The sequence below is a fragment of the Podarcis muralis genome, chromosome 3 (assembly GCF_964188315.1).
Source record: "Podarcis muralis chromosome 3, rPodMur119.hap1.1, whole genome shotgun sequence".
In the NCBI taxonomy this organism is placed as follows: Eukaryota; Metazoa; Chordata; class Lepidosauria; order Squamata; family Lacertidae; genus Podarcis; species Podarcis muralis.
The window spans coordinates 101,638,685-101,710,773 of record NC_135657.1 but is presented as its reverse complement, the minus strand read 5'-3'; the positions used below and the strand labels follow the sequence as shown (position 1 = coordinate 101,710,773).

Sequence of the window (72,089 nt, the reverse complement as noted above, 5' to 3'; positions counted from 1 at the left end):
CCCTTTGCATGTTTTGTTTCAGATGTAGGCCAAACACTGAGTTCAATGGGACTTCTTCCCAGGTAAGTGGGCATAGAGTTGCACCCTCAGAGTACTTAAAAGTGTTTGTTTCTGCATCGTATTTGTGAACTAGGGAGAGCTAACTGGAACTCATTGCTAAATAGCACTACCAAGGCCTCCCAGTTACCTTATCTACTGGACGACTTCAAGCTATTAGACTGTTTCCCTGACTTTTTATGCAAACTGAAATAGGCCTCCAATAATGAAAATGATTCTTTCCTTTCCTGTTGGAGAAGTTTCCTTTCCTTTTTTCCCCTCCTTTTTTTGCATGACTAGCTACAAAATGGTCTTTGTTCTGTTACTGACTTGATGAGCTCACTGCCACGCAGCAAACATATTTATTACACCGTGCAAAGGTTGCAGCCAACAAATATGCTGGTGCAAAGTCTGGGATCCCGAATCTTTATAATAAACTAAGGCAAGGCATTTCTTGCTGCTTTGCTACAATCTTCAGACTTCAGATAAAGCAGCTTCTTTATAACTTTCTTGATAAGGACTGAGAAAAACAGGCAGAGCAGGCGGACGCTGGTTTCAATCTCAGTTTGGTTCAGTACTGACACCAGGTCTAACTCACATCCACGATGCTGATAAATAATGGCAGAGTCAGCACAGCTAAGGCCTCTATAGACCTTGGGCTCTTCCACAGGGCATGCTTCTTCCAGATGGATTTGTATCAGAAATCTCCCTTGAAGCCTGTTATCTGTACACAATCTGGTTTCCTTAAAAAAAAGAAATCTATAAAAGGCTCAAAAGGCTCCCCTTGGGACCATTTTTTCACTGCTCTATTTGACAGCACATCTTACTGAACTCAATGGAAACTCTCTTGTGATTTTAGTAGTTCGGAATTCCAGCTTCAGATTCAATCCTGCACCCAAACTGCTTACGCCCTTCCCAGGGGAATTCAAGCACTGTGTTTATTGCTGGTGCACATGTTGAATTGAGACACATGTTGCTAATTCCCTAAGTATCAAAATGATGTATTTGAATCTATTTTTGGATTTTTAAGCAGGGACTTTTAACATCTCTGTTAACAATTTCTCCATACCGTATATTTACCTAACATTTATGGGAAGAGAGGTACCTCAGTGGTAGAGTTGAATACAATGGGTACCAGACTGATCAGGTTCATTCTCTGGCAACTGTGAAAGAGTGCTTCTCTCATAAATCCTAGAAGACTAATGATAGGTCTCTTGGTAAATCAGTAGGTCTTTAATAATAGTTGTCCTGTTGAAGACCTCAGTTTGCGTGTTCTGAGCAGCAGCAAAGAGTGGATGCCTTCTGCTTTTGGTTTTTTTTCTCCAATTTTGGGTAACGTGATGGGTAGGAATGGCAAGATGGGCGCATTTGGCATATGCTAGAAATATGCATAAAAACATTGTTTTCAGCATGCTAGCAATATGCATAAAAACATTGTTTTCAGCAGCAAATGGTCCTAAAATGTATGGCTCTGAACCACTTCAACAAGTATTTAATGCAGCACAATAATTAATAAATGATTCCCCACGGGGTCTTGCTGTTGTTTAACAAAACAGTACATCCAGTTCCCATGTGATCTGGAAGTTCACGACAGAATTTCCCTGACTTGTGTTTCAATTTGCAAGTTAACTCACGTTGTCTCGATTTACTGATTTGCAGTAAAATCAGTACTTATGTTTTACAGCTATGTGTGATAATACTGCATACATTAAAATGATCATATATCTTGCATCATTCCTTAACAGAAGCGTGTAAGTAGACTTGTTCAGAATAAACATTTTTAGATAGCTGTCCAGCAGGTGATCAGCAAAAAGATCAGCCTGACAAGGTCGTGTTCAAAACAAAACAACACAAGATGTACTATTTGACCCCGTTGGTAATCTCTTAAAGGACACAAATATGTCAGATGAGCTGCCAACAGTTAATGAAGTTTAAAAGACTTTGCCTCTGTGAGGACTGGGAACGATTAATATTTTAATGTAGGGAACCTGTAGCCCTTCAGATTAATTGTTGGATGCCAACTTACAGCAGCCCCAGTAGAGTCAATGGTCAAAGGGGGAAAAAGTGTGGTTAATACTTTCACTTAAACAAATAGGATTTAATTTTTGACTATGGATCTGTATGTATCTATGTTTGGCTGCTTCATTAGGATTATAAATCTACCTCTGTGCTAAGGTTTAATTGCATTGCAGGTCTTCAACTGAGCATCTCATTTGGTGATACAACCTGTGCCCTACAAAAACTGAGATCCTACCAAAGGAGGTTTTCTGAAAGGACACCAGTCTCATCAACCAAGGAAGCTTCCTTACAGTGACAGGGTAAAAGAACGATGGAAGTGGTTTGACCTTTGAATGCACATTTGTTGGGTCCTGAACAATTTGCTTCACGCTTATTTCTCTGTAGGAAATCCCATCTGGGTTTTATGTGTTCTAGTTTATCAGAGCCTAGTGCATTTCAGTCTAGGTTTTTACACAAAGCTCAGGAGCTCCAGAGATTAGACCCAGGGGCGGTTAAAAAGAAAGATTCTGGTAAACTTTTTCCATGCCTAATGCACATTTGACTTTGATCTGAATAACATGTTTTGGTCCCCATGTAAATATTCTATCTTACAGTGGTGACAAGAAAATTATGAAGTCATGCTGAACAGTGCATGGATTTCTCTCTCCCCTTCTCTTTCCTAACTTTATTTTTCAGTTTCTGAAAATACATATAACAAGCAATCCTCATATGGACTTCTTGACACAGGTTGAGGCCTGCCACATAGGCCAAAGTCTCTTCATGCTGGCTGTTCAAGAATAAGGGTGTGTTCTTTTACTTTGTTTTCCTGCTTAGAATAATAGAGGTAGAGTGGTACCTCGGGTTACATACACTTCAGGTTACATACGCTTCAGGTTACAGACTCCGCTAACCCAGAAATAGTGCTTCGGTTAAGAACTTTGCTTCAGGATAAGAACAGAAATCATGCTCTGGCGGCGCAGCAGCAGCAGCAGAAGGCCCCATTAGCTAAAGTGGTGCTTCAGGTTAAGAACAGTTTCAGGTTAAGAACAGACCTCCGGAACGAATTAAGTACTTAACCCGAGGTACCACTGAACTATGGCTGTTATTTGTACAGCTGATACTCATGAGACCCCATACAACCACACACCAGGCAGGAAGCTAGACAAGAACAGAATGGCAACAGAAAATTCCTGACTCCACCCAGGTAGAAGTCTAGTGCCACTGATGATGGGTCTGCCACACTTATCTTGCATCGTATGTTGCAGCCCTGAACAGTGGTTACAATGCACTGTTCTTCTAATGGTTGTTCAGGGCTGCAACATCCGATGCAAGGTAAGTGTGGCAGACCCACCACCACTGTGTCATGCTTGCAACCACTGCTGCCATTACCTGCTGCACATTTTCAGGAACATGGTTATTGAGCTCTGAGGTTTATTTTGGATGGTGATAGCATACTGCCAACACATTAATATTAATATAAAAGATAAAGGGACCCCTGACCATTAGGTCCAGTCGTGACCAACTCTGGGGTTGCGGCGCTCATCTCGCTTTATTGGCCAAGGGAGCCGGCGTACAGCTTCCGGGTCATGTGGCCAGCACGACAAAGCCGCTTCTGGCAAACCAGAGCTGCGCACGGAAACACCGTTTACCTACCCGCCGGAGCGGTATCTATTTATCTACTTGCACTTTGACGTGCTTTTGAACTGCTAGGTTGGCAGGAGCAGGGACCGAGTAACGGGAGCTCATCCTGTCGTGGGAATTTAAACCGCCGACCTTCTGATCGGTAAGTCCTAGGCTCTGTGGTTTAACCCACAGCGCCACCTGCGTCCCTTAATATTAATATATATTTAACCAAAAGAACAAACAGTGTCCTAGAGTAAAATGGGCTATTGCCGAGTACATGAATATACTAGACAGAATACAGCCTGGGACAGCTCAGTTGGAAGAACGTGGGACTCTTAATCTTCAGGTCATGGGTTTGAGCTCCATGTTGGGCAAAAAGATTCAGGCATTCCAGGGGGTTGGACTAGATGGCTCTTGTGATACCTTCCAACTCTACAATTCTTAGGGTTGCCATGTGGCCTCTTTTCCCAGGACACGTCCTGTTTTTCAGGGGTAAAATTTCTGTCCTGGACGATTTTTTTGTATTTGCCAAAATGTCCTCGTTTTTTTATTTGGTATTGGCGTTCCAGGAGTGTTAAAATTGGACAAGCGCTAATTCAGACATGAGTGCTTGGTTATTCCTTTATTTATTTTCAACAGCTGTCTCCTTCTTTCCCATAAAAGAAAAATAAATCAAGGCATCAAACAATATGATAGGAAATTAAAACAATATCAAACAATAAAATGCATGCAATTGGGCTAAAACAACAATGAAACTCAATGTCAATATGCTGGAGAGGGAACCTGTCCATCAAAAGGAATATTGTGATGAGGCTGAACTTCCCTTCTTGTCATCAACATCAGAAAACACCCATCCTGTGATTCACCTACTGTGCTTAAGATAGAGGGTGACAGGGCCTTAGAGGATTATCTCAGTAATTAAACTGAGAGCCAGCATGACACAGTGGTTAGAGTTTCTGGGCTGAGCCTATAGGGCCATAAAAAGGTATCCTGCAGGATCAAACCATAGGGCTATCTAGGGCAGCATCTTCTCTCCCACACCTCCTCCCTCCCCCTGCCCCAGGCACTGGCAAATGTGTCCTCTTTTTTGCTCTTCAAAATATGGCAGCCCTAACAATTCTATGATTCAACAATGCATTGTTGCAGAGGGTAGGGTATGTGTGTGAGGCTTGCACATGCTAGAAGTGTTACATAGAGGTGTTACCATTTTAGGTGATTCAGTCTGTGATCCTACAACCACTTACCTGTGAGTGAACTTCACCGAAGTGAATGAGCCTTCCTTTTGAGCAGACATGTACAGGATCACACTGTCAGTCCAACAATGTCATCCCGAGGCAGGCCAGTGCAATGCAGCTCATAAAATTGCTGCCCAAATAGCTCTGCCATGCACTGCCTTCTATTTTCACTGCAAAACTGTAAGCCTTAATTCAAGAGTTATGTTGCATATCAGCATGTCTAGAATCCACTGGGTATAAATGAAAAATGATTGCTAGCTTTAAGAAGAATTGCACAACCTATTCCATGATTAAATAAAACATTCATCCCTACACCTGCAGCACAGACTCAAAATTCCATAGCCACTCTAGTGGATGCATGGAGTTCTGTGCAAAAAGGCTGTCCCTTTTACTTTCATATCTGAGGAAGTCCATGCACTTGTTTTTGGATATTTAAGAGAGTTATTAGTCAAAACTTTGGTCACAAATCAGTAAAACGATCATGAAACAATCAATGCCTCTAGGAAACTGCCTGCCTCTAAAATAATGCAAAACTCCAACAGTCCAACAGAAAAGCAGGCACTGAACGCATGACTGACTAACAAAAAGGCCCTTTAAAAGCTTAGGCAGGAATAACCAGCTGCACAAATATAAGATGGGGTACACCTAGCTTGCCAGTAGTGCATGTGAAAAGGATCTAGGGGTTTTAGACCATAAAGCTTAACATGAGTCAACAGTGTAAAGCAACAGCAAAAAAGAAAAGAAAAAAGAAGGGGGAAAAAGAAGCTAATGCTATCCCAGGCTGTATCAACAGATGTATAGTATCCTGATCAAGGGAAGTAAAAGTACTGCTCTATGCTGTCTTGGTCAGACCATACCTGGAGTACTGTGTCTAGTTCTGGGCACCACATTTTAAGAATATTAACAAGCTAGAATGTGTGTAGTGACCAAGATGATCAAAGGTCTGGAAACCATGCCTTATGAGGAATGTTTGAGGGAGCTGGCTATGCTTAGCATTGAAAAGAGGAGACTTGAGAGGAAATATGATATCCATCTTCAAATATCTAAAGGGCTATCACATGGACTCTTGAGAGTCCCATGGACTGTAAGATCAAACCTCTCCATTCTTAAGGAAATCAGCCGGGTGCTCACTGGAAGGACAGATTGTGAAGCTGAGGCTCCGATACTTTGGCCACCTCATGAGAAGAGAAGACTCCCTGGCAAAGACCCTAATGCTGGGAAAGATGGAGGGCATAAGGAGAAGGGGACGACAGAGGACGAGATGGTTGGATAGTGTTCTCGAAGCTACCAGCATGAGTTTGACCAAACTGCGGGAGGCAATGGAAGCAGGGGCGCCGACTTATAAAAAATATTGGGGGGGCCCATACCGGGGTCCTGCCCCGGGAAGTTTTCTAAGTTCCAATGTCAGCGGCGCCCGGCAGAGCAGCCCTCTCGGCCACGGCAGCCCGGCTCTCCCAGCCCCCGGGGGCCGCCCTCCTCCCTCGCGCACCCGCAGCGTTCCCGCCCGGGGAGGCGGTGCCCCCAGGAGAGGCGGCGGCGGCGGCAGCAGCCGCGCGCGGCCCGGGCTCCCCTCGCCGGCCGCGGGAGCCAAGGCGCGCGACGAGGGCAGCCGAGGAAAGGAGCGTGCGGCCCCGTCCCGCCCTCGCCACTCACCCTTCTGTAGCGGCCCCGCGGCGGCGACTCCCGCAGCGCCTTTTCCGCAAGGCCCGGGTGACGTCACCGGCGGAGGACGTTTCCGCTGCGCGCGCCCAATAATTTTCTTAAATTATTGGGGGGCCGGAGCCCCCCCAATAAAATTTTTGAGGGGGCTCGGGCCCCCTCAGGCCCCATGGAGTCGGCGCCTATGAATGGAAGACAGGAGTGCCTGGTGTGCTCTGGTACATGGGGTCACGAAGAGTCGGACACGACTAAATGACTAAACAACAACAAAATCACATGGAAGATGGAGCAAGCTTTTTTTCTCCTGCTCTGGAGGATAGGACCCAAACCAATGGATTTAAATTACAAGAAAGGAGATTCCAACTAAACATCAGGAAGAACTCTCTGACGGTGAGCTGTTTTGACAGTGGAATGGACTCCCTCGGGAGGTGATGGACTCTCCTTCCTTGGAGGTTTTTAAGCAGAGGTTGGATGGCCATCTGTATGGATGCTTTAGTTGAGATTCATGAGGGGGTTGGACTAAATGACTCTTAGGTCCCTTCTTCTATGATTATGTATCATCTGTAGACTTAAAAAACCAACAATGATGTGAATGAATTCTGATTGCATTCGCTCGACTGATTTCCATTCCTGACCACAGACAAGACATGCAAAGGGCAGCAATTTCCACTTCCTTTCCCGTGTTCTCGAAATTCTCTCGCAGCCCTAGCTGCAGGTCCAACTTACACCTTCTAAAATAAAGACCACCTGTCAGAGAAACACCTTCAAGAAGAGAGTTCAAGAGATTCCCAAGAGAAGTGTAGATGGACTAGTGGTCTGAGTCAGCATAAGGCAGTTTCCTGTTGGTCATAGCTCAGAGACAGAGCATCCGCTTTGCATGCAGGCCTGAGGTCCAGGTGGGACTGGGAATGTCCCCTCTCTGAATCTCTAGTGTGTCATTGCCAATCAAGACAGAGGATAATAAGCTAAATAGACAATTTGAGATTTGAACGACTTTGTTGATTATGCCTGTTCTATACAAATGAGCTCTAAAATTCTAAAAATGCTACCTGCACATCTGAAGATTTCCAGTGGAAGTCTATTGGTTTCAAAGAAACCAGGAAAACCAGGCAAGTGTCACATGATCACTGCACAGGTAATTTGTTATTGACGGATGGGAAATGTCAGAAAAGAGGCAGTTCTAGGTCATCAACTCTGTTTATAAACAGAGGGGGAAATGTAAAATGTTTAACAAGACAGATATAATGATTAACACACTGCCCTTCATTGCTGGACTTAATCTGAAATTGTATGGGGTTTTTTAAAAAGTAAATGTTCTTACAATGGTACAGTGGTACCTTGGGTTACAGACACTTCAGGTTACAGACTCGGCTAACCCAGAAATAGTACCTCGGGTTAAGAACTTTGCTTCAGGATGAGAACAGAAATTGCGCAGCGGCGGCGCGGCAGCAGCAGGAGGCCCCATTAGCTAAAGTGTGCTTCAGATTAAGAACAGTTTCAGGTTAAGAACGGACCTCCAGAACGAATTAAGTTCTTAACCCGAGGTACCACTGTAATAGTTTCTTTAGTTATTTTGACAGATAATAATAGCTATTCTGTTTCAAGGCATTCCAAAATAATAATAAAAAAGGATTTGATAAGTGGCAATTATCAGGCAATGTGTTGTTTTCAGTTCTGATATATTTTGTATTTGTGATTTCAAATCATTTCCTTTATTCTTTCTTTTGTCACATTCTAGCATAACCAAGAGCTAGAACCTAGGGTGGAGCTTCGCAGGTGAAGCACATGTGACTACAGCAATGCAGGAATTAGTTACTTTGGTTCTCAGTGGCTCCTCCCTTGAGTTCTGAGGGACAAAGTAAATAAACGAGTTGCAGCCTAGGACTATGGTTTTGAATTCTGCTCTGCAGTTGGGAAAACTGGTCTGGAAACCACAGCCAAAGATGGAAAAGGTAGCCTTCTTAGCAAGCAAGCATCTTTAAAAGCCGTAGCAAGTTTGAGGAGCCATACATGTTTTCCCTAACAGCAGGCAGCAGATGTATATCCAAATGATTACAATTAGAAGACTAACAAAGGTTTAGCAAGAACTGCAATACACACACCCAGATGATTTGGGATTCTTTCAGAATATCTAAATCTTCAGGTGGGGGCTAAATATAAGGAATAAATAAAAAGTGGCTCCATGCTCTTCACATTTACTATCCTATTGATTCTTGTAGGTTGAATTATGATTCCTTCATCCAGATAAGCACTGAGGCTTAGAGAAATAACGTTATCTAAGGCCACCATTGAATTCATGGCTGAGCTAAAATTTGAATCTAGGACTTCCAGGCTTGTAGCCTGTGCTTTATACTTCTGCATGCACAACCACTCTACCATATTCAATCAAACTGTCATTTTAAAATCCACAATGACAAAAGTTCAGTTGTGTGTATCAGTTCACTGATAGCGCTGCCATGTAGCTCAAGGGAGCACACTGAAATATAATGACTGTTATTAAATTGCAAATCTTCTAGTGCCACTGACTCCCAGGGATAAGTCACTTAACTTCTCTGGATTTAATGGAATGGGAATGCAAGTAATTCCTTACTTCATAGGGCTGATATAAGGTGGTAATTGACATTTACAATGTGGCACACAGTTGTAAAAGCTTTTCCTTGCTTTCATTTCACAGCAGTAGTTCTCAATATTCTGTAATGTGAAAGCATCATGCAGATTTCTGAATGTGTTGCCGACATTCAGGCTAAACGCTTCCCAGCTGAGATGCGAGAAGGCACGGTACTTCAGAAGCACTTCATATCGGGATGCAACCAACTAAGTGTTACTCAGAGGAGACCCACTGAGATGAATGAACCTCAGTTAGTGATGCCAATGAGCTTCATCTACTCTGAGTAGGACTAGAATTGGCTGCAACCCATTTTATCAGAATCCATCAGCGTTGGCTGGGACCTAAGCATTTATCTAGTCCAAACTCCTGCTCAGTGTAGGAATGGCAGTGTAGGAGGATGCATCCCTGACGGATGGCTGTCCACCTTCTGCTTTAACAGCTCAGGTGAAGGAGCAGCCACCACCTCTCAATAATCTCTTACTTTTTGGAAGCTTCTCTTAGTGTTCAGCTGAAATTTGCTTATTTTCACCCATTGGCTCTGATAATGGTTGGCTGATTCTGTGTGATGATGAGTATGGAATGTTCAATCAAAATGCAATACATGAAAAAACCGCTCTCTAATTCTCTTAGCAGATGTTTTTTCTAAATATTTGCCTGCCATCTAGTGGCTCAAAAAAAGTAGTTTGATTAACACTTTTGTCCCTGAAGAAACACACATTTATTTCAATGTGATTGTTCCTTCGGTAAGCCGTCCTAAAGGGGAAATGTTTTTTTAAAATTCTTTGAAAATGTTGTGGCAACAATCTTGGTTTCATAAAATGTTCTCCCAATAAAGGTTTGTGCGGTGAATTGCCATTAGATGTGCTGATTGTTTGCAACTAAAACAGTATTCCATCTTTGTATCTATTTAATGGGTATGTTATGCAGCTCTATTTAATGGGTATGTTATGTCAGCTATACGTCACATCCACTCTAGGCAATTAAAGTGCATGGCTTCAGAGCATGCTGGGAGCTGTCGTGTGTTAAGGGTGCTGGGAATTGTAGCTCTGTGAGGGGCAAACTACAGTTCCCAGGATTCTTGTGGGGAAAGCCATTACTTTGCATGTATGGTGTTTGTAAGCCATGGCACATGTGCAACATGTGACAGGCAGCATGAGATTCTGGCATTCTTGGATTGAAGAGACCTTCTGTGCACCTTTCCTCCAAGCAGCCACATTTTGGCACTCTACCCAAATAGACTGGGTCAGTTTTAGAATAATAGGTAAAGGTAAAGGGAGCCCTGACCATTAGGTCCAGTCGCGGACGACTCTGGGGTTGCGGCGCTCATCTCGCTTTATTGGCCAAGGGAGCCGGCGTACAGCTTCTGGGTCATGTGGCCAGCATGACAAAGCCGCTTCTGGCAAACCAGAGCTGCACACGGAAATACCATTTACCTGCACGCCGGAGCGGTACCTATTTATCTACTTGCACTTTGACGTCCTTTCAAACTGCTAGGTTGGCAGGGGCAGGTACCAAGCAACGGGAGCTCACCCCATCGCGGGAATCCAAACTGCCGACCTTCTGATCAGCAAGCCCTAGGCTCTGTGGTTTAACCCACAGCGCCATCCATGTCCCATTTTAGCATAAAAAGACATTTTTAATCACAGTCATTCTGGATGAGGCTAAACTGATGCAGGACTGGAAAAAATTTTTTAAAAAATTTAGTACATGAAAGAATAACAGTGCAAGTAAAAAACAAACAGAGCCCATTTATTTTACAAACAAGAGGCTCACTTTGTGAACAGTGCTTCTCACACAAAAAGGCAGCGGGGGAAAAAAAAGAAGCAAACAGCAAGGCTTTCCAGGGAACAAGCACAATTCTAAAGCCTGGCTGGCTAGGTGTGGCCATCAGCTCAGAGTACAGTGGTACCTCGCAAGACGAACGCCTCGCAAGACAGAAAACCCGCTAGACGAAAGGGTTTTCCGTTTTGGAGGCGCTTCGCAAAACGAATTTCCGTATGGGCTTGCTTCGCAAGACGACAGCCCATAGGGAAATCTCCGGGACAGCGGGGAAGCGCAGCGCGTCTTCCCCGCTGTCCTTGGACCTCCTCCGAAGCCTGGTGGCGGGGCGGGGACACCTCCTCCCGCCGCCGCCGGGCTTCGGAACGATGCCACGATGCCGGGCGGGGGGGGGGGGGGAACGCCTCCGCCGCCGCCCGCCATCGGGACGATGCCCCGATGCCGGGCGGCGGGGCGGGAACGCCTCCTCCGCCGCCCGCCATCGGGACGATGCCCCGATCCCGGGCGGGGGGGGAACGCCTCCGCCACCGCGCGCCATCGGGACGATGCCCCGATCCCGGGCGGCGGGGCAGGGACGCCTCCCCCCGCCGCCCGCCATCGGGACGATGCCCTGATCCCGGGCGGCGGGGCGGGAACGCCTCCCCCCGCCGCCCGCCATCGGGACGATGCCCCGATCCCGGGCGGCGGGGGGGGAACGCCTCCGCGCGCCATTGGGACGATGCCCTGATCCCGGGCGGCGGGGGGGGGGACGCCTCCGCCGCCGTGCGCCATCGGGACGATGCCCCGATCCCGGGCGGCGGGGCGGGAATGCCTCCCCCCGCCGCCCGCCATCGGGACGATGCCCCGATCCCGGGCGGCGGGGGGCGGGAACGCCTCCCCCCCCCGCCCGCCATCGGGACGATGCCCCGATCCCGGGCGGCGGGGGGCGGGAACGCCTCCCCCCCCCGCCCGGCATCGGGACGATGCCCCGATCCCGGGCGGCGGGGGGGGGGGACGCCTCCGCCGCAGCCCGGCATCGGGACAATGCCCCGATGCCGGGAGGCGGGGCGGGAAGCCTGGGCGCGCTGATCTCAGCACGCGCAGGCTTCGGCATGCTGGCACCTGTCCGCAAGCAGCGGCAGCGCTGCCGCTGCTTGCGGAGAGGTCCGCGAAGCCTGGGCCGGACAGCTTTTGAAGGCAGGCGGGGGGGAGCAAAGACTTTCGCCCCCCGCCAGCCTTCAGAAGAGGTCCAGGACCTCTTCTGAAGGCTGGCGGGGGCGAAAGTCTTTGTCCCCCCTGCCTGCCTTCCCAGGGGCTTTTAAATCGCCCCGGACAGCGGAGACGTCCTCCGCTGTCCCGGGGTTTTTTAAAATGCTGGGGGTGGGAAGAAAAGCCCTTGTCCCCCCCCCAGCCTTCAGAAGAGGTCGGGGGACAGACTGTCCCCGGACCTGGTCTGAAGTCGGTTTCCCTAGGAACGCATTAATTGATTTTCAATGCATTCCTATGGGAAACCGTGCATCGCAAGACGAAAAACTCGCAAGACGAAGAGACTTGCGGAACGAATTAATTTCGTCTTGCGAGGCACCACTGTATGCTCAAAACCAATATGATTTTGATACAGGCTAACACTGTGCTACCATATGGGGCTGTACTTGAAGCAGTACATGCCTCCTCCCCAGTGCTTTTTTCTAGGCGTACATGGGGGTACGCATACCCCTAAACATTTTGTCGATCTTAGTTTGGCCTCATTGAGGGGTAGTATTTCAATATGAATAGGGAAATGAGAGTACATACTCCTAAACATTTTTTTAAAGGAAAAAAGCACTGCTCCTCCCTATCTGCTATAGTGGTTGTGCTGGAAAGGCTTCAAAACGTGGTATGGAGTGTAGTAGGGCTGAATTTCAGGCAGTACAATCAGTTTCACGGTTTTCCAGTTTAGAGATACATGGGAAGGAACTCTTTACCATAGCTATACTTTTCAGTTGGATGGTATGGTAGGCCGCCTGTATTTTCATTGGGGAAATGTTGGAAGGTATAGTAAGGTAAAGGTAAAGGTACCCCTGCCCGTACGGGCCAGTCTTGCCAGACTCTGGGGTTGTGCGCCCATCTCACTCAAGAGGCCGGGGGCCAGCGCTGTCCGGAGACACTTCTGGGTCACGTGGTCAGTGTGACAAAGCTGCATCTGGCGAGCCAGAGCCGCACACGGAAACGCCGTTTACCTTCCCGCTAGTAAGCGGTCCCTATTTATCTACTTGCACCTGGGGGTGCTTTCGAACTGCTAGGTTGGCAGGCGCTGAGACCGAGCAGTGGGAGCGCACCCCGCCGTGGGGATTCGAACCGCCAACCATGCGATCGGCAAGCCCTAGGCGCTGAGGCTTTTACCCACAGCGCCACCCGTGTCCCTTGGAAGGTATAGTAGGACGTCCCTATTTTCATTGGGGAAATGTTGGAGGGTATGATAGGAGGTCCCTATTTTCAATGGGGAAATGTTGGAGGGTATGATAGGAGGTCCCTATTTTCAATGGGGAAATGTTGGAGGCTACAGTAGGACGTCCCAATTTTCACTGGAAAAATGTTGGAGGGTATGATAGGACGTCCATTTTTTCATCGGAGAAACGTTGGAAGATAGGACGCTACCCGACCTCCGAGCCGTCTGAAGGCAACCCTACATAGGGAAGTGCTTTAAAAAAAATGTTTCATGTTTTATTATGTTTCAATATATGTCGGGAGCCGCCCAGACTGACCCCCCCAGTCAGACGAGTGGGAATATAAATCGTAAAGAAAAAAGCACCCCATGACGGAAGGGGACGTCCCTATTTCCACCGGAGAAAACGTGGCGACGGCTTGCTTGGAAACGCTCCCACTTCAGCACCAGGTGAAAACGCTGAAGCCGCCCACGCCACCCCAAAGGTGCCAACCCTGGGGGCGCCCACCTTAACCCCCCCCCCCAAGCCAACCGTTCCGGAAAGAGCAGAGCCAACGGTTCCCTCGGGCCTAACCTCCCCTTCCTTTGCCGTTGACGCGCCTCTTAACCTTCCTTCGGAGTCAAGGCGGCGGCGGCGGCGCTTGGTCCCTCAGGCCCGCTTCCTCCCGCGCCGTTTAACGACTCGCCGCCTCGCGCCCGGCTGCCTCCTCGCGAGGCGCACGCGGCCCTTGGGCGGCCCGGCGCGCTTTTCCCCTCAGGCCTCCTCGCGGGGGCCCTTCTTCCTTCTCAGTGTAAGGCGCTTCTGGTTTCTTCTCCCCGAGGGCCGCGTTTCCCCCCTCGAAAAACGCCGCCGAGCCGTTTCCTCCTCCTCCCTCAGGACCGCTTTCCCCTGGGCTGTTGCTGCCCTCGCCTTCCCAGCCCGGCGGCTGTAGTTGGAAAGGCCGCCGCTTCTTCGTGCCTCTCCTCAGAGGGGGGAGCCCACCCCCCTCCTCGGATTCGGTCCCAGGTAAACGGGATTGTGGGGTTGCACCCCGAAACCTGGGGAGGAGGGAGGGGAGAAACTGCGAAAGTAAAAACGGGCGAAAGGAAAGGCTTTCGCCCCATTTCCCACCCTGCTTTCGAAGAGCTTTGGGGAGTCGAGGCTTGAAAACAGCCTTTCTCGCTCCCCCCCCCCTTAAAAAAATACACGGTATTGCCTTGTTTCCCCATCTTTTACTATGCCCCGCTTGACTTTCCAAGAAAGTTGGTATTTTAGCTACCCGGAAGTGAAAGGCGCTGCCATGTTCTGCAGCTCCCAATAAAAACTATCGTGTGTGTGCGTGTATTTATATGCATACTGAGGGGTATTTGGGGACCCCAATAAAATATTTGAGAGGGCCAGGCCTCCCCACAATTGATGGGCATTTAAATATAATGGAATATATGGGAAATAATTGTGTATAGCTGAAAACGTAGGCAGCATTGAGATAAATTCAGCTGTGTAAATAGGTTTTGGTGGATGCAATAATCATGGAATACTGAATGGTATACTTTTTGTAAAATATGCAGGGATTTATGACACGTAAAATGAAACCATAAGAAGAGAAAAAGGGAAGTCATTGATATCTTAAAGATATAAAATTAGTATTTTAAATGGCAAAACAGAAAATTTAATAAAAATTTAAATGCACACACACACACACAAATAAACAAAGTTGATGGGCACTGCAATTCAGATGGTCATGTTGCACACCACATCATGTGACTGATTGTGCAGAGTGGGGATTACCTCCCCCCCCCCCCAAATATTTTATTCCAAGTTGACACCCCCTGTATCTATCTATCTATGAAATACCAGAGTGGTAGCCCCGTTTGTCTGTTGCAGCAAAATAACCTCCACGTGGCACCTTAAAGAGCAAACAAATAAGCTTTTGCTAGTCTACCCAGTACATGTGTACATATTTGCGGTTTAGTATTCATAAGCAGCGTAGATGGGTTTAAAATGTGGCCATTTGTATCCTGATTTAGGCTCGGCTGATCTCAGCCTGGTTTCCCAGTGGTGCACCTTTCCTGGAAGCAGTCATGCAAATGTGACCCCAGAATCACAACATTGTAGAGTTAGAAGGGACCACCAGGGTCATCTAGTCCAACAATGCAGGAATCTTTTGCCTAACGTGGGACTTGAACCCGCGACCCTGAGGTTAAGAGTCTCAGGCTCTGCCGCATGTTAGTATGATTGTTGTTTACATTTCCTCATTTTTACAAGCAAGCTTTGTATCTCTACAAGGAAGCTGTGTATCTCTATGTTTTACTTGTTATCCTTTTATCTATAGATGGAATGTTTTTAAAAGAGCCTTTCTTAGGACCAGCATATTTACCGTTTGTGAGGCTAATAGTCCAGTCCTGTGCAGGTCTACTCAGAAGTAAGCTCCATTGAATTCAAGTGGGACTTTGGCAAGTGAGTGGAGGACTTTAGCAGAAACAGGGAACATAGGAATATGCACACTGGACAGTTCTCCTCTTCCTTCCTGTGTTGTTCATTTCTGCTTCACTCCACCTTTGCCCAGCTGAACCCTCACAAAAACAAAATATTAAAATTGCTATGCCCATTATTGTCCAGGTTGGTCAGATTTTAAAAAAGAAAAGAGGATAGTGTTCCTGCATCTTTAGTAATTGTTCAGTAGGGGGACTCTCATGCTCCCTACAAACTACAATTCTATGATTCTGTTAAATATACGGAAGCACTGTCCTCTTTTTCAAAATCTTGGCCACTTTACAAGAGGTTGAAACAAGGTTTGATAGTTCCTGGGTAGACTATAGCACAGGCATAGGCAAACTCGACCCTCCATTGCTGGTCCTGTTAGCTGGGGATGATGGGAGTTGTAGTCGCAAAACATCTGGAGGGCCGAGTTTGCCTATGCCTGCTATAGCAGTTTTATTTTTATAAAGTGAAAATGAAAAACCTGCTTTCAGTGCAAGTATTCATATCTGAGACATATTAAAATGTTCTTCAATTACACAGAAAAACCTTTTACTTGATGTATCTGGTAAAAGCACTGATTCAGTTTAGAGATGCACTGTAGGGATATCTAGATTATTTAATATTTGCCTAGATGTTGTTTAGCCATCATTTAAAAGAAACTTTGTGTTTGAATTTAAAACAATAGAAATAATACAGTTCCTATTTTTAATTGTTTTTCTCTACCCAGATAATTGAGTGCAGAGGAAGAGAGGGAAAAGACGGTTTGGTCAAGTGTTAATGGGATGCAAAAAATAAAAATCGATTAAAGCACAAAAACACATACACTTAAGATTTTAAACTACATGACTTTTCCATGTTTTCTTCAATGCTTTACAGATTTTTTGACTCCTCCTCCCCCAGCTGTTTCTGGGCAGATGAAAAGCTGTGAATATTTTGAGATATGGCAGGTGAGATAAGATTTTTGAAAAATGTTTTGGAGAGAAGATGAAGCAAGAACAGCAGTTTACTGGTCTTTCTGCACTTTGCATACATCATGTCCCTTTAGTTTGTTTACATATTAGTCTACTTTTGGGTGATGTTAAAAATCCCTGCGGTTATACAGCACTGTCTCATGGTTTGCATGCAGCTGAGATCTTCCTTTTTAATGCTAACTGTAAAATATAGAGATGACTTTGCAAAACATTGTGCACATCTCTCATTTCTTATTACTTCTTGTTAATTTCATAAATTGCACCTTTCATCTCAGTCCATTCTTTCCCCTAAATTGCTTAACTTTTTAGTCTCCTTCCAGTTTTCTCTAGTTTCCTTACCTTTATTATTGCCACTGTACTAGAACTGAAGAATGCATTTCCCCACTATGTAATAAAATAAATCATTTGATTATTTAGATGACTCAGAATATTGGACTGTTCGTTATGTGTAGAAATAGGCACTGTCTGACTGATCTTTTGAGGCTCAGTAATTTAGGCTTAGGGTATCACTTAAACTTACAGTATAGATGTGGTTATATTTTTATATTAGAAAGATTTAGGTAAAGATAAAGGGACCCCTAACCATTAGGTCCAGTCACGGACGACTCTGGGGTTGTGGCGCTCATCTCGGTTTACTGGCCGAGGGAGTTGACGTACAGCTTCTGGGTCATGTGGCCAGCATGACTAAGCTGCTTCTGGCGAACCAGAGCAACACATGGAGCAGTTTACCTTCATGCCAGAGCGGTACCTATTTATCTACTTGAACTCTGATGTGCTTTGGAACTGCTAGGTTGACAGGAGCAGGGACCGAGCAACAGGAGCTCACCCTGTCGTGGGGATTCGAACCTCTGACTTTCTGATCGGCAAGCCCTAGGCTCTGTGTACATAAAAATAAATGGTTACATAATTTCCAGTAATATATAAAGAGAAGCATGGTATTCAAATATGATATTTCATTTGATGTATTAGAAGATAAATATAATATACTTGAGACTTTGAGTTGGTGTGCCCTGTTGGCAGGGAAATCTAAAAACAGGAATGGTATCAAACCTGGTGATAGAACTGTCAGTTAAAGTCATATATTACCTGATTATGTCAAACTTTATTTTGGTTTTCCAGGTAGGAGAGTTTCATCTTTGTCAACAAAATTTCTAGATGTAGACCTGAAGATTACTGACGTAAACTACCATCCAAAAGAAGTTCTTGTGAAATTTCAAGGCAGATACAACACAGATTGTGAGTTTGACTACCATATATTGCAAAATGAAATACAGCAGGTATCCAAAGTGAAAGACAGTGTTGGGATTGGCGAGTTTTGTTTAGTAGAAGACTCTGCTTGTGGAGAATGGTACAGAGGAAGAGTAGTACAAAAGAAGAACTACATCTATGAAGTATTTCTTATGGATAGTGGGAAAATCCTGACAGTTGATGAGACACATATTGCTTCTGCTGTTGATGAGTTGTTTCAACTTCCTCCCAAGATGGTTTGTGGAATTTTTGGAAATATACTTCCAATTGAAGAAAAATGGACTCCAAAAGCTCTGAATTACTTTTCGTCATTAATAGATTTGCAGATTAAAGGCCAAATACAAGCCATTCTACCACACCAAACATTTCTGCTTGACGTGCCAAAAATCACTAGTGATGTGGTTGAATTAAAATTAGGCAAACTTGTTGATGGAGATACATTCTGTCTTATTGTAGAAATGTTAACTGAATTGCCACAAGAGCTGCTTTGTAAACAGATGCCAGATTTACTGCAACAAAAATATACGAGGCCGGATTCTGTATTATGTAATGATCGAATTCAATCAGAAGTTCAACCAATTATGAATAACCTTCAGCCGCTTTTATCTGTTGGTGGGATAGAGAAAGTAAAAATATCAGTGGCAGTCAGTCCGAGTAAATTTTATTGTCAACTGCTGCAATACCAGGTGGAGATGGATGAGTTGACAGCAAACATGTCTTCCTGTTACGAAACTAGTACAGAAAATGTTCCATCCTGTGAGAATCTAGGAGTCCTCTGTGCAGCAAGACGGAGAAATGGACAGTGGCATAGAGGAGTGATACAACAGCTGCTTTCTGATAACAAAGTGAATATTTGGTTTATGGATTTTGGCAGCTATGAAGCTGTGCCTTCCAGTTGTGTTTTAAAGCTTCAACCAGAATTCATGTCAGTACCTAGGTTTTCAGTTCCTTGTGCACTTTCCTGTCTTAGTTCTCAGGATGAAACTGTAAGAAACGATCAACTAAAAGAATTCAAGGAGGCCTTGTTAAGACAAAATGTTGTTCATGCCCGCATTGATTTATTCAATGCTGATGAACATTTGTATTATGTTACACTTCTTAAACAAGAGTCTGCAATGTGTTATGAACATCTACCACAGGGGAGTGAAGTGATTCCAAAACTTGACCCATCCTTTAAGACCAAAAAATCCTGTACAGGTGAGGATATCAAAATCTCTGATACAGATCCTGTTTATGCCGACTCTGTTCATAGGAATACTGTACAATCAGGAGATGATTCAGATTCAAAAGGCACTCATTTAATGTGTTCTCCTTTAAGAATTCCTTGCAAGAGAGCAGAAATGCAAATCGGTTCTGTCTGTGTTGCTTTTGTGGTATATGTCTTGAATCCATCAAATTTTTGGGTTCAAACTATTGACTGTCGAGATGAGTTTGAAGCCTTGATGAAGAAAATTGCAGCTGTGTATGATACAAGCGAAACTGTTGATAAGATTCTAGAAAACCCAGAACCTGGAAAACTATGCTGTGCCCGGTATAGTAAGGATATGCATTACTACAGAGCTGTTATCAGGGAAGTGATGGACAATAGTATTGATGTTTGTTTTTTAGATTTTGGCAATACTGAAACTGTACCACTCTTCAATGTGAGAGTTTTGCTTCCAGAGTTTCTAGAATTACCAGCTTTAGCCGTTTGTTGTTCACTTGCTAACGCATTTCCAATCGAGGACATATGGATTAAAAAAGAAACTGACTTCTTTAAAAGCATTGTGCTCGACAAACCGCTCACACTGCATGTAATTGCACAAAAAACCAATAAGTATATTGTCAGTGTGCAGTATATGAATGACTCAGAACAAACTGATGTTGTTTTGTCCATGGTTCAGGCTGGATATGCGGAATATTGGGAAGTAAAGCAAGATCCCTTTCAGAACATTGTGGGAGAGTCTAAAATGCAATGCTTAAAACAAAAGATACATAAAAAGAGTTGGCAGAAGAAGAATAAATTGCGGAGTCCTCGGACAAAAGAGCATGCTGTTACCTTCCCGCGGTGGGAAAACACTCTTTCAGATAAATTGGGAAACACATCTGGGAAAGGTGATACCCCGAAGCCTTATAAGGAGTATCGGTTTAAACCAGGAACTGTATTTGATGTCGTATGTTGTCGTAGTACGTCACCAGGTAACTTTTTCTGTCAGATGCGATCTAAACTGCCAGAGCTATTTAACTTGATGCAACAAATTCAGTATTATTACAACACTCAAAAAAGCCCATATGAACTTGGACAATATGCCTGTGTTGTGAAATATTCCAAGGATGGGAAGTGGTACAGAGCTGCTGTACAGCAACATGTGTCCGAGACAGAAGTTGATGTAGTATTTGTAGACTATGGTAACCAGGAAAGAGTTTTGTCAAAAGACCTCCAAGCTATTCTTCCAGAATATCTGGTCTTAGAATGTCAAACATTCAGATGTTGTCTTAATACGGTCACTGAATCCTTAACGTTTGACCCGTACAATTGGACTGCAGAGGCATGTAGAGATTTTGAGCGCTTTGTTTCCTCTTCTAATGATCTGCTGACCTGTACGATTTCTGCCCTAATTCTTCGGAGCCCCAACTATTTATATAATATTGTTGACTTACAGACTCCATTCACTACTTCGCAGCAGTTTCTCTTAGAATGTGGTCATGCCCAGTCTCGCTCTTTTGAATTCGCAAGGTCCCTTGTTCCGCCATTCTCTCTGTACACATTTTACTATTCATCTTTTAACATGAAAATTGGAAACGAAGAAGGGGTTTGTATAACACATATATACAGCCCTACAAAATTCTATTGCCAACTAAACAGAAATGTAGGTGCTATAGACAAACTGTTTGAAAAGATTGCAGAGGTTAGTCAAATGACAGGCTATACAGACCAGCTAAACACTTGCAATTTATACTTAGCAAAATATTTTGAAGATGGCCTCTTCTACAGAGCTTTAGCATCTCCTATGGGCTCATCAGATTACTTGCAAGTATACTTTGTAGACTTTGGGAATAAACAATCAGTAGCAAAAAGAGAAATGATTCCTATTCCAAATCATGCTTCAGAATTATTATTTACTCCTATGCAAGCTATCAAGTGTTACCTTTCAGATCTAAAAGATGTTGAAATTACAACTGAAATAAATACATGGTTTGAGAAGAATTACTCGGGGAAAGAAATGAAGGCGGTAATCGTATCTAAGGAATCTGATGGGCAGCTTGGTGTGGAGTTGTATGATGGAGATCTACAGATAAATAGGAAGATTAAAGAATTATTGAAGCACACACAAAAATATGGTGTTGACCCCAAAATTATAAACACACCTGCAGAAAAGACTGTTGGAGACAAAAACGTGTTGCATAAAGTCAAGTCAGAAGCAGTTAAAAGAAAAATTAAAAATGAAGTAGTTGGTTGGAAGAGAGAAGCAGAAAATGAAGCAAATCCTGGCCATCAGAGTGCTGGAAAAGAAATTGCAATTGATCTGCAGAAACAGAGTACAAGGTCTGTAAAGCTCCCAGCAGCCTCAGATAATACAGAATTGGCCTTGCAAAGCAATCCGAGACAGAGATGCAGAGATACATATTGTGAATCTTGGACTGAGCGTGATAGCCCTCCTCGGGGTTTGAAGAAGATGCCTCCAGATAAAGAGTTGCAGATCTTGAAACACAAATATTTTGGAGAAGAAAGGTGTAGTGGTACCAGGAAAAAGTGCACAAACCTTCCACAGCCTCATATCCAGGCAAATTCCAAAATGTTAGTTTATATTTCTTCTATAACTAGCATGTCAAGTTTCTATATTCATCGTGCTGAGGATGAGAATAAAATTGTGCAGCTTGCTGAGAAGCTGAATGGAGACTCACTGGTTCTAGAGCCAGAAACACATGCTGAACTTGAGGAAGGTGACATGGTTTTAGCAGAGTATGAAGCTGATTGCTGCACATATAGAGCTGCCATTAGAGGTATTAAATCAGAAAAATCTTTTGAAGTAGAGTTCATTGACTATGGTAACTCATCAACTGTGAATGCATCAAAAATATACAAGATGGAAAAGGTTTTCTTAAATTTTCCAAGATTCAGCATACACTGTTTTCTTAGCAAAGCAAGATATGCATTTCCAGATAAAAGTTGCAGTAGCGATATGGCTGCCTGCATTGCCAGTAAAGTAAATAATCAACTATTAGCGTTAGAGTTTTTACAACAGCATGGTGAACAGTGGGAGGTTGATGTATTCTGCCATGAAATGTCTATGATCAATGAGTTAGGTTTACAGAATATGAGTCTGTTACATCTTGATGAAGTCGTAAAACATCTTCCAATAACAGATGTAGTTACTGATGGTAATGACCAAAGTAAAAAATCAGAAAGCCGAAATGTGTCTGAAGTATTAATAAAAGCTGGACATCCCTGGGAGAGCCACCCTAAGATTCCCTGCCAAAAAATAAAGCCTGGACAGCTAGAATTGGCTGAAATAGGTCACATTTCAAGAGATGGACATTTCTATATAAAATTGAAGAAGGATGCACAAATATTTTTTGACTTAAACGTGATGACTACCCAAGAAGCTGAGAAGAACTCCTTGCTTGCAGTGGAAAATATTCAAGAAGGGTTAGAATGTTTGACAAAATCAAAAGAGACCTTGAAATGGTATCGATCTGAAGTTATTAAAAAGTATGTGAATGAGGGTCACATGTTAGTTTTTTTCATGGACTTGGGAGAATATGAAATGGTGTCATTTCATGACACACAGATACTTAGTGACAAGTTCAGGAGTATTCCCCGGAATGCAATGCCTTGTAAATGGTCTTGGGCTGAAAACCTAGTGGACATGTCTCTTGAGAGCGTGTTGAAGATTATAAAATGCCATGAGATCAAGATCTTGTTTCTGAGATACCTAGAATCTACTTTTATGTGGGAAGTGGATATTTTAATAGATGGGATTCTGCTTTTGGAATACTGGAATCAAAGATCTTACCAAAGGGTGCTGGAGAAATGTAACTCACCAGAAAATATAAAAATGAGCAAAACAATGCCTACATTGTCATTCAGACCAAATTCTGTTTCCTGGGCACCATTCCAGAACGATCGGTATTATCCTGGGTTTGTGACGTCTGTCACTGATCCTTCAAACTTCTGTATTCAGTTAGAAGACTCATTTAAGTCTCTAAACGCTTTGTTCAAGTTACTCTCTGACCTTCCAGAAAACCTGCCTACAATTCCACAGGAGCTTGTCGTTCCTGGTACCAGTTGTTTGATAAAGATTGGATCTAATGAAAAGTGGAACAGAGTTGAAGTTTCTGAAGTCTCCAAACTCTCTAATCTCTTAATAGTTACTTTTATTGATGATGGGTTATCAGTTCCCATCCCCATTTCTGATAGTCACAAGCTGAAAGTTATCCCAGAAGAGCTTGCAAAATTACCTCGATTAACTTATCCTTGCTCTTTGTTTGGAGTGTCACCTGCTGATGGGGAACACTGGAGTGATGAGGCAAAGCTTAAAATTCAAGAACTTCTTAGTAGACAAGGTCTCACATTTAAGCTGAAACAGTGCCACAGTGGGCAGAAGCTAGAGGCTGTTGTGTTATGTGACAAGAACAATGCAGCAGATATATTGGTTGCTTCCAGATGTGCTGTGTATTCAAAAACTCCATATTCATTTGGTTCAATTAATAGTGCAGAGCTTCATCCATTGAATTCACAGATATTATGTGATTCATCACAAATATGCGGTCAGAAGAATTTGAATGCACAGATTGCTCTGCTGTCAGTTGAGGGGGGAAAGCCACAAAATTCAAGTTTGCAACTCAGTTGTGCTTGTGTTAATGTTTCGAGAGGGAACAGCTCAAAAGGACTGTGTTCAAAGAGAAAAGAGTGGCACAAAGCTTGCTTGCACATTAATGGAAGAATGACTGAAACTCGGCTTAAGTATGACAAGAGATTTTGTGAGAGAGAAAGGCGACTGTATAGTACAGGCATACTGTCAGAATCAATCCACGAAATGCATGATCTTATGGGACTGAGCACCAAGATTGATGGGATGCAAATTTATGAAGAGAGCCAATCACATGAATGCTTCACTAGAAAGGTCAGTTTCAAATATCTTTTAAATCTACCCTTGTTCTTTCCTATGTATTTAATAAGAAACCCAGATGTAAATGCAATGAAGCCTGGGATCCAAAGAATTATGTACTTAATTTTCTATGCCCAAGTAGGGGGCACTGTGAGCTTCCATGAACACTGGGATCAGTTGCCCGTAGTAGTAGTAGTAGTAGTAATATTTATTATTTATACCCATGCCATCTGGCTGGGTTTCACCAGCAACTCTGGGTGGCTTCCAGCACATAGAAAAATGATAAAATGTCAGACATTAAAAACTTCCCAATAGAGAGCTGCCTTCAGATGTCTTCTAAAAGTTGTGTAGTTCTTTATATCGACACCTGATGGGAGAGCGTTCCACAGGAAGGGCACCACTGCCGAGAAGTCCTCTGCCTGGTTCCCTGTAACATTTCAGTGAGGGAACCGCCAAAAGACCCTCAAAGGTGGACCTCAATGTCCAGACTGAACAATGAGGTGGAGACACTCCTTCAGGTATGTTAGACTGATGTCATTTAATCCAATGTGGTTTACACCAAACCTCTTTAAGGTGTATGTGTGTAAATTTAAAGCAGAACATGGATTTAGGATGGGATATGAATCCTTCCTCCACAGTTGCTTTTCTTTAAATTTCCTTTTAAAGCTGCTCCCCCCCCCCCCATAGGGCTTACTTGCAATCTAATAGGCCCATTAGAAGGGGGAAAAATTTTTAGAGAAGGAAATAGGGGCATGTTTGTTCAGGAAAAGTCTTAGTCATTGTCATATTCATAATAAATTCTTCACTTTCACACTCGCAAATTCCTCTTCGTAGGAATTAAAAAGTGATCTAGTCTTGACACTTAAGTTTGGTTTGGCCCCAATATTCTATCCACATGAATGTGACTCTGTGCAGTTCCAGTTTGGCAACAGCCCAGTGAAAACTTCATGTATTTCATGTAAGTGATTATGCAAAGTCCCCACATATGTAAGGCATGTCTTTGAAGTCATGCACAAAGAATTTCAGGTCAGTTGTTGTTTTTGAAAATGTTTCATTTGCTGTCTACATAGAGCATCACTTTACATTAAACCTAGGCAGTTTATTGTGTTTGTTTTGTCCCTAATCATGTATTGATAATTACTTGCTTTCCAGGTTAAAAACTGATAAGAAGAGCTTCAACAGTTGGAAACAAGTAATGGATCTGGATGCCAGTCAGCGCATCAACTTTCTTGAGAGAAATTTTAAAAGGAATTATTTAAAAGGAATTACACTTCCGTAATCACAAAAATAACAGCAACCCATGAACCCGAAACATTTGTAACAGGTCTACAAGGTTGACCTTAAGCTTGCAGCTTTTTGTTAATTTTCTCTTGATTTAATATTTGCTCTTGTAATGATCAAAAGGGAGTGGTATCCTTGCCAACAAGTGCACAATGGTCCTCTTACATAACGTTTCACCACCATTTTATTTTATTATTGAAATTTATACTAATACATAACAGTCATTTGTAAGTTTTGTCTGGTTTTCAAAAATAACCAGCGTCAACCAACCAGATTCTGAGACATTGCAATAAATGTTCTACATGGTTTGATTGATGTACTCAAGTTGGAATTGCTCATGTATTGGTTTTCATAAGGGAAAGTAGTGTGAGAAGCAACAGTTTTTTGTTCTGACATTTGCTGAGTTTTGTGGGTGTTTTCTTTAAACACACTGTTATGGGAACTGCGCCTACCAAGGACTGCCAGTCTAATGTTTACCAACCAAAAAAGCTTGATCTGACCTAAACTTCATAGGAAGTTGGTCTTTTGATTTCAGTGGAACTTATTTCCAAGTAAGTGCATTTGCTGAATGCAAATATAGTTGCGAACTACCACACGTTTTGGCATTTTCAGTGTTTCTTTTTACAATCCTCTGCTTAACTCACACATTAATTAGGACCCAACACACACACACATGTTTACATGCAAAACAGTGTGAGCAAACTCCACAATACATTTTATTGTGTGTGTGTCATATTGTAATAGGAAAAGCTGTAATACATGAATATTAAGTTATTAAGTCATAAGGAAAAGTAGTGCTGAATATTGATTTGTGTTTTAGCTGTCTTTCCTTTTTTAATTTTCTTTGTGTATGTTATTTGATTAGTCATAACGCTGATGCTTACATCACACAGGTATAAATGTATGTGTATCAGGTGTCCAGGGAGCCTCATACGTGTACCAGGGCACGCTGAATCTCACATTTCTACTGCTGAAAGTCATGCTGCACTGGATCCCAATTGTGAAGGTTTCCCAACTTAGTGGAGTTCCATTGAGAAGTGGAAGTTCTGCCTATAGCTCAGTTTATTCTGAGACACATGTACACCTCTCCAGTCTGCTAATATACTTGATCTGCAGCATGTCTTATAATCTGCTGGTTAATTTCCAGAAATGGCTGGTATATTTTAACCAATGAATCCGTCTTGTTTGTGCCTATGTGATTTGTTTAACACAATTGGCTTTAAAAGTGTTCCCACATTAGTCTTTTGATGGGACAAACAGGAGATTGGTTGCTTCTGCATCTTCATCTATAGGAACTAGAATTGTGTGTTGATGTACTATCGTATACGTCAGAATTTTCAAAGTAATCCAGTTGCTAGATTTTATTCAGCTACCAATTTAGCTTGTATGCTAGGAAATATGCATGTAGCATAAAAATTATGCACATTCTTATTGAACCTACTAGAAAAAAGCAGGCCTTTAAAATTTGTATTTTAAGTTTTGCAGGATATATGTAAACTCTGTACATACTTTGTTTACTGAAATGAGAGTGCTCTTTTATTTAAACTGATGGTAACAACAATAAATCTGTGGTAAAGGTTTAGGTTGTCTATTGCTTTCTAGTACAACACTGTCCTAGCACTTGCTGAAAGCTTACTTAGTAGAAACAAATATAAAATTAAGTCCTGCTGCAATCAAATAAATGCTACTTTTACATAAGGTATCAGGGACAGCGGTGTTTTCATGCCAAGCAAAGCAATCATAATATACAGTAAATCATATAGCTGCTGCTGCTGTTCGGAATCATTTGGTGTTGTTTCAGTATTAAAAGCAGGAAGCAGTTGGCATTGGGGTTTTTTCCAGGGTTTGTTGTGAAGACATTGTTGGTATTTAAGTGCTGCTGTACCTTTTTCTGGGGGAGTATAAGGACCAGCAACCAGTGTAAATCTGCAGTAAACAAGAAACACTACAAGGTACGCTTAGATTTTAAATACACACTTTCTCTTTATTAATGAGAAGCCCAGAGTGACTCTCACAATTGAATGTCAAGTACAACAGCATATCATTATACTAAATTGACTGCAAAAAAAAAGAAGCATCCCTTATAGGAGGAAATTGCTTTACAAAAAGTTGTTGAAAAGCCAAGTCAGGAGGGTTGTATTTCTCCCAAACACTTGGGAAATGTTGATCGCAGCATTAGAAGCTCAACCCGAGTGTATACCAGAGATTGCGAAAGGTACCGCCAGGGCCAAGAGGATGCCAGCAAACAAAGAGTCAAAGAAGCTGGTGGCTTTTGCCTTGGGTGGCTTTAAAAGAAGGTAAGATAAATTCATAGAGGATAAGTTTATCATTGGCTATTGAACCTGAGGATGTAGTCTTTCTACACTCAGAAATGACCCTGAATACCAGTTGCTGGAAACCTCAGCGGTGGAGAGTGGGCTTGCCATAGGCATCTGATTGGCTTATATCGACTAACTGACCACCTAATGGGTTCTGAGCATCCTTAGATTTTGAGCATAAAGCCTGATACCTCCCCAAACATAGCCATCCATGAGACTACAGCGGCCGCTTGGCAGCCTGCTATTCTCCCTTTGATACAATATATCCCTCTAGCTCTTGGCAAGAAAACGAGTCCCTTTTGAGTATGCCCTCTTGTTTGAAATGATAAAACATTCTTAGAATAACCTTTGCCACATAAGGGACGTGCTTTCTCTGCAAGCAGTAAGCGATGGCCTAAATATTTTCTTTAAAAATCCATACCAACGCAGTGGGGTTAGCTAAAGTTTTTCTTAGAGTCATTTTGTGGCCTGGCCCAAGAAACTTCTTGGAGGACGTTCCATATGTGCATTCTCTGCTCAACACCTGCTGCTGAATGAAATTCCAGAGGACCTCTTGATGTGGCAGTCGCAGGATATGTGCCCCACCCGTAGCAGCGATGGAAAGCAGTCCAAACACATTTTGGGGTTAAAGTGGGCTGCAGCTTTCTAGGAGTACAACAAGGAAGCAGGGTTGGCATGGCAGCTGGCCAGGGATCTGGTTTCCTATTCTGACAAATTAGAATGCATGTCCCAACTTGCCACCTGGGCAACTCCCTTGGGAGCTGGCCAGTGTTGGACACCAGTTTTGCACAGGCAATGCTTTGGGGAGATGGAGCTTTGCTTTGGAAACTGCTGCTGTACATTGTAGAAACCAGTCCAGTTGTTGCCCATAGAAGCACACTCCACTACCCGACTTGCTTAACTCCACTCGCTGTTGAGTTGTTCTTCCACAAGAGCTTCCTCCCAGCTTGCTTTTCTAGAAATTGAGACTTTAAATGGGAAGCAAGGTAGCGGCAGCCATAGAGGAACTAATTTGAACTGCCCGGTGCTAATGTAACCTTTTCTTCTACTTGGCAAGTAATTTTTTTAACTCCTGTGATATTTCCCTCTCTACTATCGAGGGCACAGCAAGAGCTTTTGCATTTGAGGGTATAGTGTGACTGATTCAACTTATTCCCCACAGCAGCAGCCTTTATCGTTCAGGGCTGGAGGGAGCATATCTGAAGAAAGGCACGAAGGATGTTCACTCTTTGACAGAACATTTTGGTCCTAAAACAGCACAGAAAATCTCTTGCTTAGTGCTAAATTCGTTTTAGCGATCACAGTGATTGATAGGGTAATGCTTTTCAGTAGGTTATTTCTCTAACATCATCATTATTTATCAACCCAATTAATGTTAATAATATTAGTTATGTCATAGAATGATATATATAATGAGAATATCATTTGATCATAACCAAAGCCCTGCTCAGGGATTCTTCCTACTACATGATTTCCATTGTATTTGCAGTATGTGTGTGTGTGTGCGGTTATAGCTCTTGTAAAATATATGCTTAATGTGCATTAAACTGTGTATAAAATATTGTATGGAGGTGTGCATTTGTAGAATGTTTGCAGTGAACTAGCAAGCACAGAAGGTACTTGTGCAGCTGTAGCTGCAAAATGAGGGTGGAGTCTTTGTTTTAGTGTTTATGACAAATCTCTGGGAATCTGAGTCTCTCTCGGAAGCTGACAGCATACTGAGGAAGCAACTTGCTGATCTGAATCTCTGTCTAGGACCAGAGAAACAAATGAGAACTAAGAGAAAGCTGGACTACATTGCTAATTGTTTAAGAGCAATGCAGAGTGTTGATTTGTATTTACAATGACTTTTTTTGGTAACAAGCTTAAAGACAGTTGGCTGTAAAAATTGCTAGTTGTTTAAGAGCAATGTGTTGCTTTGTATTTACAATGGATTTATTTTGTAACAAGTTTAAAGACAGTTTGCTGTAAAACTTTAGAACACTTCTCTTGATGTGCAGAGCTTATTGATTCATAACTCGGCACAAGGTCCAGGTCAGAGAATTCGGCTCACATCACTCTAATAGTCCTTGCTCCACTATTTTTGTGTCTGCAGCTCTCAGCATTGGGGTTGAGCTTATGCAGGGAGCCTGCATTCCAAGTTGCATGGGGAAACTGCATAAGCAGAGCAGACTCAGGTGGTAACTGTCCCTGGAAAATAGGGACACTTGGAGAGTCTGGGGTCCAAGAGATGGATATGATTCCTATAGCTCAGTCAGCAGATAGACTCATGTCATGCAAAGCGAGATATGTCAAGCCTTTATTTGTTATAATTGTGATGATCATGGCGTACAGCTGATGAAAACCCCAAATTAACAATCTCAGAAAATTAGAATATTAAATGAAATCAGCAAAACAGGGATTGCAAATAGAGCAATATTGGACTTCTGAGAAGTAGACGCATGCATATGTACTCAGTACTTGGTTTGGGCCCCTTTTGCATCAATTATTGCCTCAATGCGGCATGTCATGGATGCTATCAGCCCGTGGCACTGCTGAGGTGTTATGGAAGACCAGGATGCTTCAATAGCAGCCTTCAGCTCTTCTGCATTTCTCAGTCTCATGTCTCTCATCTTTCTCTTGGCAATGCCCCATAGATTCTCTATGGGGTTCGGGTCAGGCGAGTGTGCTGGCCAATCAAGCACAGTAATCCCATGGGCATTGAACCAGGTTTTGGTACTTTTGGCAGTGTGGGAAGGTGCCAAAGTCCTGCTGGAAAATGAAGTCAGCATCCCCATAAAGCTCGTCTGTGGAAGGAAACATGAAGTGCTCCAAAATCTCCTGGTAGATGGCTGCATTGACCCTGGATTTAATGAAAGCACAGTGGACCAACACCAGCTGATGACATGGCTCCCCAAATCAACACAGACTGTGGAAACGTCACACTGGACTTCAAGCACCTGGCATTGTGTGCCTCCCCATTCTTCCTCCAGACTCTGGGTCCTTGGTTTCCAAATGAGATGCAAAAGCTGCTCTCATCAGAAAAGAAATTTGTGGTTTTCATCAGCTATACGCCATGATCATCACAATTATAACAAATAAAGGCTTGACATATCTCGCTTTGCATGTCATGAGTCTATCTTATATATTAGTTTCACCTTTTAAGCTGAATTACTGAAATAAATGAACTTTTCCACGACATTCTAATTTTCCGAGTTTCACCTGTATATCAAGAGAAGGAGCCTGTTGATTCTGGCCGCTCTTACCTCCTGCCTCCCCCTTCGAGGCAGCAGAGGTCCCTGCTTCTCAATGTAAGCTCCTTGTCCTACGAGTTTTCAGATGCACCTTGGCATGTTAAAATGACAACTGTGGCATCAAAGATCATGGTTGGCTATAGCTGTGGTAGGCTAATGTTGACCTAGTCCTACAGAACTGCCTCTGTGATGTAATGGGTAGAGTTGGACTTGGACCTGAGAGACCAGGATTCCCACTCGGGTGTAAAATTCATTGGGTGACCTTGGGCCACTCACGGACTCTCAGCCTAACCTACCTCACAGGGTTGTTGTGAGGGTGAAATGTGGGAGAACCATGTACACCACCACAAGGTTCTTGGCGGGAAAAGTGGTATATTAACGCAATAAAATAAATGAAAATATTTACACTGTCCTTCAGCACCCGAGACTAGATTTTGCCCGATGAATTTGATATCGCCCAATTCCCACACGAAATGTCCTGATGCTCGTGTCTTGATGCCTAGGCTGAACTGTAGACATCCTCTGTATTTCATACTTTTCTGAACGTTGCAGTGAAGTTCTTTTGACAGTTTAAAGGTATCAAACTTTCCTTTAAAACGTTCGCAGAGGCATTCAGTGGCTGGAAGATACTGTTCCTGGCAACCCTGGAATTACTAGGTGTCAAAGTATGTGGCTGATTTACATTTTAAGATATCCTTTAATTTTATGTCGATAGTATTGCTTTCTTACTATGTCTGGAATCCTTTGGAAGTTTGAGCAGGATAGAAAATAAATAAATAAATAAATAAATAAAGCCTATTTTAAGAGAAAATGAGGTTTTATTATGGAAGACATGAGAACAGTGGATGTGAAAAAAGCCACATCGCCATTCGGAAGCTGGTGAAATGTATACATGGCCACTAGGTGGAGACTTTGTATTAGTTTTCATAAACTGAGTGAACTAGGTGGGAAAAAGGCAAGCTTAAAAATATTTGACAGTCCCTGTAAGAGAGAATTATGCAGAATACTTAATTTCTTTGTGTTACTTGTATATGTGTGCTGCTTTATACAAATGTGAGCACTAAACATAGGACAACTTGTTTTGGTGTTGTTGTTTTTTTAATTCAACCAAATTTTCCTTTCTAGGTGGTTACAGTAAATACAGTAAATGAGAAGTTTTTACATTTCTATTGCATGAAGATCTAGGCCTCTTCCCTCAATATATTTCTCCTGTATGGGGATATCGTGTAGTCTCAGCAGAGAAGTGCCAGCTTGTTTTCAGTCAAGTGATAACTCACTTCTGAGATTCTACCTAGCTGTGGATAGATCAGGGTTGCCTTCACAGGGTTAATTCATTCATTGTGGCAAATCCAGGAGACATAAATAACCTCTTGCAATACAGTGTAATCCTATGATTTTTTAAATTTTATTTTTAATTTATGGTGTGTTTTGTTGTTGCAGCCTGAGTCTGCCCTGTACGGACAGGCAAAGCGCAGTTGAAACTTTTTAGTACTGCCATCCCTTTAATTACATATTTTTTCTTGCCCTTATTTGTTATACAGATAGTAGATTTATTCTTGTTCAGCCATCATGGCTGCAGCATTCCTAAATTGTCTTTAGTCAGTTGCATAAGCAAGTATGTGTGCTAATTGCTGATTTTCTCTTTGCCACTAGAACAATTATTTTTAATAATAATAATAATAATAAGCTCAAGTTCACAACTGGGAGAAGATTGATCTGCTTGTTGAGTTCACAATGACACTCAAGCCTGCCTATTGAGGTTTTCTGTGTGTTTCCCCATTGGTAGCTCTTAGGCAAATGAGCATTTTCTCTATATAAGGTTATATGTTCTGCAGAGAAAGTCTATGACCTACTCTTCCCTCTTAGTTTTATGCTGTTGATGTTCCTCTTTTACTCCTTTCCTGATTAAGTTGGCAGACTCGATGCGTGTGCTCAGATCCCTGCTACATTATACATGCCAATGATGTTATGTTGAGTGTGCTGTAGATTACTTATTTTGTAAAGTGTTGTACAGCAGTGAATATGTAGCATGTAAAATTAGGAAAGCAATCTTAGGACTCATCCACAACTTCCGCTTGACCCATATTTTGATTGTATTGTGTACCTGATAAATCAGATCTTATCAGATGCATGGAAAATCAGAAGAGAGATTTTACTGAACCAAACTTCAGTTCAGCAGGTAAAATTGGCTTTTCGCAATGTACAGCCACGGAACAAAAGGAAAAGTTCTTGAACCCAGGGGAATTAATCGGTACACAGTACAATCAAAATACAGGTGTAGTGAAAGTTAGATGAGCCCTTACTCTTGGTAGGGGTGTCTTATTTCTGAGTGAGCAAATATAGGATTTCACTGCCCAAAATGTTGGAAGTGCCTGATTTGGTTTTCTCTTTCATTTGTATCACTCTGCAAACTATGCTGTTTTCTAAAGATGCCTTTGGCGTCCTTTCCTGTTGCGTAAACTATCTGTAATTTGAGAATTCATTATTTCCTCCCTCTGTGGAAGCATTTCATTACAAACGGCAGTTTATTTTGGGCCCTCTTCCTCTCCCGCCACCTAAACAAATATGGATATGTTGCTTCTGTTAGCTTGGCTAGGTTATTCTAATGGAACTGCCCGCTCATTCATAAAATGACAATTTCCAGAGTTTCTTGGAAACCAGCACAGTTAAATCAGTTTTAGTACAGATGTGCCTTTTGATCCCTTTTTTAGAACTGCCCACCTGATGTTGCTTCTGTGTGCCAAATAAATGACCTTCAGCATTAATCTTCATGAAAATTACAATGTTCTCAACTGTATTTAGCTGTCAGGGTAAGCCTGATGTGGCCACAATCCTCTAACAAGGCTGCTGATACCAGTGTAAAGAAGGGGATATAATGGATGATGCAGAGTAGTTTGTTTATATTATCATCATCATCATCATCATCATCATCATTTTAAGTAACTAGAAATGTTTCCAAGAACCTCTCCTTGAGCAATCAATCTAGCTGAGAAATCATTAATCAACTAGAATTTACTGTTTTGAAGTAAATAAATCTACAGTTTATAAGATTATGCTTAAATCGTGCTCCAATTTCTGTGGCATATAATGATCTCATCTTCTCTAAAATTTTGGTCTGTTCTAGAACAGGGGTGGCAACAGGTGATTTATGGCCTGCCAGCCCCTGAACTGATCAAGAGATAGAACATCCTGCTTGCTCTTTACAGAGTGATCTTAAAAAAGGAGATAGAGTGCTTTATCTCCTGATCAGGAGGAGCCCTAAAACAGCAGACAGAGGGCTTTTATTTCCCATCTTAGCACTAGGCACCATAGTGCTAAAGTAGGAGATAAAGTTCTCTGCCTACTTTCTAAGAGTGAAAGGCAGCATTTCTTCCTCCCACCACCACTCCAGTGATAGAGTGTGCCCATAATGATCTGTTTTGGGATGTTGCAGGACCCTCCCCCCCAATCATTCAGTTTGTACAAACACAACACACTCACACACGACATACACGACGTTTTTGTTATTTTACTCCATGAAGGAAGGACTACAAAATGGGGAAGGTTTGATATAGGGCATCCATAATCCCTTGAGCATACCAGCACGTACACTGGAGCCCTGCCCAGTTGCTATGCCAGCCCTGATGGTCCTAGGCAGAAGACAATCAAGATCACAAAGGACTTGCATATGGGAGTGGATTCAACATGGACTGGAACAAAGGACAATGATCAGATCTTCCCTCTGGGGGCAGGAAACTGCCGGGTCCCCTTTGTCCTCTGGAAATGACTCATGGGGAGGGGGAGAGGAGGAACCAGCCAGGTCCTCAGGTTACCTCCACAACTCCTCCCACAACCCTTCCTTTTTGTGATGTGTCAATGATGTAGTTGTGATGTAGTTCTAGGGGTGTAGTTTGGGGGATTAGTAACTAATAAAAGTTGGGGTCTACTTTTGTTCTGTGCTTCCATTTTGCTTCATCTTGTTGCGGGTGGGAGTCCTGTCGCGACAGTATCCAATAAAGTCCAAGCCTACAGGCTGCTGTTTTGCTCCAAGTTATCCCTTGTTTTTGTCCAAGGGAGCCCTTGGATTTCTCCGTTAACAGGGGTATGCAGTGTTCCAGCTACTGCACCCCAGCACAGGAATGGAGAGAGCTGGAAATGCTAGTTGCACTTGTTTGCACACGTCTCTCTGTGTTGGGAGTATATATATGAGTGTAGGCCTGCATGTTTGTGAGAGTGAGAAAGTGCTGCTTGTGCTGTATGTGCACACCCTCAAACATCTCTTGAGATGTAGCTGCGAGAATATTGCTAGCCAGGAATTGGAAGAAACAAGATTTACCAACTATCGAAGAATGGCAGATGAAGATGATGGACTATATGGAACTTGCCGAACTGACCGGGAGACTCCGAGACCAGAGAGAAGAGAGGGTGGAAGAAGACTGGAAGAAGTTTAAGGAATATTTGAAAAAATATGTTAATATTTAAATCTTAGAATAGCTTTGGAAGTGGATATAGGCTGTAGGGTTAGAAGTAGAAGACAGAGTATTTTAAAATGGTATTATTTGTAAGTGAGGGACGCGGGTGGCGCTGTGGGTTAAAGCCTCAGCGCCTAGGACTTGCCGATCGAAAGGTTGGCGGTTCGAATCCCCGTGGCGGGGTGCGCTCCCGTCGCTCGGTCCCAGCGCCTGCCAACCTAGCAGTTCGAAAGCACCCTCGGGTGCAAGTAGATAAATAGGGACCGCTTACCAGCGGGAAGGTAAACGGCGTTCCGTGTGCTGTGCTGGCTCGCCAGATGCAGCTTGTCACGCTGGCCACGTGACCCGGAAGTGTCTCCGGACAGCGCTGGCTCCCGGCCTATAGAGTGAGATGAGCGCACAACCCTAGAGTCTGTCAAGACTGGCCCGTACGGGCAGGGGTACCTTTACCTTTACCTATTTGTAAGTGATAAATGCAAAATTATTTTAAGTGTGATAAAAAAAAGATGGTTAGAAACTATAATATATGTAAACTGCTAAAGATGAAGTAAAATGAAAATCAGATAGGTGGGACTTGGGGAAGCCCACTTAACAATGTTTAGAAAAATAAGGATATGACAAGAATTTGTTTGTATTGTTTGTTTTTCTGTTTGTGTTCTTTATTTGTGTTAAAAAATGAATAAAAAAAATTTTGGGGAAAAGATCTCTTAAGATGAAAACAGGGACATTTTAGTCTATATCAGTGTCCCTACCACCACCACGTCATCTGTGTATGCACACTGCCAATGGAATCATAGCTGTCAACTTACAGATTTGAAAATAAGGGACCAGCAGCCTCGAAAATAAGGGACCAGCAGCCAAAATAAGGGATTTTCAGAGCACAGGTATGTTCAACTTCTGAGCCTTTCTGAACCAAAGGCAGAAAGCCCAGCCAGCAGCCAAACAAAGCCTCAAGCGGTGGTTCCCACAGCACAGCAACCTGGCAAAGGGGATGCAGCAAGGAAAACCACCATCACCTCTCCGCTGGGAAGAGCTGAGCAAAGGCAAGTCCCCAGGCCACGCGGCTGATTTGATCGGCACAAGGCATGCAAGCTCCACCATCCAGTCGTTCTTACACTCCTTATTGGGTGAGCAACGCAGCCAAGCAACACAGTTGGAGCCTCCCTCCTCCCTGGCCGGCAGGGAGGGAGGGAGGGAGAGGAGCTGCTTCCTTTGAAATCCTGGAAATTTAAGGGACATCATCAATAAGGGACAGCAGCGGGACACGGCACTGGGATAAGGGACTTTCCCGCCAAATAAGGGACGGTTGATAGCTATGAATGGAATACAGGAAAAGGGTGAGGCTGGCTGAGCTGACCCAATGGCTGTTACCAAGAGGAGTATGTAACAATAACATACCAGCAAATGTCTTGGTTATATATGATAAAACCACGAGGCTTCCATCAGCCCACTTTGGACGTCAGAGGAGGCATCTGCAGCAACATAGTCTCAGTGGTCTGTGGCTATGGCCTTCTATCTTGATTGCCACACCCTCAATTGACTAAATTCCAATTTCAGGCTAATCCCCTTGGGTTTAGTTGGACCATTCTAGAATGGCTTGAGTAAATTTGGTCTGGAAGCAATGATATCTTATATGGAAACATTTAACATACCTAAGAAGAAAGTTTCCCCCTCAACAGACTTAGAGGGCATTGTAACTTTATGGAATGATTGGACAATGAAGTTAAGCCAGAAGACATTAGGTGCACAATAATAATAAGTATTCCCACTGTTATTGAAAACCCAATCTGAGATGTTAAAATTGGAATCATGCATCCAGTTGTTATTTCTATGTGATGAATGTCTGGTTTGCCCTAAGCTGCTGAACTATTAATTCTGAGTGCTTCCACCATTGTTCTTATGCCTGTAGATACTGCTGCAAAGAAGATTAGAAGCTTTATTGCTTAAACAGAAAACTCTGAAATGGTACAATAGGTGAAAGATAAGTCTGTGTACAACAAAAGGCAAATTTGCATGGACTTATTTTAACCGAACATTTGACCTACAGCTTAAACAATTAAAAAAACCACCAAAAAACCCAAACCAGAACACCATTGAAAACAGTAATCTAAAAGTTAATATATTGAAAACTACTTTTTTTCTTGAATTTTAACTCTCAATTATATTTTTAATTAAAAGTTGATACTTTTAAGACTGTGTTTGGCACTTGTCTACACTATTGGGAAGTAATAACCTTTTCCCATCAAAAAAATCCGAAGATCTCAGGGTGTTTTTACTCTGTGGTTATCACCACTTTCTTTCACAAACTATATAAATTTAACCTGTCCAATCTCTTCAAGTACTTTCAACCCATCCCTCTATATTTTCACCCAAGCTTTGTTTTATATAGAGTTGCTGTTGAATTTCACCTACAGCTGGAATCTGCAGGTTTCTAGGACAACCCCACCCCCACCCCCAAAATGTTGAGAAGTTGAAAGCTATCACATATCAAAAATATTACTATCATGCATGTGTGATAGGGAATGATGCCTCTGGATGGGTTATTCTATGTGTGTCATCTTTGTAGTAGTAGTAGTAGTAGTAGTAGTAGTAGTAGTAGTAATAATAATAATAATAATAATAATAATAATAATAATAATAATATATTATTTGTACCCCACCCATCTGGCTGTGTTTCCCCAGCCACTCTGGGCAGCTTCCACAAAGACCCAAAATACACTAAAATGTCACACATTAAAAACTTCCCTTAAGATGTCTTCTGAATGTCAGGTAGTTGTTTATCTCTTTGACATCTGATGGGAGGGTGTTCCACAGGGCAGGCGCCACTACCGAGAAGGCCCTCTGCCTGGTTCCCTGTAGTTTTGCTTCTCACAATGAGGGAACCACGAGAAGAGAAGGCCCTCGGTGCTGGACCTCAGCGTCTGGGCAAAACGATGGGGGTGGAGACGCTCCTTCAGGTATACTGGGCCGAGGCCATTTAGGGCTTTAAAGGTCAACACCAACACTTTGAATTGTGCTCGGAAACGTACTGGGAGCCAATGTAGGTCTTTCAAGACCGGTGTTATGTGGTCTCGGCGGCCACCCCCAGTCACCAGTCTAGCTGCCGCATTCTGGATTAATTGCAGTTTCCGGGTCACCTTCAAAGGTAGCCCCACGTAGAGCGCATTGCAGTAGTCCAAGTGGGAGATAACTAGAGCATGCACCACTCTGGTGAGACAGACTGTGGGCAGATAGGGTCTCAGCCTGCGTACCACGTGGAGCTGGTAGACAGCTGCCCTGGATACAGAATTGTATACATCCATAGTAAGGTATTCATGGACCTTAAGAATTGGCTCTAGAAATATCACCAGCTGTATCACTAGATCTCTAAAGGGTGTTGCCAAGCTTTGTTTTCCTGAAGTAAAGAAGAAATCCAAAATATGGAACATCAAAGAAATCCACTCCTGAGGAAACACTGGACATGGCACATGTATCTAGAGTACCAGTGAAGCAGTCAGATGCTTTTCCCTAAGTACAGGGTCCACCAACCATTTGCAAAGCAGAGAAATTGTCATGGCCACCATTGCCAACCTACAGGCATTTTTGTGTATGCATAGAACCCTTGGAACCAAACATCCGTGTAAGATGCAGTTGTGCTGTACGTATTCATAGCTCAGTTGGTAAAGCATGAGACTCTTCATCTCACGGTCATGGGTTTGAGCCCCACATGGGGCAAAATATTCCTGCATTTCAGGGGGTTGGGCTAAATGACCCTTGCGTTCGTTTCCAACTCCACAGTTCTACGATAATATCCTATTTTTCTCCCATCATTGAACTGTGTGCTTCTTTGTAGACCTGAATGCAGTGGAGTACAGTGGTATCTCGGGTTAAGAACTTAATTCATTCTGGAGGTCCATTCTTAACCTGAAACTGTTCTTAACCTGAAGCACCACTTTAGCTAATGGGACCTCCTGCTGCCGCCGCGCTGCCAGAGCACGATTTCTGTTCTCATCCTGAAACAAAGTTCTTAAACTGAGGTACTATTTCTAGGTTAGCAGAGTCTGTAACCTGAAGCGTATGTAACCTGAAGCATATGAAACACAAGGTACCACTGTAGTAGCTTTAATCCACCAGGATCTGGTAGATCCACAGGCTCAGGGCCATATCTTATGAAACAATAATTCAGGTAGATAATTCTGGGTGATTAATTACTCTTCTGTTTTTCCTGTTTTCAGTGCCTCTGTACTCGTTCGCATTGAGGTCCAGATATAGAATTTAAAAATTCTGCTCCCCTCACCCCCCCCCCCCAAATTCTCATTAACCTCAGCAGGTCACTTGATTTCGTGGCATTTGGCTCTCCAAGAAGGCATGCACTTTTGTACCGCTTGTCAGTGGATTTCTATAAAATGGCAGAGCTTTGTGTCAGAACTGTCTTGTTCTTGAACAGCAGATGCCCAGAGACAATTACATTTCCACGCTGACAGCTTGATATCTCTGATTCTTTCTCTCTTGGTCCCCGGAAGGAAATGAGAAGATTTCACAAAGTTGAAATCAGTTTCCAGGAAAGCTGTGTTGTGTGAGCTTCATATTAAATCGGCCCAATGTCACAATGTGCAGGCTTGTGGCTCCTTCGTTGGTAGTCAAGGGGAATAGCTACAGGACTGACTGCACAGTGACCTCAGGCTAAGAGCTGCGGAACAATGCCTCAGGGAAGCTCCAAAGATTTATCATAATACTCTTTGTTTATAGGAACTTTCAGGTATAACGGAGACTGACAGGTACCCTACCACAAAGGTGATGGAGTTAAAAAAAAGAAGAGGATGGCGATCTAGAGAGACAGGAAGTCCAGTATGTACACTCACACGGTATACAAAAATCTCTTTTAACTGGATAATGTTTACTGCTCCCTAGAGCTATTTCTCTTGATAGGCTGGCAAAAAAGATTAACATGCCGTGCTGACTCTTCACAGCCTCTTGCGTTTGTTATTTCATTCGTCTAGTCAGATACTGCGGAGGTGCCATGCTGCTTGGTTCATGTTTGTGCATCTGTTGCTACTGCCAACAAAGCTCATATTTATAATGTGATAAAGATGACAGTGAGTATATGGGAAATTGTCTTCCTGTAGGAAGTTGTTGTCATTGAGTGAGTTCCTAGGAAGCATCTCTGAGGCTGTGCCATAAACTTTGGACCCTCCTTTCAACGCTCCAGATTTTGCTTTGGATGACACCCAGACGCTGCTAGATGACCCTCAAACCTTTTTTCACTTATCTTACCTGTTCCACTTCCCTGTTCTACCCCAAACTTCATTTTAATTAAATAAGTCTGAGTCTCCTAACTTAGACTCTAAACGATATAAGGTAAAGGACCCCCATGCAGTCAAAGGCGACTGGACACTCATCTCAATTTTCAGGTCAAGAGAGCTGGCGTTTGTCCACAGACAGCTTTCCGGGTCATGTGTTCAGCATGACTAAACCACTTCTGGTGCAACGGGACACCATGACAGAAGCCAGAGCACACGGAAACACCATTTATCTTCCTGCTGCAGTGTTACTTATTTATCTACTTGCGCTGGTGTTCTTTCGAACTGCTAGGTTGGCAGGAGCTGGGACAGAGCAGCGGGAGTTCACCCCGTTGCGGGGATTCGAACCACCGACCTTCTGATCGGCAAGCTTAAGAGGCTCAGTGGCTTAGATAAGCCTTATAATGACAGAAACTGTGATTTAGGAAGATTGTTTCACTTTGCCAGCTAAGCAAAAAAAGAAAAACAGAGCTTCATTCTTAAAATATCCAGATTGCCTTTGCATCAGCCCTGCCTCACCTCCCCACCCCTTAAATGGTAAAATACATATCGAATAAACATATATAAACCAATAGCAATGCCGAGAGCTGCTTACCTTTGTATCCCCACATTTCTTCCAGACTCTCTGCTTTCAGCTTCCTAAGAACAACAGTATTTGCCTCTTAGTGTGAGGTGTGTTATGTTGCTTGGTGTGGAAATAGGTTTGACATGAGCATGGAAATGGGTGATGACTCCTGATGTCACAAAGGCAGTACTATATCTTTATGCTGATCCTTGAGGAACATATATTCCCAAAGCATAGTTTGTTACACTACCTTCCTACTGAAACATTTCAGGAGGAGAAGGTAGAGGACAGACACTTGCCAATGTATGAAAGTTATTGTGTGCATCACATGTTAGAAATATTTCTACACTGATCTTCAATAACGATTCCTAGAGCAGTTTACATATGAAGAAATTACAAATATTCCTGTTACTCTGGTTATCCGAGAAGCTGTTAATCTGCACATTTTAACCCCATGTTGTACACTAGAGTTCACTGCCAGATAGAAGACTTGTTAAAAGAGAGATTTCAGCACTTAGTTCATTTTCAAAAGGTCACAATGATCTACTTTGTGATATTCTTCAAAGAGCGAACCCTCCAATACTTCTTCATGAGCAGTAGACCTTGCAGTGAGAAAAAACAACAACAGGAGACTGGACTTGGTGTCTGTACTGTAGATTTTAAGACCTTCCACACGTGTGTGTGGTCAGGAGTAGCTGCCTATCTGAAAAAAAGGTGGTAGTTCTGGTAAAGAATCTGTTGGGTATATGTCCAGGTTTCATGAAAATGACCAATAAACTGATCATTTTATGATTAATTCACAGTTGAAGATGTTAATTTTTGCAGATGAGGTTTGAAAAAAATGCAACTAGATGCTTATGTTATCTTTGAATGTGTCCTTTGTGGTTATATTACGTATGCAATTTGCAAAATTATGAATTTTCCTAGAAACGATTATTCTTAATTTTATTTTTATTTTTAACTCCGCCCTCCCTTTAGTTTCTTGAATCATCAGATTTCATTCAATTGGGCTGTGATCCAAAATTACTTTTTTCTATTTTTGCAATTTGCAAAATTATGAGTTTTCCTAGAAACGATTATTCTTCATTTCATTTTCATTTTTTACTCCCTCTCCTCTTCAGTTTATTGAATTATCAGATTTCCTTCAGCTGGGCTGTAATCCAAAATTACTTTTTTTCCTATTTTAGCTTGGTTTAAAAGGTGTAGGGATGAAAATAAAAGGACATGGATCAATCTAGAGTAGAATGAAAAGTCTAGCATTTGCTTCCCCCATGAGTAGAATAGTTTTGACTGTTGTGAGTCAAGAAAGGAGATTCTGACTAAACACCAGGAAGAACTTTCTGACAGTAAGAGCTGTTGGACAGTGAAACATTCTCCCTCAGGAGGTTGTGGACTCTCCTTCTTTGGAAGTTTTTAAGAGAGATTGGATAGCCATCTGTCATGGATGCTTTAGCTGAGACTCCTGCATTGCAGAGGGTTGGATTATATGAACTTTGGGGTCCTTTCCAAATCTACAATTCTATGATTCTATGAAGTGGGACTGCGGAGTAAAATACTTAGAAGAGAAACAAGATGATATGCAAGGGTTCAAAAAAGAAAAGAAAAGCCAACAGGCAATCCTAAAAATCAGCCATCCTGAAAATAACTATAGAATAACAGGACAGGAGAATGACACTGATACAATACTTTCCCAGGGCAAAGAATAACTATAAGCGTCGCACAAATTGGTGGTTACTGGAAGTCTAGACAGAAAACGGTGGTCAGTTGTAAATATCTCAATTGTTGCAAGGAGACGAACTTACGTATCTACTATGGCAGATGTTGACAGAAATATATATATATATAAACCCACAAGCAATAAACACAGCTAACAAGCATAGGGGGTGTTAATGTTCAGGAGTTGGCAAACTGTTATGTCGGTTATTTTAAGTGGCTGTTGCCCTGGCTGTCTGGCTGGTTTCGAAAAGAGAAAAGAATGTTTCCCACATAAAGAAGTAGAAGTCTGACGAGTATTCTTCGTTGTAAAAAATAAAATAAAAATACATGCACTTGACAGATTGTATCCTTTGGAGGAAAACACCGAAGATAATATAATACAGTGCAAAGTTCACCCAGCAACTTCTGAAAAATGAATGAGGGGTTTAAGCATTGCAGTGAAAGGTGGATGGGAGAAAACATAGATGAATGTTTTGTGTGAGGCAACAAACAGAAGAACTGAATGGTGAAAGGAATGTGATGTACTTCTGCAGTCACCCAGAGGGAACGTTTGCTACCTTGGTCCTAAACCATTCAAGCTTGTTTGTTGAGTACTTGGTTACTTATAAAGCGTTATTAGTACAAGTATGGGTGCTTTTTGCCTCTGATACATTTTCAACCAAAAAAGTTAAGAAATGTGCCTCAAGAGCCAATTGACTCAGTTTTTAAGCACATTATTAGTAACATAAATTTTAAAATCCAACTTTTAGCTTCTTCAGCAATGTCAGCTTTATGTTCCGATTCCTATATTCCTGTCTTCTCTGTATGCCAATAAAGGTTGATTGATTGATTCTTAGGCAAAGACTATCAGACATGCGACACCACAGTAAAAAGTATCTCACCATTCAAAATATGATTAAAGCAAGCTAATAGCGTGATCAGTAGAAATTAAAAAAAAGGACGAAGAGTATTAATTTAGAGTTTTAAGAAGTGATCTTTCAGTACACCAATAACAGTAGCATAAAGGTTAATGGCTGATAGGAAGCTTGTTGACAGCAGTGAATGTTTAAACATTTTAATTTGAAGAGAACAATAATATTATTCAATAAAATGACTAGAAAAACCCAAAATTAAGAATATGGTTAAGATTACTGAATGATATGAGAGGAGTTAGTAGAAATAAATTTGGAAGTGGCATTTCTGTAACTGGAATTTGGTATCCAATTTAAAATACAACATATATATATATATATATATATATATATATATATATATATATGCTTTCGTAGATTTTCACGGGTACAGGAATGCAGGTTTTGGTGTCCTCGGGTGTCTTCCCGTGTAAAAGTTGGGGTGTCTAGGCGACGTTTCGACGAGGTCTCACTCGTCATCTTCAGGCTGGTGTTTTCGGCTTCTTGTTACTGGAACAGAGCAGGATCTCAGTGTTTGAGTTCCTATAAATACTGTTGAAGGTGTGGTGTATAGCCTCCAATGTTTTGGGCAGAGAGGAGGTTCCCAGGCTAGTGTGCCTTTTCTTCTTTTGTTCCTTAATTACTTGAGGGATATCTTGAGTGATTTCTTGAGCGATATCCTGAATCCCACTTAGGTGGGTCATTAGGTGTGGATTAGTTTCTCAAGCCTTTGTGTCTTGAACTCTTGAACTTTGTGAAGAGTTTTTTTGAGAAGATGGCTGTACTGCATTTGGTTGTGCTCTGGCTTGGCTTCGTGTATAGGGGCGAGCTGTGGTTTTGTGGCCTGTGCCAGCCAGATCTGTGTAGGGATTGGAATTTGTGCAATTTACACAAAGAAGAACAGAAAGCACTCACCGACCTGAGGAAAGACAACAACATAATCATTCTCCCAGCAGACAAAGGTAATGCCACTGTTGTGATGAACACATCGGACTACCAAGCAAAACTATCAAATCTACTCCAAGACCCTACCTACCAACCTATAAAAACAGATCCCACCACCTATCTGGAAAAAACCACCAAATCCAAAATAAAAGCCTCTCCTATCAGTGAAGAAATCCAGCTAAGAATCATCCCCAGAGAAAAATCATCCAGATGCCCCAAACTCTACGGCCTCCCCAAGATACACAAAGAAGGAACACCACTCAGACCAATAGTCAGCTCCATAGGCTCACCTCTACAAAATCTCGCTAAATTTCTCGCCAAGCAACTTCAGCCCTATGCAGAATCCATCTCTTCACACGTTCCAAACTCCTTCCAGTTCATAGAAACAATAAAGAAGCAAAACCTACATCCCAATGACCTACTTGTGAGCTTCGATGTTGTATCTCTCTTCACACAAGTGCCCATTAATGAAGCCTTGACAGCCATTCAAAACAAATACAATCCCCCCGAATACATCTTGGACCTGACCAAGCACTGCCTAACCAACACGTACTTCATCCACAATGGACAAAGATACAAACAGATAGAAGGAGCACCTATGGGATCACCCCTCTCACCGGTCATCGCAAACCTGTACATGGAACACTTTGAAACCAATGCCTTAGACAAGTCAGAACACAAACCCAAACTTTGGCTCAGATATGTTGACGACACCTTTGTAATTTGGCCACACGGGAAGGAAAAACTGGATAGCTTCCTCACACATCTCAACAGCCTACACCCCAAAATACAATTCACTATGGAAATAGAAGCCAACAACCAACTTCCCTTCCTTGACGTCCTAATCTACAAAAAACCTGATGGCTCCCTAGGACACACTATCTACCGGAAAAAAACACACACCAACCGCTACTTACATGCACAATCACACCACCACCCTGCACAAATAAACTCCGTAGCCAAGACTCTCATCTCCAGAACCAAACGCCTGGCTGACAAAGACCACTTGACAACTGAGTTACAGAATCTCTCAAATGTGTTAATTGCCAATGGATACCAGCAAAACAGGGTTACGAAGCTAATCCAAAAAGAAACACCCCCCAAAAACCAAGACACAGAAGAAAACAATGGCATGGCCCTCCTTCCTTATATCAAGGGCACTACAGATAAAATTAGCAAAATCCTCCATAAACACAATATCAAAACAGCCTTTTGCACCAACCAAAAAATAGCCAATATCCTCAGAAACCCCAAGGATAAAATCCAGTTGGAAAACCAAGGGGTCTATGAAATACCCTGCAAAGTCTGCCCAGCCACGTACATTGGACAAACAAACAGACGAATAAATGCACGTATCGCAGAACACAAGAATGCCGTCAAAAAAGAAGAAAAAACTTCCTCTCTTTTCCAACACATGAAAGAAACAGGACACGAAATTAATTTTGCAGATTCCAAATTGCTCTTTAACATGGAACATCACCACAAGAGAATAATCATGGAAGCCATCGAGATAGAGAAACACCCTCACAACATGAACAAGCGTGACGACACATCCCGCTTGCCAGACATCTGGAAATTAGCCCTCCCCACAAAATCTGACACCAGATCCAGAGGCACACAGAACGCCATCACCAATCAACCACACCAGACCCAAACCCAGACCCTCTCCACAGATGAATTACAGATACCATCCAGTAGCCAAACCATGGTGGCACCTCCGGATGCTGCACCCCCCTGCAATCCCTACACAGATCTGGCTGGCACAGGCCACAAAACCACAGCTCGCCCCTATACACGAAGCCAAGCCAGAGCACAACCAAATGCAGTACAGCCATCTTCTCAAAAAAACTCTTCACAAAGTTCAAGAGTTCAAGACACAAAGGCTTGAGAAACTAATCCACACCTAATGACCCACCTAAGTGGGATTCAGGATATCGCTCAAGAAATCACTCAAGATATCCCTCAAGTAATTAAGGAACAAAAGAAGAAAAGGCACACTAGCCTGGGAACCTCCTCTCTGCCCAAAACATTGGAGGCTATACACCACACCTTCAACAGTATTTATAGGAACTCAAACACTGAGATCCTGCTCTGTTCCAGTAACAAGAAGCCGAAAACACCAGCCTGAAGATGACGAGTGAGACCTCGTCGAAACGTCGCCTAGACACCCCAACTTTTACACGGGAAGACACCCGAGGACACCAAAACCTGCATATATATATATATATATATATATATTGTGTTTTATGTTGGCCAGAACCACAGCAAATAGAAGGGGTTCCTCATAGCAATGAATCAGCTAGGTGTTTCCCCCTTCATTATATTTGAATAATTTTAATAATTAGATTGACAGTGCAATCCTATACCTGTCTGCTTGAGTTCAGTTGAACTTTATTCCCAGTTAAGTCTGTATAGGATTGCAAAGTAGATTACCAAAGCTGCACATTTCAGCTAAACGGGTACAGATTTTGCAAGAGTTAGAACTCTTGTTTTTGTGTTCTTCAAAATTCCTCAGGTGTTTTGCTCAAGAAGGAGCCTCAAAACCACCCTCGGTTTTTCTTTAGGTGGAATTAATTCGTTGGTACCTGTTGAACATATCTTGCTGCTGCCTCCATAGAAAAGCTTGCAGAGGGACCCAAGATGTTCTGATACTGTCTGTCTATTCAACCCCGAATCTTCAAAGCTGATTGGCAGGTAGCAGCATAATTCCTCAGTCAGTTTTCAGGGAGGTCTGACAAGGTGTGCCAGTGGGAAGAAGTTTTGTTTTTTTTCAGGTGGGGGCAAAGAACTTTTACAATTCTGGAACATGGTGTCTTATAGTTACTTTGAGGTAAGTTGAAATCCAGGACAGAAATAGTTTCTCTCCAAAAGGGGAATGTGATGGCCTGGGATTCAGACTCGGAGGCTGAACCTGAGGAATCCTAGCCTGCACAGGAGTCCCCGCCTCCAGAACCAGATGAGCTGGGGCTGGGGCTTGAGCCTGAAGGGTCCTCACCTGTGCTGGATCCTCAGGTGTGGGCATCAGCTGAGTCTGCTCTGGCTCCTGAGGTGATGGAGGACCCATTGCCTGCAGGTGCTCCACTCTCAGCCCTGTCAGGGGAAGCTGAGGTTGCCTCCGGGTCCGGTAACCCGGGTCCGGTAGTTCTTATTCTTGGAATGCCTACTTTAATAGCTGGGCCAAACCAACTGAATATCTAATTTAGGGCTGCCATGCATCCGTAATTTCCCGGACATATCTTGGATTCACCCATCAGAAATAGCGTCTGGGTGGAATTTTCAAAAATTGGTGAAAACCCGGGCGTATGGCAACCCATGTCAGAAGTGGTGATTTTGGGGTGAATCCCCTAAAAAATAACTTGAAAACTTCATTTTTCACTGGCAACCAATGGCAACCCTATCTGTCAGATGGCTGTTGCGGTTGCTCGAGAGTAACCAGGCAGGACTCCAAACCTGTGTTTTACAGGTTTTATTTTGGTGCAAACTATTTACAGTGAAGGAGGGACGCGGGTGGCACTGTGGGTAAAAAGCCTCAGCGCCTAGGGCTTGCCGATTGAAAGGTCGGTGGTTCGAATCCCCGTGGCAGGGTGCGCTCCCGTTGCTCGGTCCCAGCGCCTGCCAACCTAGCAGTTCGAAAGCACCCCCGGGTGCAAGTAGATAAATAGGGACCGCTTACTGGCGGGAAGGTAAACGGCGTTTCCGTGTGCTGCACTGGCTCGCCAGATGCAGCTTGTCACGCTGGCCACGTGACCAGGAAGTGTCTCCGGACAGCGCTGGCCCCCGGCCTCTTGAGTGAGATGGGCGCACAACCCTAGAGTCTGTCAAGACTGGCCCGTACGGGCAGGGGTAACTTTACATTATTTACAGTGAAGAGCGTCAAAGCTCATGTCTGGCTCAATCGCTAGCAGAATCCGGGAGTGGTCTATTTTTGGACCTCCCCCAACATAAGAGTTTCGTTACCCCAATGTTATTCTTCCCTCTTTGTGCCTTAGGCTACTGCGCAGGATGGGCAATGGCAAGGGCGTGTTTCCCTCCTGTCCGCCTTGCCCAGGAGCGGTGTTAAGGCTCCCACAAGCATCCTCTGGTTCTTGCAGCTCTTCCCCACTAGAGGTGGGGCCTTCCTCCTCCCCGGAAGAGGAACTGCTTCGCAAGATTTTCAGAGGCTCCCTGTAATACAACTGCCCTTCTGTTCCTCGCCTTTGAGCCGATGGCATTTCTCAGACACTATCTTTTTTATTATTATTCAAAATTATAGCAAGACATATTATCCAAAAACATATCATCCTTGTTCCCCCCCCCCATTTTTCCTCCCTCTCCCCTCCCACACAAAACCCACCCACCCCCGACTTCCCTCAGTTCCAGTCTTTGGTTTCTCTAAGAATGCTGTTTTCTGCATGTTACAAAGTTGTATAGATCCTCAAACTATTTAGCTGATTATTATCAATAAAAGGTTTGTGAATGTTTATTCAAAACCTGCCAGGGAGTCCAGTTCGCTTTGTTGCGTCCTCAGACACTTTGTAAAGGGTTCCCATTCATCCTTAAAGTCACAGTTATCCTTGTCCCTTAGCTTATATGTCAGTTTTGCCAGTTCTGCATAGTCCATCAATTTTTCTTTAGTTGGGGTTTCTTCAGTCTTCCATCCTTGTGCTACCAGAACTCTTGCGGCCGTTGTCGCATACATGAAGATGTTTTTCAACTTTTTTGGCAGGTCTTTCCCTACAATCCCCAACAAAAATGCCTCGGGTTTTTTAAACAAATGTTAAATGGAACATTTTCTTCAATTCGTTGTATATCATTTCCCAATTTTTTAAAATTACCTTACAATCCCACCACATATGATAAAATGTCCCCTCCTTTTCCTTACACTTCCAACATATATTTGAACTAGTGTTGTACATTTTTCCTAACTGCACTGGTGTTGTGCACCATCTGTACATCATCTTCATGTAATTCTCCTTCAATAGGGAACAATCTGTAAATTCCCTGACACTATCTAATTCAAATTAGGTTTAGATGAGTTTTGGGATCAAATTTATCATGTGGTGTGCCATTGAGTTCTGAATCAAGTTGCTCACGGTGGCTGCAGTTTGCAAGCTCCACTTCACCAGGCCTTATTCCCCGTGTAAACAGCAGATGCAATGTGGCCCAGTCTCATTTAAAATAACATACAGTTTTGCCCTTCATTTCGGCATCTATGAGTGGGTGCAACTATTGCTGCCCCCGCGGGCAACTATTTTCTTATAGAAATTTCTCATCTGAGAAGTTAAATCATCGGGAAGAAATATGACTGCTCCTGAAACCTATTGGAGTTAAGTTTTCATAAGCAAAAGTGACTGGTGATTAGACTTTGAGGAAGAAACTTTTTGTGCTTCCTTACAGCCAAATACCAGCTATACACACACACTGCATATTTGTGTGTCTACCCAGAACTAAAGTGTTCTAAATGCGACAGCCACTGCTTATTGCTCGTTTCTGTCACAAATTGCTTCATTTCAAGCTTAAAATTCTGCAATCTAAATAAATATATTAACACATGAAAGTTCCAAATGAAGCCTTGCAGTCGCTCCAGAGAGATTGCAGGCTGTTACAGGGGAGGGGGGAAGAGAGAGAAGGCCTGTGCCATTTTAAAGGCAGGTGCCTCAGAGGTAATCATCATCATCATCATCATCTCCCTTGGATTATTCCAGAACTCATCAGGATGATTGCGTTCTTCCATTTGCCCAGACAGCTGGTCCTATTGATGCCAAGATGACATACGAAAATGCTAAAATGGATGCATTTCATGTGGCTGACAAAAAAAATAAAATGCTTCCCATTGATACAGGTATTTTGATCCTGGAGTTGCCTTGACTTTCTTCATACAGGATGAGATGATCACATATTATTAAACTTGAAGAGCAAAACCAGTACCTGACCCATTACATTTTGATTTACACCTTCTAGGTGCTGTTATATATCATGTTGTCTGTCGTCACAAAATAGGATCTATTGGATTTTACGAACGTCTCTATCTGTAGACAGAGCCAAAATAGTTAATGCACACACAAGCACACACGCGCATTTTACATATGAGCATAGGAAATAGCCAGCAACACACAGTTCCCCTGAAACAGTTGCTACAAATATTGGATGTCACCATCCACTTGTTGTTGTTTAGTCATTTAGTCATGTCCTACTCTTTGTGACCCCATGGACCAGAGAACGCCAGGCACTTCTGTCTTCCACTGCCTCCCGCAGTTTGGTCAAACTCATGCTGGTAGCTTCGAGAACACTATCTAACCATCTCGTCCTCTGTTGTCCCCTTCTCCTTGTGCCCTCAATCTTTCCCAACATCAGAGTCTTTTCCAGGGAGTCTTCTCTTCTCATGAGGTGGCCAAAGTATTGGAGCCTCAGCTTCAGGATCTGTCCTTCAAGTGAGCACTCAAGGCTGATTTCCTTAAGAATGGAGAGGTTTGATCTTCTTGCAGTCTCTTCATGGATCATTGCCTTGCCGTGGCGAAGGGGCTTGATTAACTCAGAGAAGCTATGAAGTATGCCAAGCAGGGCACCCAAGATGAACAGGTCATAGTGGAGAGTTTTGACCAAACGTGATCCACCTGGAGGAAGAACCCGCAAACCACTCCAGTATCCCTGCCAAGAAAACTCCATGGACAAAGACAACAGGCACCATCCACTTATTTTTGCTTATTCTGATGAACTGACCCACCTCTTAAACATTCTGCTTCTAGTAGCTGGTGCCAACAGTGTTGGTAAAGTTGAGTAGGGCTGAGTCTTATTGTTCAACTTTCACGACATGCAACATTTTCAGTTTCCCTCTATCCCTGTCTCATCTTCCTCTCTATCACCCAGTAAGGGCATTAAGATCAGCAACTGGAACCCAGTTAGTTTTGTCATGGCCTGATGATGATTGGCTTGTGGTAACATGCAGGCAGGCTATTTCATTGGTGGCACCATTGTTATGGAATACACTCCCTGCTGAAATACGAGATGCTTCCATCAGTATTGGCATTCCACCACCTCTCGAAGGCACACCCATTTAGCCAAGTGTTCCCCTGAACCTTACCTTATAATCTTACAGATTTAAATGTTTTTATTTTATTTTACGGCTTGATTGCAGAAAAAAACCCTCAAAGCGGCTTACAAAAAAAAGATAAAGCAATAAAATTATAACTAACAAAATTGCAACCATTATTTAAAGCACTTAACCCATTATAACATTTAATTTAAAGTTTAACCCACAACAGAACTCATACAAATTTGTTATGGCTTTTAACTTTTATTGTAAATTCCAATTAAGGATGTTATAATACTCTGATGAGTTTATAATTGAGTTTATTATTGTAAACCTCTTAGAAGACATTTTGGCACATAAGCTGTATATACATTAAAAACAGATGCAAGCTTTGGTCATTTAGGAAGCTAACCGTTCTGATCTGTATTCTTCTTTCCCTCTGCCTGACCCCGGTCTCTCCCTGCTGTATTGGTTCTGGGTATCTTAGGTACATCTGTTGCTCATGTGCTGCTACCCTTCCTTGTAGGCTTGCTGCAGTTGTGACTCCCTACTGATGTTTTCCTGCCAACCTAGCATTTCGAAAGTACGTCACGTGCAAGTAGATAACTAGGTACCACTCCGGCGGGAAGGTAAACGGCGTTTCCGTGCACTGCTCTGGTTCACCAGAAGCAGCTTAGTCATGCTGGCCACATGTGCTGGAAAAACTGCGGACAAACGTCGGCTCCCTCGGCCAGTAAAGCAAGATGAGCACCACAACCCCAGAGTCGTCTGCGACTAGACTTAACGGTCAGGGGTCCCTTTACCTTTACTGATGTTTCAGAAGATTACTAAAAACTTTTCGTTATTATTTCAGTCATCTATCATTAGATTAGGTATATTTGTTTCTTTTAAACCATTTGTGGGATTTTAGCTGTGTATTATTGATATTTTTATTACGTACTCTACTCCCCACAGAGTGTTTAGTGAGAAAGCTACCTGTAAATCTTTCTAAATAAATCTATTACTCCTCTCACATTTAGTTCCTTGTAAGAGGCAATAGTACACACTCTCTTTTGGTGGGGGATCAAAGTTATTGGGAGAAGAAGTTTCAAAATAATTTGCCAAATAAGCGTTCAGCTATCCTGATTTCTGGGTCTCATATCTGTATGTCGGTGCTTATCCAGTTTGGGTATGACAATTGCTAGCTGTAAGTAGTTCCTTGGAATGAACGTTACACATTTATACATGCTAAATAGGAGTCAGTTTCCCCATAGCAACCATCGCTGTGGATCAGCTGCTACAAAGGCATGCTTTTCTAGTTCTTTGCATTAAAGAGCACAGTGGTTCTGACCAATCACTGCTATTGAAAGTTAGCTTTGGGGCTGTATGTAATTATTTGTACTTACGGAGGCCTTGGGATGCATTTTGGCTCCACTCCGTTGACAGGCCTGTAGTGAATGTAAACAACCACTCTTGGCTCCACTGCTATCCGTTTTAGAATTGTTGCAAAATTATATATAATTTCAGGCAGGGATGTTAGTCACTAGGAATGTTGGACGATTTCCCCCTTTCACACAAGTGCTAGCCATCAATTGTGATATACAGGCATGCGCCTTTTGTGTACCTGGAAATCTCTCACGCTGTATGATGCCAAACGGGCCCAGAGGTGGATATGAGATGAATCTTTAATTCCCTGTCTGGCATGCAGCTTTGGTGCAGCCTGCTGAAGACTGGATTTGCATCTGATCAAAAGCTATTTAGGATGGTGTGTGAGAAAGCCCAAAGGCCTCTGGTGCTCCCAGTGACATTTTTAGAGAGTGGCTGCTGGCGATTGGTGAACTTACCCAGGCTTGCCTTGGATTATTTTGAAAATTATCTTTGTTCTGGGGGGGGGGGGGAAACACATGGTAATCCAAGTGTTGAAGGAAGGATATAACAGCTGGAATAAAAGCTGGGCTTTTTTTCAGCCAGAACTCATCTGAACTCAGTTCGGGCACCTTTCAGATGGGTGCCATTGCAATTCTAAAAGAAGAAGGGAGGTGTTCATGGTGAGTTGTGACACCTCTTTTTCTAGAAAAATAGCACTGAATAAAAGTGTTTACCAGGTGTCTGAAATTCAGTAGGGATGGTGCCTGTCTAACTTCTTGTGAGACAAAGTTCAATAAAGTTGGGCCCCGACACTGACAGTCGTGCTTCTGGTCAATACAAAACCACTAATAGTGGTTCCCTTTATAATTGCATGACAGACTTTCTGTGTATAGGATAAGGCAGTCCTTAAAGTATCATGGGCCTAAGCTATCCAGGGTTTTGTATGTGACTACAAGAACCTTGAACTCTGTCCAGAAGCCAGTGCAAGTCTTTTAACACCAGTGCCATGTGTTTGTGTGTGTGTCGGGTGTGTGTGTGTGTTTGTAATCCAGTCCCATCACCAATCTAGCTGAAACTTCCATACTTCTCTTTAGCACAGAGAACAAGTCGAGCCTCTATGTCTCTTACCAGCTCAGTGTTAGATAAGACTAGCCCCAGACCTATTCTACTTTTACATTTACTGCTAGTCATCTCCAGGGAAGAGTAGAAGGCCTGCCCACGTCAGCCCTCCTTTTGAAGGCATCTCCAGGCAAATTGTTGTTTGACAACATAGCCGTTTGAGAACCAAGGTACCACTGTACATAAAATGAAAACACATGAAAGCTACAAAATTTTAAAGGAAGGAAGGAAGGAAGGAAGGAAGGAAGGAAGGAAGGAAGGAAGGAAGGAAGACCTCCCAGTCACCCGTACTGCTCAAGCATGCACACAGTTACTTAACAGACTTGGCCGGAGCCATTAGCTTAAAAAGAGTTTAGCAGGCCCATTTTTCTAAAGAATTGCATCTTTAAGATGTGAACAGTACAGTCTTGCAGAAGATGCTAAAAGATGACATCAAGACTAAGCGCCCAGTGCTATAACACCTCAAGATTTACCCAAGGAAGCTGATACCTTCCTCTAATTTCTCAGTGACCTCACTTTGCCTCTGATCCTGTTAGCACTCAACCACCAAACTCCACTATTAGAAGAAATGAGGACAGAAACATTCCGGGAAGAATTGAATCCCGGCTCTCACTGACACCAAAAACTATTCTGAATCTCGATGCACAGTTTACTAGAATAGCACATCTTTCTAATAAGGACTGAACATGCGTTGCTGTCATTGTTAATTATCTGGTCTAAAATGTTGTACAACAGCATGGGCATGAATTAGCTGAAGTTAGTAGTGCTTAAAATCCTGTTGATTGTAATTGAAGAGAGTTGAGCATGTGATTTGCCCAACTCTTCTCATTGAAATCAATGGGGCTTGCGGATGCATGCATTTGGCTGGATGCTGCCCTGTGTTTGGCAAGCTGTATAACAAAACTTAATAATTCTTCTGCTTCTTTGCTCACTATCCTCAAAGCAGTGATGCGGATGAGGTACCAGTTATTTAGTAAAGTGTGACACTAATTGTGTGTGTTGATTTCTCCCAGCCATTTCAAAGCTAATTCTCATTATCTTCGAATAATTATTTGCTACTTAGTAAATGATGGAATGCAAACCGGGCTATATAATGTGTTTACTAAAAATGAATCTGTTAACATTACCAAATATTAAAGGCTTTGCTCATTAATAGCTTTCATGCCGGTTAATAGATTAGTACATACATTATATTTCAGAGAGGTTTCTCCTGCCTTGGACTCTTTATACAATATTGAAATACACAAAGGAGGTGTTTGCATATTAATTTTCCTGCGATTGCTCTGGAATCTGTGATATGTCCCCAAAGTATCTTCAAGTGGATAATTTCTTTTCCTGTAGTGTCAAAGGAATAAATTTCAAATTTCAGTCCAGTATTTTATTGTGTTCAGCCAGGGACTGGTTGAGGCACATCTAGACTGCAGCATTCAGAATACAGAAAAAAGCAGAAGTGTGGAACCTTTGGTTCTCAAGATGTTAAACTAAAAAAAAAAAACTAAACTAAACTAAACTAAAAACTAAACCAAATACAGTGATACCCTGGGTTAAGTACTTAATTCGTTCCGGAGGTCTGTTCTTAACCTGAAACTGTTCTTAACCTGAAGCACCACTTTAGCTAATGGGCCTCCCGCCGCTGCCGCATCACTGGAGCACAATTTCTGTTTTCATCTTGTTAGTAATAAATGTTGGAAATGTCAGGAGAAAGAAGGAACATTTTATCACATGTGGTGGGAATGTAAAAAAATGAAAGGTTTCTGGGAAATGATTTATAATGAGTTGAAAAAAATGTTGAAATATACTTTTGTTAAGCAGCCAGAAGCTTTTCTGTTAGGAATATTAAGAAATGATATAAAAAAGAAGGATGAGAAGTTGTTTTTATATGCAGTAACAGCGGCAAGAATTTTGGTGGCAGAAAAATGGAAACAGGAAGAAATCCCGACGAAAGAAGAATGGAGAATGAAGCTGATGGAATACGCAGAATTAGATAAATTAACAGGGAGAATTCGGAACCGACGAGACCAGAGATTTACCGAGGACTGGAATAAATTTACAGAGTATATTAAAAATATATGTGAAGGACAATTAACGTTTGTAGGTTTTCAAGAAGCTCTGTGATAATAATGGAGAGAAATATTGTTTTATAATATTTGTTAAGAATAATATGGTAAAAAACCCACACAATATAGATGGAAGAAATGTGAATTATTGTGATAATATGGAAAAATTCCAGACAGGCTGAGGGAAGTCTAAAAGTATAAAGACTAGAACTGGATGTAAATTTTGGATGGAATGTTTTTCCTTTATTGTTATTTTTGAAAAAATTGATAAATAAAAAAGCAAAATACAAAAAGCAAAGTTCTTAACCCGAGGTACTATTTCTGGGTTAGCAGAGTCTGTAACCTGAAGCGTATGTAACCTGAAGCGTCTGTGACCCGAGGTACCACTGTACTAAACTAAACTAAACTAAACTAAACTTCTATCACCATTGGCAGTCCTTGCTGGGGTTTGTAGTTCAGCCACATTTAGACGGCCAAAGGTTTCCCACACCTATGATAAGCGTTCAAAGGTTTCAATGCAACTTCTTCAGGGCTCTTTTTTCAAGTATTGCAAACATTTATTTTGAATAGTTTCCAAAGGGTGTGTGTGTTGGTCTGTTGCAGCAGACATGATGAAGAGTCTTACAGCACCTTAATAACTAGAAGACTTATGATGGTGTAAACTTTCCATCTAATCACATGTATGAACTGTTATTCCAAATTGTAAGTACACACTGTTGGTGTTGAGGAATTGTAAACTGGGGGGCTCATTATTTATTTTAAAGCACCTTTTGATTCAACAGTTCAATTCAAAATACTCATCATGAGCTGAAATGTTTAAAATGTCGCTGTGAGAGGTGAAAATACTTTTCTGTGACCTGAGATGGCAAATGTCATTCTCCTTGGATTCAAAACAAAAAAATGCTAATATGGAGCACAGCAGGGATTGAGAATCTGTGGGCCCACCAGACATTGCAGAACTTCAGTTCCCATCATCCCTGCCCATTGGCCATGCTGACAGGGGCTGATGGGAACTGGAGTCCAACAACATTTGAAGACCTATGATTTCCCTATCTCTGAAGCACTTGTTTATCAGTTGCACGGAATGGTGGGAGTGATGCTACACTAATCTTTCCCAAACTTGGGTTTCCAGTTTTTGGACTACAGTTCCTATCACCCCTGACCGCTGGTCTTGCTAGCTAGGGATGATGGGAGTTGTAGTCCAAAAACAGCTGGAGACCCAAGTTTGGGAAACGTAGTGCTGCAGCATCTTGTCAAATCATTATGGATCTGTTCTCAGCAAGGTGACATCTAAGGATTTAACATGTACCAAGTAAGAAACAGTAAGCTTGTCTGATCACAGCACTGGCATAACCTTTTCAACCCTCGTTCAAGAAGTGAAGAGTGTCTGAGACAGCAGGGGGTCGTCCTTGCTAGGCAATAATGGCAAGTAGATGGTAAGGCATGTTCTTAGAACAAAGTACAATTAAACAGGACGTGGGGAGCGGGGCGGAATCTAAAATCAAAGCATGAGGTTTGGAGCTTGTCAGAATGTTCAATTCTTTCCCCTCAAACTGCAGATGGTTTGAGTCATCTTATGCCAAAATTAACTTGGTGACAGAGTAACCTTTCAGAAATGTGCTTGCCATATATTATTTATTATTGCACTTTAGATGAACTTTTCCTTTGCATGAATGAGGTCTTTCCAATACGATACTCTCTTTGTCCTGGCGTGGAGAATATTGGGATTGGAATTGCGATTTAGGGCACTGTTGTTAATCGGCACGTTACAAGTGAATGATAACAAACCAAACTTTTCTATACTTCTTAAACTTCTATTATTTCATCTACACACACACACACACACACACACACACACACACCTCAATAAGGCTTACATGGAGCTTCTCCATGAAGTCAGAAAGTTCTTATCTTCAACACAACATCATGTCCTCTCAGTCCATTCAATGGGCACAACGAGGACTACCAAAACAGTCTTTATAGCCATGACATATTGAAAATGTATCCTTGATTTTAACCTTTGAAGGGCACAGCTTTGTGAAATATTGATTTCACTTTGTTAGACTGTTTAAAAAAAACCCTAGAACTTTTAATAGCAGAACTAAAGCTCTAGCGACTACAAATTACACTTCCCAAAGTCAAACCAATTTCTTGTCTCTTTGAGATGTGAAACTAATAAGCTCTAACTTGTAGCTCATTATAGTGTACACACACACTGCCATTAGGCTATTAACCTTGTTGCGTTGTAGCTGATGGCCATCGTTCGAGGCTAGGGATAAGGAAATTCGATTCAGTTCACATTTAAAGGCAAACCTACCTAATCCTCACTTTCTGAAACTATATATATATATGTATAATATGAATAGGGACGCGGGTGGCGCTGTGGGTTAAAGCCTCAGAGCCTAGGACTTGCCGATCGAAAGGTCGACGGTTCGAATCCCCGCGGCGGGGTGCGCTCCCGTCGTTCGGTCCCAGCGCCTGCCAACCTAGCAGTTCGAAAGCACCTTTGGGTGCAAGTAGATAAATAGGGACCGCTTACCAGCGGGAAGGTAAATGGCGTTCCGTGTGCTGCGCTGGCTCGCCAGATGCAGCTTGTCACGCTGGCCACGTGACCCGGAAGTTTCTGCGGACAGCGCTGGCTCCCGGCCTATAGAGTGAGATGAGCTCACAACCCTAGAGTCTGTCAAGACTGGCCCGTACGGGCAGGGGTACCTTTACCTTTACCTTTACCTATAATATGAATATTTTATAAATGTTTAAATTTCCAAACCAATTTTTGGGGGGATTATTAAAGCATCCTCATTGCCTAGAGAGCATGTCCTATGCCTGAACCCTTTTAATTAGGACTGAGACATGCAAAGATAAATTATGTTCCACTGGTTGACCACTGGCCAATTTCCAGACCCTCCAAATGTCCCTATTTTCCAGTCGCAGTCCTGGATTTACAGAAGCTGTCCCAGTTTCTGATTTGATCCCGGAATGTCCCACATTTTGTTAGGATGTCCCTATTTTCATTGGAGAAATGTGGGAGGGTATGAGTTTTTGGTGTTGCCATCTTCTATCAACTGGCTGCTGGGATTCTTGCCAAGTATGCTGGGTTAAATAGGCCATATTCTGTTTGAGCAAGGCATTTTGGATATTTTGATATACTATTCTGCGGTTGTAAGGAGAATACCTGCCTGCTTATCCATTTCGGGGGAGCTGGCCGAGAAAAAAATGTGTGTCTCTTTGAATGTAAGAATGAAGTGGGCCTCCAAGAAAACTAAAAACTGCCTCAGATATCAAAGGTTCTGGAAACATCTGTTTTCATAAATGAGAAAATCAGGCATATTTTTTGTACGTCCCTAAAGTGAATCAGAGGCACCTGCATGACCTTATTATTCTATGCAGGGCATTAGCAGATGGACGCTGTCACTGGCAGAATATGGGTTTAAGAAGAATGGTCATGCAATAGGTGTTGCTTAAATTTTTTACGTACATCCTTTATTCTTTGAAATAGTGGTTCTTACGTCTCTTTTCCTGCCAACCTTTACAGATGGGGGAGAATTGTCTTTGGTCTGCATGCTTAATTTTTACCTCCTGGAGCAGGATGGAGTTTTCCACTGGATTTTGCACTTCTGTGAATTCTCTGATACCAAAATGCATAATATTATTGCATATTTTAATGATGGATGTTTATATTTTAATGTTTTAATTGGATTTTTAATTTATCGGTGTTCATATTTTAATGCTTGGGTAACTGGCTTTTATACTTTATAATAGATTAACAGCCTAGTTGGAATTAAGCCGTTTATACTAATGCATACTTTAGGATAAAATATTAGAAATGTGTACATTGAAACAAATTACACAAAACTGCCAGGCAATTAAGATTATATTCTTTAAGGAGATAGTGGAAGTGTTCATTATTCTATAAAGCTAGGGCCACCAACCTTTTTGGGCTAATGGACACATGTGGAATTTTCACCAAATGTGGGGGGCATGGTATTTTACAAAATGGCTGCCATGAGGGTGTAGTGTAAGCATCCCCAACCTTCGGACCTCCAGGTGTTTTGGACTACAATTCCCATCATCCCTGACCACTGGTCCTGTTCACTAGGGATCATGGGAGTTGTAGGCCAAAACATCTGGAAGGCCACGGGTTGGGGATGCCTGGTGTAGTGTAACAAAATGGCAGCCGGGGGGGGGGGCATGGCAAAACACAAAATGGCTGTCACATCTAAAGAGATAGGGCCTCAAAATAGGATGACCAGGCCCCTCTCCCAATCAGCTATGCCATTAATGGGTGAAAAAGACCTACATCAGTTGTCAACATGCTTACTCAAAGAGAGAAGTATTTTATATCTCTCCTGTGTTGAGAATGAATGGGAGGGTGGTTGTCCTATCTTTGCGTCCAATGAAAGGTGGGCATTTTTAAGGTGATCCATGGAGGAGAGACTGAGCCGTGCAAACAGGCCCGGAGTAGGAAGAGCAAAATGGCTTTTGTGCATTGTGAATTTTTGAGGAGATATTTACTGAGATCTTTTGCAAGGTGCCATAGGAGGTCTCACACTATGAACCTCACACTACTGGCCCCTGTAGCATTTGAAAAGACTCTTAAAAGCAAAAAGCAACACATAATCAGGAATGCAATTGTATAAATGTAAATAATTATCGATTTTGTGTCCAGCCTATGTCAAAGAATGTGAATAGACTGGGGAGCAGGGAGGCAGTTGAATTTTCCTCTTCATGTTGCTCAAAGGCTGAAAGATAAAGGATGCCTCTGTATAAGCACAGTGGTCTGAACATAACTATTTGAAAGACGTGCATTTACAATGCCAGCACCCTTAATATCAGCAGCCATCTTCAATATTCTTGTTATGAGGAGCTTTTATATATGGGGGTGCTTGTGGCAGAGAAGGAAACAAAAGTGTTTGTTTGCTTCTTGCTAATGTTCCTGAAGGTTTGCTGAATTACAAAAAAAAACCTTGTTATTTTTTCCTTTGTTCATCACAAATCAATACAATCTACGAACACAGAACAAGGTTGCTTTTGGCTGTCCGTATTTGCCCAGTTTATGGGTTGCTGAGTTGTCCCAATGTTGCAGTGATCTGGAGCCATTTGGGTGTGGGGTCACACATAGGAAAGCCTTGCACTGTAGTGAGAGATTTCGTCAGTTAAAAAAACCAACGAGGAATTTTCTTTTTATGGAAGCTTATGAGCGGAGTCAAGCAATTATGACATATAAGCACAGAATCATCCAGCCTTAACGAAGAATACCTTAATGATTTCATTACTTTTCTCATCTGAGTGGTTATTGTAATTCTGATTAGGGAGGTTGAGGATGAGCATGGTTACAACTAATAAAAGCAAAGTCTGCTCATATGCCATGAACATCATCAGACTCTCACAGTAAAATTTCATTTCTGAGCATTTAAAAAAAAAAGAATTGTAACAACGAAGATGGCCTATTTCCCATTTAGTCTGCAAAGTGCCTTTTTGTTCTGCTTAGCACATGGTGATAAATGTCTTAAGACATTATTAGAGGAGTAAATAGAAATGGGTGTTCTGTAAAATAGCACAGCAGATGAATGACAGACTTTAAAAATAAAACAATAAGTTTCAACACGATATGTTTAAAAATTTCCCTGGTGCGTTTTTAATCTGCCCGCAACAATACTCTGCACTTACCTTTTTAGTAGACATAGTGCAAAACTGTAAATCTCTTTGTTTGAAGCACCTCAAAAATAGAGTGAAGAGCTTGGTTTTTCTCATTTTTGCTGGATTCACCAATAGATGGGGGATATAAACACCTTTTAGAAAATGTTTTAGCTCTAAAATGCATTGCAATTGTGTGGTTTATATTCCCCCCCCCCCCTGGCAAGTACAGTGGTACCTCAGGTTAAGTACTTAATTCGTTCTGGAGGTCCGTTCTTAACCTGAAACTGTTCTTAACCTGAAGCACCACTTTAGCTAATGGGACCTCCTGCTGCTGCCGTGCCCCCGGAGCACAATTTCTGTTCTCATCCTGAAGCAAAGTTCTTAACCTGAAGCACTATTTCTGGGTTAGCGGAGTCTGTAACCTGAAGCGTATGTAATCTGAAGCGTATGTAACCCTAGGTACCACTATATCTGGTGTAGCTAAGAGCTGGTCTAAGCAAGTTGCAGAATAAGGTGGAAGAGTCCTGAGGTGGTTGAATAGGCTGTATCATTTCAGACTGCTGACAGGAGGAAATCATATTTGTTGAATGCTTCTTCATGTTAAAAATACTCTCCAGTCAGAAAGCTGGCACATCAGGGGGTGAGCTTGAATAGGACTTGTCTACATGTGTTAGCTTTGTTTTTTGTTTTTTAACTTGAATCATGGCAGATGGGGAAGCATTATAAAATCCCCCTGCAATTAGATGTGTCACAGTCCATCTCAATATTGTATTGTCTCATTCTGTGGCAAGTGTAATACAGACCAGACCTGAGATCTGTCAGTCTAAGGCAAAAGTACAGGACACAACTAGGGCTGCTGTGACTTCTAAGAAGGTGTAGGTCTTCTTGGCACTGAGCCTAGTACAGTGGTACCTCGGGTTACAGACGCTTCAGGTTACAGACACTTCAGGTTACAGACTCTGCTAACCCAGAAATAGTACCTTGGGTTAAGAACTTTGCTTCAGGATGAGAACAGAAATCGTGCTGTGGTGGCGCAGCAGCAGTGGGAGGCCCCATTAGCTAAAGTGGTACCTCAGGTTAAGAACAGTTTCAGGTTAAGAACAGACCTCCAGAACGAATTAAGTTCTTAACCCGAGGTACCACGGTACCACAGTCTGTGTCATCAAGACACAGGAAGCTGTATTCTACCAAGTCAGGCAATTGGTTCCTCCAGTTCAGTTTTGTCAACAGTGACTGCCGGCAGCTTTCCCAAGTTACACACAGACAATCCCTTTTGGGTGTTGTGTATGCATCACGGAAGTTCAGTCAAGCGGATAGGGGCTTCACAAGAAACAACTGTGTAGCAGAGGTGGCTTTTACTTGGCAAACACACACACTGTACACACTATATACAGTTGCTACAAGGACACTGCACTCGCTGAGCCCAGAGAGGGTTCCAGTTTACAAAGTCCCTGCCAAGATAACGTCCACACAGCAAGTGCAAATTCCAGTTGCTAACAAAGTCTGGCAACTGCAAGAATTCTCCAAGTCCCAAAGTCTTGCAAGTTGTCCAACTTCTCTCAGAGGAGCTTTTCACCAAATCTTTCATGTGTTTGTAGGAGCATCTCAACAGTCTCCACACCTCCAACAGATTCTCCTGTGCTCCTCAATAATGAAAGCTGTAACATGAGCCTTTATCTACCCAGTGCTACATACTAATTTGCCCAGCAACTCAGACAAGAGAGTCACAAGATGTCTTCAGCTGTAGGGGGAAGAATTAACCCTTTCCCACTTTTCTTAACAGTCCCTCCCAGCCCTTCCTAGATTGAACCTGGGACCTTCTGCATGCAAGGCAGATTCTCTAACTCTGACCTACACCCCTTCCCAATGTTAGCTCATTATCCCTTTGTCATCATTAAGAAACCTTAGTTCTTGGATTTAAAAATGTGTGTTGGTGTTTTCTGGTGTTAGTTTTCAATTGCATGTTTGTAAAGGTGTTACCTCTGCAAGGTTACAGAGGAAATAAATGATTCCCGCCACTCAACTAGGTCATGCTAGTTCAACAGCATAGAGGACCCTTCTGTAAATTAGGACTTGTTTTTCTGGAGCTGAAATGTATTTCACATGACCCTAGGCACCTTCTGCCACTCTCTCTCTCTCTTCCCCTCCCCTGCAACATCAAAATGATTTGTGGCCTTCTTCCATTTCAAGGGCGTAATTAAGAATGCTAATTTAAGTGGATGTAATTCTTGATGATAAAGAGCAGCGGTAGAAGTACGCAATGTGTTTTAAATAACTTTTGTCTCATCTATAAATAAAAGCAATTTACAATTTTGGCAAATACTTAAAGGATGAAGTCTCTCTCTTAGCAGGATGTATAATTATACATGGATAATCCTTCAGGTTCAGTGAAGGAAAAGAACCTAAAAACACTTTTCTCCACAGAAGGCAATAACAAATGGTTTTTGACAAAGGATTGAACTGGACGTTGTCCCAGGGCTATTAGTTTCTCCCCCCAACATCATACATTAATATCCTCTAAAAGTAAGTCATAGTCCTCGTTAATGCCTCCTATGAATTATTAGGACTTTCATCCTTTAGTTTGGTTACAAGGTTCTTGATTAATGGCTAGCCTGCCTTTAAACAGATAACATATTTTATTTTGATTGCTAGCTGATAACCTAATACAATTGCTGATCCATAATTTTGCTTTTAATGACTGTGCAACCTCTGGTACTGTATAAAAGGTAATTGGCATCCGCAAAGTGAATTTAAAAGTTTCCAAGTGCCTCTTGCATCAACTTAAATTCACTCAAAAACCCTGGTTCAGTGGTTTCATGTTAGATGTTAAAGAGCATCGGGGATAAAATAAATTCCTGTGGCATCCCATACTGAAGGCTCCACAGGGCCAAATAATCCTCCCCCAGCACCACCCATGGGGGACAGTCATCCAAAAAGGATCAAAACCACTGCAAAGTGCTGCCAACCACCCTTAACTCAGACGGTCGCTCCAGAAGAATACCATGGTTGGTGGCATCGAAAGTCACTGAGAGATCAAGGCGAATTAACAGAGGCACATTCCCCCTGTCTTCTGACAGAAGATGTACAGGGTGATCAAATCAGCTTCCGTGCCAAAACTAGATCGTGATTTTAAGAGGTGTTATGGAAACAACAATATTGTCCACATTGACTGGTAGCTTTCCAGTGTTTCAGGTGTAAGGATATACAATGGTACCTCAGGTCACAGATGCTTCAGGTTACAGACTCTGCTAACCTAGAAATAGTACCTCAGGTTAAGAACTTTGCTTCAAGATGAGAACAGAAATCGTTAACTGTTCTTAACCTGAAGTACCACTTTAGCTAATGGGGCCTCTCGCTGCCACCGCACGATTTCTGTTCTCATCCTGAAGCAAAGTTCTTAACCCGAGGTACTATTTCTGGGTTAGTGGAGTCTGTAACCTGAAGCATCTGTAACCTGAGGTACCACTATTAATATACTTCTTCTTAATTGTATTTCAGTTCAACAATTATGTTGATAAAATACATACAGTGGTACCTCAGGTTAAGTACTTAATTCGTTTTGGAGGTCCGTTCTTAACCTGAAACTGTTCTTAACCTGAAGCACCACTTTAGCTAATGGGGCCTCCTGCTGCTGCCACGCCGCAGGAGCACGATTTCTGCACTCATCCTGAAGCAAAGTTCTTAACCTGAGGTACTATTTTCGGTTAGCGGAGTCTGTAACCTGAAGCGTATGTAACCCGAGGTACCACTGTATTTTGTTATGTGCAAATGTTGTTAGATACCTATTAGGCCCATAAATTACCATATAGCATATATTCAACACACACACACAAAACAGCTGCAGTGACAGCTCACCCTGGGATAGTTCTCTCTTTGGTATGGCTCAGAGTTGGTGGCCATCACTTCAGGCGGCAGCAGTAAAATCCACAACTTGCTTATGTGTTGCTGAATGAAGAAGAATGTCCTCTTGTTCATTCTGAATGTACTGTGCATGATTTTTTACTTAGAGGCCATGAATTCTAGTTTTATATGAGAAGCAGAAACTTTTCTAACACTCTCTCAACACTATTCATAATTTCACGTCCCCCTTTGCACACCCCCCCCTTTTAAGCAGAAAGCTCTAAACGGAGAATGATTATGCAAGAGGATGGAGAAATGTTGAAGTTTTCCTGAATCACTTCCATTTTTTATCACCATTATTTTCTCCGCTAAGAAAAACGTTTGAAACATGCCATATATAATCACTTGGAGATGCTTCAGCTGAAAAAGCTCATTAAGGAAGGACACATAATTCTGGTTTTAATAACCTCACAGAAGCATGAGCAGATGCAAGTTTAAATTGATTTTTAAAAATTGTTGGAGAAATTCTAAGATTTGTTGTATAAAGAAGTACATTTGTTAGAACACCCCTGCATTGAGTGATGCACTAAGCTAGCTTTATGAACCTTGATGTTAGGCCTGCAATGCAGGCAGGCATAGGGTTGCCATGTGTCTGGATTCGGCCCTCGTCCGTAGTGTCGGTTTTGGTGAATTTCCTAAAAAAATAGCTCAAAACTTCTTTTGAGATTTTGCACTTTGACCTTTGAAAGTTCTCACTATGTTCAGTTAACAATGCAAATAATAATTTTATTATTTATACCCTGCCCATCTGCCTGGGTTTCCCCAGCCATTTTGGGCGGCTTAACAGCATATCTAAAAACATAATAAAAACATCAAGCGTTAAAAACCTCCTGAAAAATGGTTTGATGTTATTCCATAGTGATTATTATTGCATCAACATTTATTTTGTTTGTTTGTTTTGAATGTTTGTATCCCGCTTTATAAATCTGAGAGGATCTCAAAGCTGCTTGCAAAAGAAATGATCACAATGAAAAGAATATCCAATAAATGTCCCTTTGTTGACGTGGCTACTCAACTGGCATTTTCTTCTGTCAAGCTTTGCCTTCTTTGGTATCATAGAATTGAAGAGTTGGAAAGGATCACGAAGGCTAATCTAGTCCAAACCCTGTAATGCAGGAATCACAACTAAAGCATCCATGACAGAAGGCCACCCAACCTCTGCTTAAAAGCCTCCAAGGAAGGCGAGTCCACCACTTCCCAAGGGAGTCCATTCCACTGTTGAACAGCACTTACTGTCAGAAAGTTCTTCCTGATGTTTAGTCAGAATCTCCTTTCTTGTAAGTTAAATCCATTGGTTTGGGTCCTACCCTCCAGAGCAGGAGAAAAGAAGCTTGCTCCATTTTCCATACAACAGTCATTTGGATATTTCAAGATGGCTATCATCTCTCCTCTCAGTCTCCTCTTTCCCAGGCTAAACATACCCAACTCCCTCAAACAGTCCCTCATAAGACTTGGTTTGAAGACCCTTTTGTGTTGTCCTCTGAGGTGAATGAGGAGAGCTGTGCAGCTGGGGATCTCACTCAACCCACAATGGAGGCCTCATTTCTGTTGCCAATGGTCAAGCAACAGCTTGCACTGAAGTCCTTTTAAGCAAGGTAGTGTAGTTGTTAGAACAATAGTATATTTCATTTATATTTTGACTTTTCATGTATAAGCTCATGGAAGCATACATCCCCACCTGCCATTTTCTCTTCACAGCTGTGTGAAGTTAGGCTGAGAGAGGATGGCTGGCACAATTAACTTCATGGCTGAGTTGAGATTTGAATCCAGGCCTCCTCAGCTGGGTTCAGTGTGACTCTTGAGATGTTGAAACAAAATTAAAAAAAAAACCTTCCAGTAGCACCTTAAAGGTAAAGGGACCCCTGACCATTAGGTCCAGTTGTGGCCGACTCTGGGGTTGCAGCGCTCATCTCGCTTTATTGGCCGAGAGAGCCGGCGTACAGCTTCTGGGTCATGTGGCCAGTATGACTAAGCTGCTTCTGGTGAACCAGAGCAGCGCACAGAAACACCATTTACCTTCCTGTCAGAGCGGTACCTATTTATCTACTATTTATCCCTGTCGTGGGGATTCGAACCGCCGACCTTCTGATCAGCAAGTCCTAGGCTCTGTGGTTTAACCCACAGTGCCACCCGCATGCACACTTCTTCAGATACACGAAAGCTCATACCAATACCAAACTTAGTTGGTCTCTTAGGTGCTACTGGAAGGAATTTTTTTATTTAGTTTCGACTACGACAGACCAACACGGCTACTTACCTGTATCATGAGATGTTGTTGGTCTCCAGGTCCCATCAACCCCTGCCAGGATGGCCAACGGTTAAGGAAAATGTGAGTTGCAGTCCAAAGGCAGTTGGAGGGCCTCTTCCCTGCTCTAAATGCTATACCATATTGACCCTCAATAATGAACATTTATTATTTTGAGATAATTTAATTTTAAACTATTCCTCCTAAGAAAAATAAGAATATAGATAAACAAATCTTGATTATTTATGAGACCACCTCACAGCCATTACCAAAACCCACACAATCCCATCCCTTCCTAGTAACTTGGATGCTAAGATTTCTTATTCACGATATTTCAGTTATAATTGCATAGTTCTCTGTGTATATGGAATTTGCACCTATTTGTGCAAGCAGGAATGGCAACCAGCACATTTCTTGTGATGTGTTGTTAGGCCCTTAGATAATTAGGACTACATCCAGATGCCAGCTGCATGCAGACTAAATCGGCATGTGCTCTAGAATCTTCCTGCTGAGGAAGAACCGTTTGGATAATCCAAATTTAAGGCATCAGTAGCCACCACGTCAACAACTCAAATGAATTTGCAGCAATGTTGTAGTGAGCAGGATGTAATGGTTCATGAGATAAATGAGCAAGTCTTGCTGTTGATAATTAAGATAAGGTGGCACATTCATTACAGGAAACAGCAGTTAACAAATTTGTGGTGATGAATAACTTGCTATTGGGGAAAATAAATGTCCCAGTTTGGGGTTTATCATTTTTGTTTTGACAATTTATTAAACAAAACATGGTCCCTTTGTGTGAGAAAACTGCTGTGTTCAGGTGTCACCAACTATTTCATCGCACCAAAATATTTTTGCTAAAACTATTAAAGTATATCCATTTTTAAAATTTGGCTCATCTTAAAATTCAGCTGTTGTTTTTCATTTTCTCATTATTGTATGGCCTAGTTCCCTGGGCTTTTGGGCTGTTTTCTTTTTCACCTGCTGGATTGCAGTTTCTGTCTAATACCTTAGCTATCTCTTTTGCCCTCCTCTTAACTTTTTTTTTAAAAAAGCTTTGCTGCTGGTCAGATTGAAAAACCATCTCCAATTGTAACTGAAATCAACCAGGAAATGGCTTTATTTTACTTTAAACTGCAAGTGAAACCAAGCAGGACTGCATCATTTTATAAGAAAATGGCACTTCTCTGTGGGCTTGTTTGTCACACCGATACCATGTCTCGTTGACTTTCATTTGTATTTGCCTCAAGAATATTACTTTGAGGTATAGCATATAGTTCCATAGTGGTTTCTAATGCTACTTCAGACAGAAAAGAAGCTGATGCAAAAAGATTATTAGGGTCCCGATTCTATACGTATGAAAAGGAATTGAGAGTGAAGGCCCTTTAAACAAATCTACCTCGAGTATGGAGAATTGTGTCCTCCAGATGTTGTTTTACTCAAACTCCCATCAGCTTCAACTCTTCCACATCTCTTTTGGTGACTAATTCATGGACTTTCCCCCTTTACGGATTGTTTGGTGCTGCATTTATTTTTTTTAATGACCAATGTGAGAGGCCACTTGCTGTTTTACAGTTTAGCTTGGTTATATATGGGGTGAAAAATCCCAGATTTGGATGTTCTAGTGCAGGCCTTCCATCATGTCTGTAGTCTGAGGACAACCATGCATCTTTATGCTGTATAGTAATAGAGGTCAGATGTGGGTGGCGCTGTGGTCTAAACCACTGAGCCTCTTGGGCTTGCCGATCAGAAGGTCAGCAGTTCGAATCCACGTAACGGTGGTGGTCTCCTGTTGCTCTGTCCCAGCTTCTGCCCACCTAACAGTTTGAAAGCACGCCAGTGCAAGTAGATAAATAGGTACCACTGCGTCGGGAAGGTAAACGGCATTTCCATGCACTCTGGCACTTGTCACGGTGTTCAGTTGTGCCACAAGAAGTTTAGTCATACTGGCCACTTGACTCGGAAAAGCTGTCTGTGGACAAACGCTGGCTCCCTCGGCCTGTAAAGCGAGATGAGCGCTACACCCCATAGTCACCTTTGACTGGACTTAACAGTCCAAGGGTCCTTTACCTTTTACCTTTAGATGTGAGCCAAAATTTCCAGTAAGCTTTATTTTAGCCCTTTGCAGGCGTGAGAGAAAAAAGCCCCAGAGAATTGCTGGAAGATTTCTCTGAACTTTTTTGGGGTGGTGGTGTACTTATTATTATTATTATTATTATTATTATTATTATTATTATTATTATTATTAGCTTAGTTTATCTTGCTTATATTTTACTCAACAAGATAGTCAAAGGTTTGTTTTATTTTTCCTTTGCTTTTACACTTTCCTCTACAGCCTCTCAGCTGCTTTTACTTCTGGGACCAGAATGCACTTTAAAAAAAAATAATACAAAAGCAAAAGAGGTCGGGGGAATCCCCTTAACCACCTGAAATGTAGGTAGCCTACCCAAAACTATAAGGAAATTCACAGTCACTCTGAAAGCAGCCAAAATTCCTTGCCCACTTTGGTTGCAGATGAATGGCTCACTGGAAATGTAGCAATGGAGATTGCTTGATTATTTTACCTTCTGTAACATCTTATTTCCCCTTATCCGGCATAGGCGGGGGGTTTTTACATGTAAATTGTGAGAGACCAGATACTGTGTTTTTACTTGTTTTCTTGGGGTTTACTTTGGAAACAATGAAATAATGAGGGAGAAAGTGGGATTTTGGCCTGGCCTAATAAAAAATGGCTCTTAAACCACACTTGACTGACCTTCATATCAGAAGTGAACTCACTTCAAGTGTCTGCTCATGACTACAGAATCATAACCACATCGTTGTTAATGTTACGGATAGAGCTACAGTTCCCAGAAGTTTTTTATAAAAAACAAACAATGCCTCTTCCCAGGGAACTTTATGGGGCGCAGGTGGCGCTGTGGGTTAAACCACAGAGCCTAGGACTTGCTGATCAGAAGGTCGGCGGTTCAAATCCCCGTGGCGGGGTGAGCTCCCGTTGCTTGGTCCCTGCTCCTGCCAACCTAGCAGTTCGAAAGCACCTCAAGGTGCAAGTAGATAAATAGGTACCGCTCCGGCGGGAAGGTAAATGGCATTTCCGTGTGCTGCTCTGGTTCGCCAGAAGCGGCTTTGTCATGCTGGCCACATGACCCGGAAGCTGTATGCCGGCTCCCTCAGCGAATAAAGCGAGATGAGCGCCGCAACCCCAGAGTTGGTCACGACTAGACCTAATGGTCAGGGGTCCCTTTACCTTTACTAACTCTCAGCCCCCTTAACAAACTACAGATCCCAGTACAGTGGTGCCCCGCAAGACGAATGCCTCACAAGACGAAAAACTTGCTAGACGAAAGGGTTTTCCGTTTTTTGAGTCGTTCCGCAAGATGAATTTCTCTATGGGCTTGCTTCGCAAGACGAAACGTCTTGTGAGTTCTTGCGAGTTTGTTTCCTTTTTCTTAAAGCCGCTAAGCCGTTAATAGCCGCTAAGCCGCTAAGCCGCTAAGCCGCTAATAGCTGTGCTTCGCAAGACGAGAAAACCGCAAGACGAAGAGACTCGTGGAACGGATTAATTTTGTCTTGCGAGGCACCACTGTATTCCTTGTGGGACGCAGTGACAGTTTAAAGTGGTATTAAGTATGGTGTTTGGTTACTTTGGGACGCGGGTGGCGCTGTGGGTAAAAGCCTCAGCGCCTAGGGCTTGCTGATCGAAAGGTCGGTGGTTCGAATCCCCGCGGCGGGGTGCGCTCCCGCTGCTCGGTCCCAGCGCCTGCCAACCTAGCAGTTCGAAAGCACCTCCGGGTGCAAGTAGATAAATAGGGACCGCTTACTAGCGGGAAGGTAAACAGCGTTTCCGTGTGCGGCTCTGGCTCGCCAGAGCAGCGATGTCACGCTGGCCACATGACCCAGAAGTGTCTTTGGACAGCGCTGGCCCCCGGCCTCTAGAGTGATAATGGGCGCACAACCCTAGAGTCTGTCAAGACTGGCCC

General features: G+C 42.5%; 1 protein-coding gene across 2 annotated transcripts; it reads left to right on the top strand.

Annotated features, from left to right (window-relative positions):
- The first annotated feature begins 12,817 nt into the window (after positions 1–12,817).
- TDRD15 (tudor domain containing 15) lies at positions 12,818–26,975 on the top strand. 2 transcript variants are annotated; one of them, XM_077926405.1, is made up of 5 exons: positions 12,818–12,949; positions 13,328–13,792; positions 16,680–16,750; positions 17,894–24,129; positions 25,267–26,975. In XM_077926405.1, exons 3-5 carry the CDS (start codon positions 16,744–16,746, stop codon positions 25,276–25,278), a joined length of 6,255 nt encoding a protein of 2,084 aa, XP_077782531.1. In that variant the 5' UTR covers positions 12,818–12,949; positions 13,328–13,792; positions 16,680–16,743; the 3' UTR covers positions 25,279–26,975. The 2 variants fall into 2 exon arrangements, with proteins under 2 accessions (XP_077782531.1, XP_028578174.2); XM_028722341.2 differs by lacking the exons at positions 12,818–12,949; positions 13,328–13,792 and adding an exon at positions 13,801–14,348.
- The last annotated feature ends 45,114 nt before the right edge of the window (positions 26,976–72,089 follow it).